The sequence below is a fragment of the Saccoglossus kowalevskii genome, chromosome 14 (assembly GCF_978046115.1).
Source record: "Saccoglossus kowalevskii chromosome 14, keSacKowa6.1, whole genome shotgun sequence".
NCBI lineage: Eukaryota > Metazoa > Hemichordata > Enteropneusta > Harrimaniidae > Saccoglossus > Saccoglossus kowalevskii.
Genome location: NC_140654.1, coordinates 20,283,486 through 20,347,624, shown reverse-complemented (window position 1 = coordinate 20,347,624; position 64,139 = coordinate 20,283,486). Strand labels below are relative to the sequence as shown.

The window sequence follows — 64,139 nt, the reverse complement described above, 5'->3', positions numbered from 1 at the left end:
ATGTGATTTGGCCGCCAACTTGGAGTTCATGTAAACACGCCATTTTTTCATGAATGCCATATTGTCCTGATGCACCTTTAATATTTGATGTTACATTTACTAATCACCTGTAACCTGTAATGATGCTTGTACCTATATTTATCATTATTTTTCCAGTGATTTTGAGCAAAAGCTGCTTGAAAATCTGAATTATGACTTCAGATTATAATTAATATGTTATGTTAACAGAATTAAGTATAAAATTCTGCATTATAATGCTGAATTGCGTATTGTGGGGCTCAAACTTTATGTTTATTGCCGCTTTCGAGTAGAGCTCTTTTGTAAGGTGGTGCCGCGTTGTCACACATCTCCTTATCTGACTATATTGATGAAATTGATATGAGAGAAAAACGTCCCTATCGGTCTATATAGAAATGACGGTGTAGTTGCTTTAGACGCAACATCCAAAGAGACTGAACAGATCAAAAAAAATATCTCTCGCGTATTTAAAAACACGGCCTAAAGTTCGCGATCGAAGCAAATACAAAAACCTTTTCGATGGCACGCTAAACCTCATTGAAGGTTCATACAGCTCAGTTACAAAGCCTAACGCCAACTTGGTATACGTGCACAATGATAATAACCACCGACCTGCCATCACAAAGAATATCCCGGCCGGGATTAAAACAAGTTATTATCATCAATATCATCAAAATCCTTAGTGTATGTGCGCAAAAAAATGACATTTGCGGTTACAGGGCTTTTAAACTTGCTCGATTCCTATTTATCCAGCGGCAACAGAGGTGAACCTGGTCAGTTATGAGAAGGGGAATACTATAGTACAAATGAGTCTCGAAATAAATAAACTGAAAGATCCCGCAATAAATAAAACGATAACATTTGTATACCAAGTAAACAACTGGGCGGACCATGCAAATTACATTTCCAATGACGCAATGGTCCAATCCCTGGGGTTGCGGAGCCGCGCTTTAAGACACACACACTTTTGTATTAATTGAATTAACTATTAATATCAATTAAATTTTTCAACAATTATGAACACAACCTTGAGCGTAATGTATATTGCTGGGGAAAAAGGTTTATATCACAATTTAAACCTTATATACATTATATTAAATATAATAATTTTTGTTAAATGTTACTTAACTTATGTATATCTAGAATTCTGAAATAATAGTTGTATTCATATTTTGGATGACGCAAATCAAAAGTATGAAAAGTTATTCCTCGAATTATTGCAAAACTAGAAAGGTACAACAATGATTTGAAGATTTGAAGAACACACTAGCTGTTATCGTTACAAATAATCACTCAATATAACTGCAAGCAGCAATGTGATGGTTTCACATTCAATATGTGAAAAAAATATGTGTTATTATAATTTCCTCATTGCTGGTCAATAAGAGATCAAACATTCATGTTTTTGGCATATAATTTGAATCTGAAATAACTTTGTTATAAAATTGTAATATAATTGTGTGCACAGATGAGAAAAACGATGGAAGTTGCTTATATTTGTGATTTCATTGGTAGAAGCATATTATACCAGACTAAATTATACATGAGTACAACTAAGAATAACTGGAAAAATGCTAATGAAATCTGTCATTTGAATATTATTTTATTATAGTGCTATAATATCTTATGACCAATTTACATGACTAGCAAGTCAGTGTCATTATTCTTTCTATTATATATACGGTAATAGAGGAATTAATACACAACTTGTGCAGACCCCAAGTCGTGCCATCCGCACTCACTCGGGCTGAACCACTTCGTGGAGCGTCGACGATACCCCTGAAGTGGCCGTACAAAAAACGCAGAGAATATCATTTCTTATTAACTCCATGATATCAGTTACATATTCAACTACGTAATTACATAAACATACCTAGAGATTGAACAAACAACTCGGGATTAACACCTTTGTATTTGCTTTACCCGCAAATCACACTGATATCGCTCCAAACTTGTAAATTAACATCGAAATTGTATCGTGGATATATTCATGTTTGTGTGGGACATGAAAATGACGCACCACAGGCGTTAAGATTGTCGAAAAGAGTGATTTTGTGGAGCACCCTGAAGCGATGTTTCACGTTTGAGTGTCATTTGCATACTGAAAACTGGCAGCCATCTTTCCTTTTATACATCTGGAGCCGCGGGTTAAGAGTAATAAAGACGTAGGTATGGTATAGTTTTACAGTGAAATTTAAATGAACATACCTTTTAACATTGTTATGTTAAGTTACAATTTAAAAGATTTTTTTCTACTTTGCTACAATTATTTAATTACACGTAATAAAAACGCAATGCAATATAGAGTTGCATGCTAATCTAATCCAATCGAACGCAATGTTATTATAATTTGTTCCAATGGTCCAAGTCCTTGAAAATACAGTAATCACTATTTGTCTGTCTGTTTATTTTTTTTAATTTATGTGTTATAACTCGAAGGCGAAATGTAGTCGGAGACTTGCCATAACATCTACATGGCAGCAATATTTTAGGAACACAAGATCAAAACTCAAGGTCACGGTATGTTGCATTGTGTATATGGCAAGCTCCATCAAAAGTGGCACACTTGATTTTTGCCCGATTCGCTAGACCTCGATGCACTTCAATGAGAATGTGCTGCAGGTGACGGAATGATTGTTAAAAAAAAAACTGATGAAATCGGCCAGCGTATACCAACCATGCAAGTTTCCAATGCGAATTAGGGTACAATTTTATGATTGAAAGGTAAAAATACCAAAATATATGTTCCTGCTCTTCACTTCACTTCTTCTTGTAATCAAAAACATCACGTCGCAGTCAATCGATATTATTCATATAGAATGATATTTGTCTAAATATGAATGATGATGTATAAATAATAACGGAAAACTAATTTAATTCCAATTCACATCAACGGGCAGTCACATGAATTATTATAAACTCATATTCACCAGCTTGTGACTGTACTCAATACATGAACATCATTAGCAATTATAATTACTGCGATCATCAGATTTACATACACTGACGATAGTATAATATATCCAGACAAAGAAGAATCAAAATGTGCACATAATGTGTCTTTAAAAAATCGTCTTACTGCATGGAATGTTCGTAAAGTAGATTATTACTGGCATTGAAATAATATATGAATGAGAAAAAGTCGATATCATTTGTTGCTGTTCTCTGTGTATGTGTTTAAATTTACTCTAATATACTTGTATTGCATTAAGGGGTAGAACACACAAGTTACTTGCAGCAGTTCTTATCTGTACATAAAATATACGATTGACACATTTATATTATTGTATACATGATGATGTGTAATTAAAATAAAACAGTAAATGTACGTGAACTAAATTATTTCTGGTTCAAATCAGCCGAGATATGGATTGTTCTAATCACTGCAGGATTGCCTTATTAGCAATTATAATAGCAGTGATCAGTTTTACTCGTTGTTTATACACTTACAGCAGACGGAGCAGCATCCTGGTTACCTCAGTTTGTATGAAGCATTGACAATTACATTTTGATTTAATAGAAAACATCGGCTGGTTAGTACAAATATTTATCTTTTTATTATTTAGATTTGCTGTCATGTTCCAAGTGACAATTTGTTTTTTCACACTGCGAGACAGTCTGTTGTATAATAAATTCAGAACAATACGATTTCAAATGCACATTTAATTAATTCTTGTTGACAAATCGGCCAAATTAGGCAAAATATACCGAATATCCAATTAGAAGAATAAAATGCAATCTGTAATATGTAATTAGAAGTTGAATTGACAATCCTAAGTTATATATATAATCAGAATTTTAAATTGTCGCTCAAAGTGCGTACTAAATAATGAAATTCATCTTTACATGAGTTGGATCGGTTCCGGAATGGTGAATAAGAATGATTTTGATGCTTTATAGCCTATTTATGACTTACATTTTGTAATTTTAATCGGATCATGAAAGTAAAAAAAATATCTTGCTTTGAATACGTTGAATCATTCTACAATTTGCTTTGTTACATTAGGTTGTTATTCCGTTACACACTTAAATGCCCACAGCTTTTTTGCTCAAAATACATTTCCAATAACAGTTTGAATTAAAAAATGAAACATTTTAAAACCTTACCATTTCACATCAGGGGAGAATACTGATGTCATTTTGGCATCTGTGACCTTATACTATAATTCTGAATATAATTCAGATACTGATTATAGAAAGGTAATTTAATAACTCTTGTATTTTATCGTCAACATTAACTCCAGTCTCATATATTGGCTTGAGTTCTGTCTTGCAATCATTGAAATCATTTGTCCCCGGTCCGTGGCTAATGACGGCCAGGTAAATTTCTAATATTTTCTGCGTATAACATTTGGATTTTTGACGTAATTCTGACGGCATGTATTCACAATTTAGTTTTTAGCTGTGATTATCGAAGTTATACCTGCGGTGGTTACATTTCGTTTTCAACAATAATATTTTGAAATGAACGACAAAACCAAAATCTTATTTTCAATTTGATTCTTTTCATTTCATTGACGAGCTATGGGATACTGTCACGGGCCTGACGATAAAAGATCAACGGCAAGCGATATCAACAATGTATGCAGTCAGCTGTCATTAGAAATTCACTTAGCCGTCATTGGCCACGGACCGTCCCCGAATAACCAGTTTAGCTGTGCAGATGACATTAGATACTAACAGGATATTTTAGATGTTTGGTGCAATATTACATCTGAAGCAGTATTCCGCCAATATGCCGAATTTCCTGCGTGCAACATTGGCTTAATAAAATATCAGTTGTTGACGATTTGGTCAGGGATATTTAAATTTGTAACTAATTAGGGAAATGCACATTAACAAATTGATTGAATTCAGTACGAGGGTTTTCTTGAATAAAACCCCTATGCCTTCTTGAAATAGTTTGTTCACAATACGTTTCTCAATACGTAATATATAGTTAGTGTAAACATTGGCGCGCTATACCTTATTCTGAAATACTGTCTAATTATTATTCATAAATAAATTTGAAATACCTTTCCATAAAAGCCAACATCTCAATGTTTTTGGAAGGATACAAAGGATTCAGTGTACATGTATAGTCCAATGGAATTAGTCAATGGAATGATTGGATAAATTATTACCCATGTCAGGCCCGCATTTTTTCAAATTGGAATTGTAACTAAATATTTATATGGCATATATTGCTATAGTATCATCATTAAAAAACAAGTATAATCTTACCCAACTTCCCCGTGGTAGTTTAACTAGGCAACATTAGTATATTTCTATACTAACGTTAATATTGTTACAGCAAAAAGTGTTAGAAATGCGTGTGCTTTAAATTCAAGAGTTGTCGTTTTTAATTTGAAGATTTTCTTTGTTCAGCCGCCCATATTTAGGTCCCATTTCAGGTTCATTAGTTGAATCAAAAGTAAATTATATGCAAAATTTAGGTATGGAATAATATATACAATATATACATTTAGGTAGGTAATTAATTTATTTTTTTGTCAATTAACTACTTTTCATAAGATTATTTCACATTCATTCATTTGATACAAATTTGAGGCAAAGAATGACCAGCAACCACAAGTTAGTGATACTAGTAAAATCTACACAATCTTTATTCTAGTTCTTGACAGAATATGAATATATTTGTATTAGTATATGATTCATGTGAATTAGTAATTGTTTGAATAATAATTGCCACAGTGTAATGCCTGCTTATTGCAATTGAGAGAACCACCCACATAACTCACACTTGACAGGAGGTTTTTTCACTGCTAGAATGGGGTAGACAAGACAATAATACTGGAAATTAAATACACATACACCAAAATATCGAGTTAAAGCTTCTGACTTTAATACCTCTCAAATTACAAGAAATAAAGCACAGGAAAATACAATGAATACATTCAATGAAATAGGTGATTGTCTAGCTAGGAAAGTGTGCATTGGTGATAACTCACATTCCAGGATGTAGAAATTGATGACAGTCAATGGCTTCTGCAACACAACAACGAAGAAATTATTCTGGCGGGCACCACTGACAGCAGTAGATCACAGATCAGTTCATACAAGTCCCACAGAATGATGATTTTAGCCTGTATCACTTGTCTCACAATATCGCAGCAGGAATACACGGAGTACACAGTAGAAAAGATGGACCCAACTGTCCTCAGTCTGTCGAATTTATAGACATAAATGGCCCAGATTTAGGGACACCACCTGGGCTTCCACATGAGCCAATCAGAATGCCATCTTGCTAGCAGCTGTGTCACGTAAAGGAGTCAGTAGATCGTAAACATCTTTGGTTATATTTTTCACAAGTACACCTGGCAGATTCAAATTGTAAACAAGTATGACCTGTCAATCACCTTTATGACAGTTATCACACGACAATGCCCACAGTTTCGTCCCATGATTCCATGCACACTTTTATTTGCAGGGCTTGAGATAATATGACAAAACCATAGAATAAAGGATTCTGGCAATCAGCGTAAGAGCAGAGTTGACTTATAGAGGAATATTTGTGTCGGTAGCTACGATGAAATACGATTTGTCATTATACCTAGTATAAAACTATGACACGAGGGTTGTGTTATTTCGGGATCAAAAATAAAATTAAGTCTATGATTAATGACATGAAAAGCAATCTGTTATGCGTTTGTAGTCCATTATAAACATTTATTTTCTCGTCTAATTCTAAAAAGATACTGGAATAGATGATAGCAGGGTAGCTGCAAAACTGATTTTAAGTTATCAAACAACGAATAATTGTGCTTAGTACGAGATGATTCCAAGACAAGGATCAATACAAATAGTTGTCCTATTGGTCTTTGCTGCCTGCATCATGTTCTATTGGCAAGGTAAGATGCCTGTGGCATTTTTAATTGTTGAGCCATATTTAAATATCAATATGTCGAATTTAGAGCAGTTCAATGAAGCATGATAACTGAACAAAGAGTAATATTTTTATTTTCGACTCTTTCGAATTGGTTTCACCAAGATGTAAAACTTACTATAGTCACCTAATGGAGAAAGCTAATAAATTAACATTTCTGGTCTTCGAAAACACAGACATGTTCGCAACACCTTAATCAAAATTACACATTCATATTCAATATACGAGAGCAATAATATTAACGACATGCGCAATTCAAGTTATTGCTGTTATTATAACCCGTGTCTATGCAATTCTGCATTGAGGTACACCGAAAAAGGAAATAATCGTTTTAACCTGAAATGTGGTGACAACAAATTGAAACAGAACAACAATTGATTACACAATATTTCTAACAAAAAAACGCCTTTATGTGCGTCGTCGCTGTGCTGAGACATCGCACTTTATTTTAAGTTACAGATATAAATTACCCTTGCATGTCTATTATATTACAATCTGTCTGACTAATTTAACAAGTCATGGTGCCATGTATTATTTGACAGTAAATCAGATTTTCGAACAGATTTTCCAAAATAAGTCTGGACTTGGAAAATAAAACATTTCATCTACAGAGAGTTGTGTTCCTTTTTACAGTGTTGAAAGTAGATGAAAACATCAATTTTGTTGGCGACACTAAGCACACTATTGCTGAACCAAATAAAAGTAATTTAAAACACGAGGTAAGCATTTCATACATTAACAACTACAACGTCTATATGTTCATTTAAAAATCCGACTTTTATTAATCACCGGCGAACATTATTCACACATTTTTACGGTGCGTTATATATCAGATGGCCATTTTGAAAATAAGCAAACCATTCCTGACCTATGATATTCGATGACGGGCCTGGTTATTCACTTTTATTGCTTATATTTTCTCTAATTTTGAACTGATTTTCTTAGTTTTGTGTAGTTTGGCGATGCTCTAACTTGCATTGCATGAGAACAGTAAGCGACTCTTGACTTCTTCTGGTAAATGTATTTAGAACCCTTGTCCTTTTACTTTCGCGGCGTAATATTTTTTGCTGAATGTTTTAAGGCGTTAATACATAGCCTACCACTTAAAATTGTGCCGTATCCGACTATATTGTCAGTCATGTCATGTTTTTTTACGAGATTGCATTCTTAATTCGGGATAACTGGATAAATCTCCCAAATACACAAAAATTTACTGCAACATTATCATCGAGAAAAGTCTCCATATTCCATCATTCAGGTCTTCGATAGTTTGCATCCAATCCAAGAGGAAAATACCATTAACCGAAATCTTGTTTCTAGCTCTGTGAATTTGCTGTGTGAACAGAATCACCTTGTGATCAGTTCGACGTTTCAGATGACAAACATTATGTCTTCTACGGTATTCATTGAAGATGCATACTTAAGTTCATCAAGGTCATACCTCCAAGATATTAAACAAGTCTAGCAAATTCTTCCGAGAAGTTAGCCAAGAAAATTTCGAAAAAAGAAAAAATCATCATTATGTTAATCATTCCATATAAATTGTTATTTAAATATTTATCAATTGTATACAAATTAGAGTAGTGTCTGTGGTGAAATATCTTACATTGGCAAATTATTATTAGTATAAAGAATTAATATAATAATCTAAGCCATGATGCAGTGTTAAATGCTTAAAGTTACATACCGCAACCTTATATAAACATACATTACTGCAATTTCTGTATTTGGCGACATTGCAAATAATGAAATTATAAAAGGTTGCAAACTTTAATGACAATGACCGCTAGTACGCAATCTTCCCATATCTTGTGTTCACACAAAATATTGATTCATAAATGTTATATGACATCCTTATTTCCTGGTATCTCTCAAGGGATGTGCATATGCACTCGAATCTTATGAGGGCAAATTCCATGCTATGGTTTATACGCTGAAGAAACGGCAACAATACTACAATGTGTCATGTGATCTATGTTACCTCACTAATCGCATCATATTAACGACATAGTGACGACGGAAGATGCTTTGTAGATTTCATCACATGACGCATAATCTGTTAATTGTCAGTCTTAACAACACTAATCACAAGCGTGAAGTTAAAACATAGCATAAAACTTAATCAGAACAATGGGTCATATAAACAAGGGTGGCATAGATTAAATTAAAAAAAATATTTTAGATTTCAATTCCCACATTTTACTCAGTTGATATAACGTCACGTTGTGTCGCTCATACTACCAGAATCAGTCACAAGTCATTATAATATTGTCGAGTGATAAATAAATCGTTACATGTATTATTTCATTACAGACTCCAATGGCAAGGGCAGTGACGAAAAGTAAATATGATCCCAGAAAAGAAAGTGATAGTCGAATAAAGACAGCCAAGGAAGCCTGCAAGCAACATAATGATATATATGCAGACAAGACCAAAATTAGATTTGTTATATCTGAGAAGTACAAATTCATGATAAATGTAATACCTAAGGTGGGTTCCACCACCATGAGAGCAATAGGCTCAACTTGCAATAATGATTCAACAGATACCTGGCAACCAATATCTGTTTCTGACCTTTCACAGTATAACGACTACAAGAAAATTGTATTTTTCCGTGATCCATTCGAAAGGCTAGTTTCCTTCTATTATTATGCTATACACTACACCCGATCAGCTCCATATTTGCATGAGGCATATTTGCCATCACTTGCGAGACTAGATGGATCAGAGCCTACTGACGAAAAATGGAAAACGCATAACATAACATTTCGGGAAATGACAAAGGTTATTACTACAGAGGGTTATGAATCATTCACTCGGCATTTGTGGCCACAATATATTGTTTCTAACATTTGTTATTACAATGCTGACTTTATAGGTCATCTTGAGGAATTATCTGCTGATGGAGACTATTTACTTAAATTAGTTGGCATTAGAGACTCGAATATTTTTCCAGAAATACACCGTCAAAAAGGTCATGACATAATCAATTATACAATCGGAACTTTGCCTAGAAACATGCTTTTCAAGCTTATTGATATATACAAGACAGATTTTGAGATTCTAGGCTACAATTACTCCAAGTACACACATCTGTAGGGAAAAATATTATGTTGCCTCCAACTGTCTTGCTTATGTATACAAGTATGTGTGTTTTAATGTTTACCGATTATTCAACTTTACAATTTGGGTAAGAGACGCCTAACTGTTTCATTTGCTGAAATGATTGATGCAGAAAAAAACAACACTTATCTGATGCCAGTAAATTGTGATTCATGTTTCAGAAACATTGTTCCATGCTGATAAGTGTTATATTTAATTCAATTAACACTTTACAAACTAGACAAAGTCTAAATCTGTGCACTACTTGTAGGAACTACTGATGTTGACTATTTGAATAATATTTTTTTTATAATGATTTAGTGGCATTAATGTGTTTTGGTGCATCATTACATTTTATTCACCAGGAATAAGGAAATTGCAAACATTTAACAACATAAATGGATACAGCCATTGTGAACCTATATAAGAGTTTGAACATGCTAAAAACATGTATTAATTGAAATTGAAATCATCAATCCATCGTAATCATGATCACAAGCAATGCTGCTACAGAAAACTACATTTTATATTTCTGGACGGCGGACCCTGTTGACTTATAATATTACAATTTGAGATTTGAGATTTGCCGAAATATAAAGAGTGTCAAATGTCGCCAGAAATATATACAAACAGTTTTGATTGTTCATCACGATTACATTGCATTGTTGGTTCTAGTCCCTGTGATTGATGCAAAAAAACACTGTACTATTGTTTTAATATGTTAAAACATCACATTGCTACAATTCTGAAATCTTCAGCTAGTAACACAACTGGAACTATTTCTGGACAATCGGATTCGCTTGAAATGTGCTACTGTAGGGTAGTATTGTTCTTAATTTCCTCATTTCTGATATCAATACAAGAAATTATCAGAAAAAAATCTAAAACGAACAAATAAAATATTTGTGTGAAAACAAACCATTACTGTAGCACATTTTAAGCGAATCCAATTATCCCGAAATAGTTCCAATTGTGTTTAGTGCTTAAAACTAGTATGGTGTAAAATTTCAACTGCTAAAATGAGTGGCGTTGATGGTTATGAAAACATGTGGAGACAAGTCGACCAATTTGAATTAAATATTTGAACAATGTAATATCGTATAATAACCAACATGACATACTAAAAAAACACATTGAGGCACACTTGTCACAGGATTTGACAGACAACCTGGATTGTTGGAAAACCCAAGAGTGCTATATTTATCATACGTCAGACCGACATTAAAGCGTCGTAGTCAAGTGCTTAACTTTCATGGTCTTTTGTGTACTCCCATCATATTTCAAGAAGGACAATGCACACAGTTATATATTTAATTGAATTTATTATTAGTAGTACTGTATTTTCACTTATTCGATTATAATGAAATGAATAATTGAAAATATGGCTGGTGGCCAATTTTTTCTTTAGGAAATGTTATTTACTCGCTTAAGACTGACCATTATGTTTGGGTTTTTTTGGGGGGGGGTCAAATTCATTTCCTCCTAGGAAAAGTTGTAAACAGCAATATTTATATAAATATAGTACATTAAATAAATATACAACTATTTTGTGTATATTCAAAACCACATGTTCTACATACGATAATTATTCGAGCATTATTTTGCCCTATCCGATACAATCTCTTGCTTCGAAAAATGCTGCTTTTCATTTGTTATACCAGTCATAAAGACGTGATTGCAATAAAGTGCAATACAGATTTCTTTAATCAAGTCAAAATATGCGCCAATTGTTCATATCTCGCAATTATCCTGCTCCTATTGTGGATGCTGCGGTTGCGCGAGTGCAGTCTTTATCCCAGGATCAATCTTTGTTGGCCAATAAAACTTCGAGTAGTGATCGTATTCTTTTAGTCCTTACTTAACACCCCCATAGAAATAGAATTTGTAAAATTCTTTTTGAAAATTTTGCTTTGTTACAAAATACACCCAATACTAAAGCTATATTTAAGTTATTACCTATTATGGTTTATAGACGATATTCCAACATTAAAGATCGTTTGGTCCACTCAACAGTCCGTAATGCCGACTGTATTGCAGGAACTATACCCTGTAATCGTCAGCGGTGTAATACATGTAAATTTGTGTTTACGACTGACAAAGTTGAGGGTCCCAGTGGTGGATATGTAAATATCAAAAAATCATTTACTCGCACTTCATCTAATGTGGTTTATTGTATTAAGTGTCCTCGGTGTAAAATGTTTCACATTGGCGAAACCAAACGACGTCTATTTGACATATTTACAGAACATCTACGCACAGTCAAAGACAAGCAACTTTATTATCCTGTGGCTAAGCATTTTTGTACTGCATCTCACAAGGGTATTTCTGATATGAGCGTTACTCTGGTTCGATTGGCTAATTGTAACGACTCCAAACAACTGCAATTAGAACAGTCAATTATTTATCAACTCTGAGTGCTTGCACCTGGTGGAATGAATATCTAATTTCAGGCTTTCCACATAATATAATGCCCACGCGGTTCTTTTGTCTGTTTTTTTAGTATTGTATTCCCGTTTCATGTCCTGTTGCACTGACGAAGAGTTGAACTCGAAACGTCTGTCTTGTAGTATTTTACCATTCTCCCACCCCTCGTACTAACTCGTACACCGACTAAACATTTACCGTTGCACAACATTTGTACTGACTGAAATAGTGAAATATCTCCAGATATTTGTTTTTTAATGTATTTTGAGGGTTAAGTTGGAGTATACTACATTAAAAAGCTGTATTAGTGAAATTGAGGTGGTAGTTACACATACCTAATCATCCAGAGCTTGTTAAAGATCTGTCAGAGATATTTAAAAATAATACTGAAAAGCATGTTTTATTTTTGTTAAATCCTGATAAGCTATAATATTTAGAACTGCACATATGGAAATAGTGTTCCTCAAAATTATCATTTATTCTATGCATTTTGTATATTATCAATTTGTATACAACACTGTAAACTAATCTCACTTATATAGATAAACGCATTGTCTAGTAATTTTTATTCCCAGCTATATGCATCATCATTCCGTTAATTCATTTATAATTGAATGCGCATAGAAACGAACTCAACTTGATCCTTATCTGAAGACTATTGACACTATTTATGGCCTTGGTCAATGTCATCGTATCTGTCAGAGAGGAACACTAAATAACAATACCTCACTTTCGCAGTAATGATTGACTTTCACACATCGTCCTCTAATTCCCACTTTCTATGAGGTCATTAAAACAAAAAACAATACACATGCATGTCACAAGGTTCGTTACGGTTTACACGTTGGGTTAAATTTAGTGTTTGGAGAAAAGGTACTATATTATAATACAGCCAGAGGTAGGATTATTTCACAGTCGAGCTAGTAGAATTTGACACACTTACTAACACACGTCAACACTCCATTCACAAAGAGACGCGTGCCATATGTGTGCCGGATATTCATTGTAACCACCTGTTAAGTGATTACCAAGGTGATGGTGCCAGTGAATTGTGAAAGCGGATCCCAACTATGTTTAGTTGTCATGACAATTATTCCAGGTGGGGGACGTTATAAAAGGTCAAGGGAGATGCAGCTGCGCGGAGAACACTCCGAACCGAGGCAGCAGTAGCAGCCAGAGCCAGCATTGTGTTGTGAGTGAACGTGGAGAATAAGTCCATCCCACGTGGTGTGCAGGTTACCTGCCTAGTTGTCAGACGTTATGTAGAGACAGTGGAAGACTGGACTCCTTTTCAACGTGCAGTTCTACGGACCTTCCGTGTTCGACACGAGTTCTACAAAGTATTCTACGAAAAACCAGGCCTGGGTACCAGACTAAATCTACATGTAGCAACGTTTCTACAGCCCGACAGAAGCCGGTAATTATCACGCTCGTTACACACACATTGGGCTAGGGACCATTGGCTGTGTTTTGACTGTTATTTTGGTAATTATTTGTGTAATTTATTAGCTGAATTATTGTATTCTTATTTGCGGGTGCTCTGAAATCGTAACAGTAATAGTTTCATTGTATTTTGTAACAGCCCGTTTCCTGTTTCAAAGTTTCGCGCGCCTGTCGGCGCAGATAAGTAGCGCCGTCTTTGATACATACGTATTTGTGAATCATCCCGGATTGGGGTTGAGTATATGGGTTATCTACAAAACGCCACTGCTTTATTCTGCCCTGACATGACTGTTAATTGTTTCTATTGTACAGTGAATTCATATCTGTGTACTATTGATACCATAAACCGGTTGTATAATTTAACCATCTTTTACGATATTATTGTGCATTTCATTGTGTGGGGTCTGGTACGATAATAATTTATACAGAGGACAACCAACTCATCAGCTGGCTTATTTTGATATTTTAATCAGTAGGGTGTCAAAGAACCCACAGCACGAGGTGGAGGCGTGCCTCTTATCACATCTGTGGTCGGATGCTAGCCTGACAATGCATATTATGTGAGCATAGAACTTAAATGTTAATACAAATTACTATGTTGGACACTTTTTCATCTTCATATTTTACAATCCATATCTGTTTCAAGACATCCTGAGAATTTATCTTAGAAGCATAATAATACAACGACTATATTTGGTGTCACACTTTGCTCCTAATTCAAATTATACTATTTCTAGCAATATTTGTTATTAATAAATCCTGTTCAGCATACCTTTTATTCCCCGACATCATATTCAATAGCTAATTATCAAGATCTTTGTTGAGTGAGAGCGCCATTGACTGATGAAAAAGGATCTTTTGAAAGAATTAGATATATCTGTTATTTTCAATCTAATTTATTCAACAGCACCTCTACCACGAGGTCAATTCAAATCGAATTTTTAGAGATACCAAACATTGGCTAATATTTGAATAACCAATATGAATGTTTTTCTATTATTAAAGTAATGGGCCAAATGTTAATTAAATGTGATGAATTTGAACAGTTTACAAATTCGGCAATTCGCATGCTGGAATTTTCATCCATAACGAGCGCTTTGCTCCAAGGCGCTTATATTCAATATTGAAACTCCAAACTAATTAGGCCCGTGTATAGTTCCAATGCCCCTGTTTATCAAGTTTTATTATGTGATGATTAATTCTTAAAAAGTCAATGGAAAAATGAAAGTTAATTATTATGCAAACTAAGTAATTATTATGGATGTTTATGAACCGAGAGCTAATTACTTACAATATTATTTTAGTGCATTAACGTACCAAGATTTATTGACAAAATATAAGTACCCCGGACACAATTGACTAATTATTATGCAAAGCTTATAATTAAGCACATATTTTATGTAAAATATAATAATACACATATACATACATACATACATACATACACACATACACACATACATACACACATACATACACACATATATACAGACACTAAATGCAAAGACATCCATTATGTGCTTTGCGCACAACAAGTATAGTGATTTAGAGGGTTTATCAAAAGCTTCAGTTTAAAGAGTGATTGAATCTTAGCTTTGGTTCTTAGCGTTGTTGTCGCCCTTGACTCTGTCATATCATATCTTGTGGTTGCAATAACAATTTGTATCTTATCATCTTAAATTAGGTAATCTTTGCAATCTCGTCAAGATATCAAGCACCGTTAATTTTGGTATAACTATCTAGTACGATTTCACTGAAATAAAACATTTATCCATCCCAATCAGTTTTTCTATGTTGTCACATTAAATCCTAGCAGAATGATTTGACTACCATACGCTGTTTATATCTGAAACAGTATTCTACCGATATGATGATTATCTTTTGAGCATCAAGTATATTTACTTTTTGTATGATTCGTTTGACTAGATTTAAACAGCTCTGACTATACACTCGGTGAAAATGCAGACTAGTAGGATGAAAGAGCATTAAGAAATTGCTGATCTAACCAATACAACTTTGGAGTACAACGATTTTAAGAATTGTGTAAACCACTTACGCTTTCTTGAGATAGATTTCGTTGAGCATTACACGTTATTCTGAATACCTTTCTAATTAATAATTATATAGAATTTTGCAACTGGGGTTACGTAAATAAAGTAAACATATCAATGTTTCTTGGTGGACCACTATAAACAAGTGCACATTTTCAACCTTCAATGTAATTAATTAAAGGAATGTGATAAATTATTAACCATTTCAAAATAGTTTCATAGAAAATAGGTTAAATCTTACCTTATTTCTCTTGGTAGTTTGACAAGGCTATAATCATGTAATATTTTCCAACTCGCGTTAATGTCTTTTTTACAGCAATTTTCACAAACCTCCGTCTTCCTAGACTAACATTTGCATTCACGAAAATAATGCAGAATAAAGTAAAATTACCATATATTTGATTAAGAACTAGGGCATGGTGAACGGCACGCATTCCAAAATGTGCCGTCAGCCATCGTTTTTGAAAAATTGCAAGATTGTCAACTAACAGAAAATTGGTAAACTAAACCGGCCTGAGAATAGAAATTTGTTCAGAGCGTTCAATAATCCATATTCCTTTCAGAACTTAGCCACATTTTTAATTAGGATGCTTTGAACTATTACACCCAAAAAAAATACTACCCCGCAAGTTAGATTACCCTTCAATTTGTTATTCTTTTTTACTGACCTGACTACTTAACTCGCCAGAAGGAGTGGTGTGTCTAATAAATAAATAGTTGTAACAATGATTTCCTCTGTAGTCATACATACACTTTATGTGCCACCGAATATCGCAATGAATGTTGCCAAAATGAAAATAAGAATTTAACTGTCAGCGTTTGAAAATATTCTGAAGTTGTACATTTTACCTCAAGTTTAATGAACTATCATCCTGTTCTATTTTGAGTTAAAGTAGCATTTTGCACTTTACGTTTAATTACTATACGTCTGAGTACTTGTTCGAACATTCCTAAACTTCTTATATAGGATAAACTATATCACCAACAGTTGCGCATTGAAGTTATTCATACACGTTATTTTGTTTACGGTAGACACAGAAGCACGTTAGTGATTATACAAATTAGAAGCCCTCTACTTAATGTAGACTTTCACACGGCACAAACGCGTTTCTTAACCATTTTGTACTATAATCACTCATTGAGTTAATAAGGTGGAAAATACACAAGTATGGGATCGCTTCAACAGCAGCTACGCAGCTACACGTCTGTCAATACGATCACCATAGGTTGTTGGACCCAATCTCAAAGATAGGCTTTTACCTGTGAGCTATCAAAACACTGCACAACATAATAAAATAACATTCATGAAATATTCGGAATGCCTGGTCTTCGTTGTTGTAAAGTGAATAGGGCGTGGGCACCGGTAGTATTGTGTTGCCACACGGATATCAGTGGCAAAAAAAAACGTTTTTGTATCAACATTGTCAAATAAATATGTAGATCACCTTATACATGAATCACACCACCATAGAAATATACAGCCCAAACAGACATAAACTAATTAACTGGTTCAGTACAAAAATTACTATTAAATTTAGCCACTATAGAGGATAAGTCATTCACATTATGAAATGTACGCAAATGTTATAAAGTTTAAAATATTTGACAGGTATGTTGTACAGTAGACGACATCCATTTTACATGGGGATTTTACTGTTATTACAAATATAATGTCACAATAATATATAAATAAGATTTGTTGATGAATATATATGTACTTTAATATGATACCATAGTTTATGTTGGTTTGTTTGTTGCTTTTATTTACATTTAAAACTTACAAATATATGAATCATTGTGTTAGTTAAATTTATCTTACAACAGAATATTAGTTTATGATAATTATCACACAGCTCTAACACAGTAACGGACAACAGCAAATCCGCTAACTTGTCTTAAATTTTGACATTTTGGCTAGTTAGTTTTTTGTAGGTGTTGAAATTAGAAATAGGTAGGTGTTAAAACGTCACAAGATAGAAATAAATGTTTTTAAACACACTTGCATTGTTCCAAACCGTTGATTGGTAAAGATTTTTTATGGAAAATCATGAACAGAATAAATACGATAATATGTAAAATAAGATTTATCTTTATGAAAAAATTTGTTTGAGAATAATGGCAATGTAAGCATAGGTAGCATCATCGAAAACAACGTGTTATTTTCTTTTAGTAATATTAATGTGTCGATTTCTAAAAAAAAGTCTGTCATTCTGTGGCACGATTGTCTGACATGGAAATAACTTTATAGATGATAAATATTAGTTATTGATAAATATATATCAGTGACTAAACAACTTCTGCCTATCACGTGACTAAATTTATTTTTATTTGAGTGATTAACCTCATAATGAACAGTTTTTAGTGAGACTGATTTTGATTTATGTGAACTGCATAGTATCAACAATTTGTTTTTCTATCTAATTCAAAGAAAGTCATATAGATTTAGATAACTAGAAAAGACGATTAAAATGAATAATTCTGCTTAGTACGAGATGATTAGAAGACAAGGATCAATATACATAGCTGGTGTATTGTTTTTTACTGCCTGCATAATGTTGTATTGGCAAGGTAAGATTCCTGCAACATTTTTAATATTTAGTCTCAATTGTATCTCAATATTCCCAATTTAAATCAGTCTGATTATTTACTAGAATCTCAATATGCTAGAAATTTGGACTTGAACAAATTGCTAACCGCAATAGGTAACTCAAGAAAATACAAACCATCCGACAACATGATTTACGAAATTTATTTAATAGTATTACCAACAGAAGAACAGGCTCGATCAAGTAACATTTGAATGGAAATATAGATTTACGTCTGTGCTTCACGAATAATTTTCGGAAATGGAAAACATGTAAAGTTGTATTTTTTTCTGCTGAATGTATAAGGCCAATTTATTTCATGTTCTACCCTTCTTCACGACTGTCAAACCCATTTTGTGTACAACTCCAGGGTGCAGGTACGCGATTGAAACAAAAATTTGATGATATTGACTAACATTTCCAGTACGACCTATTGTATGTACTTTTTCTCTTCGCTGGGCTGAAAATTAAAATAGTAAATATAGATTTGCTCTTCTTAACACATTTATTTATTATTTCAATGATATATTGAATAACATATTTTGACTCAACTGTCGGGGTGATGGTTTCGAGTCGGATTGGGTTGGTGCGCGTTCTGTTTCGGACCAGGAGTGAGAGTGAAACGGCTTAATTCTGCAGTTGGGGAACTTTTGACTCACTTGGCTTCAGCTTGAGGGACCGGGTCGTAACGCTTGCAGACGCACACAATGATGAAGAAACACCAACATTACTTAATTATAAATATGTATTGATAAGATAAGAGGTGACTTTTAAATACAATGGTTGTTGATACTTAGGCTAACTGAGGGCAAGATAACGGATTCGTGTAGAGAGTTGGCTGTGTTGCGGCGTGTCGGGGAAAAGACTGGATCTGGATTAATAATGTTCATTGTCTCAGCTACTAATCTTCTATAATGATACGGGTAACGTTGTCAATGAGAGCTGGTACTTAACAATTGATTCGTTAAACATATACCATGACAAAGGAACATAATTCAGCTGGCGACATATCTAATAGCGACAGTGAATAGCGCTGGAAATAAATATACGGAACTGAAAAATATGAAACGTCCTCGTTTCAGGTATCAACTAAACTATTACATAATATACACGAAAAACTGCTAATAACTTCCTAACACAACAGTAACTGTTGTTACCTATTTCCCATGTTTGTATATGTAACATTTTACATTTAAATCCAGGTGCAGAAATTGACTGCTTAATTTTGTTTTATTTAAATGCAGAGTCGGTATTTGCAAATTGAGATATTATGTACAAACGCATAATGTAGGCTCGCGTATATTTAATATTAACGCTCATATTTTCGATAGGTATTATGTCAGTTCTTGTATCTTTCTAATTCAAGAGTATATTTTTTGCACATGTTTCATCTCCTGACCCATAATTCTTCGAATTCCCTGTAAAAGCAACAAAATACAGGCGTGTAGTTAACCACACAATGGGTCACATAATGTCACATAATTGTTGCCATGATATAAACCAACTCCAGACAAAAAAGATAAATAATATAATAATGGATCGCGAGACAGATTTTGGCAAAAAAACAGAAATTATCTACTGATATCAAGTTTTGTGTGAGTAATCGTACGCAAAAAAACAAGTGATAGTACAATATCATAACTTAACATAAGCACCAACTATGAATCCTTTTCTGAACAAAAATCACAGTAATACACTATATTACAACTTATCTGAGATACAGTTTGTTTGCAGCTTTTATTTTTATTTTTCAGTCAGAATGTCAGTAAGAATGTAGATATCACTATCACATGCCAATATATGATACAATCCACAGGCAGATAGCGATAGACCATAACATAGGCAGGATATTCACACCATTCCTCATACATATGGAGTTTAGAATTCCTGCGATTCGCGCATAAATTAGCAGCACAATGGAAATGATAATACCTCTATAATTCGCATTGCTTCAATTGAATTTGGCAATAATATTGTACGTAAATTAACAACACAATGGAAATGATAATGTCAACAATTATTACAGTATTTCTACATGACAACACCACATCCTTCCATGGTCGAGCATATTAGCCACATAATAGCAACAATGACCACGATAATCAGTAATAACAATGTTATACAACACTGACAATGTCAGCAGTATTCGAAAAACTTGCAACACAGGAGCAGTGGGACAATGTCAGCAATACACGCGTAGATTAATAAACACACCGTACAATGTCCGTAAAATAACGAAATCAGTGGCGGCGGTACCGGAGGTTGTGGCAGAAAAAAAAAAACGTTCGGCCGGTCGCCCTTCAAAGATCAAAATGAAACCTTTAAATTTTGTGTCAATCAAATTTGCCTCTCGAAATGCAGGAAATAGCGTTTCTAGAGGGTCATGCAAAATGTAGTACAAAATTGACACTCGGTTGATTGGAGGCGCTACTTTTAGTGCTTGATGATGTTGACTGTTTAATCATTCAATGTATTTTCTAAATTGAATTGTAGGTTTTATAATAAGGTTTTAAACGTTTGGGCATTGATATGTGTAATATAGTATTATAGTGAACTGGGAATTAATATGATATAGCTAATTTTGAAACATTATAACGATCATGTATAATATGTCAAAGGAGTTGCAACGATATTAGTGGCCCATGCTGAGAGGTTTGATAAGCTCGATGATTCACATATGACGATTTGAAATTGAATTGAAATAGTATCCTGGGTGTTGTGTTATATTGGTATTTGCGTATTGTTTTGTTTTGTTTTAAATTCTTGATTGCGCTAAAGAAAGTCACGATTTTTTCCACAACAGACTGCTCTATGTTGTCTCAAAAAACTGGCCAATTTGTCTTTGTTTGCTGATTGTTAAATTATGTCAAAGAAAAGGATAGTTACAACAATGCAATAGACTATGTTTCATATCACGAAAAATTCGATGGTTCATTGGAAATCATGGACTAACGTTTTCTGAACCAAGAAACAAATTAGAAACAGTTAATAACACACTGACTCAACCAAACAAGGAATTATTTTACAAAGAATAATTTGATGAGGTCCGTTGGTATCAAATGAACATTGCCTTTGTGAACTTCAAGACTTAGAAGAATTAGAATATTTTAAAGTATCATTTTTTTGATATTGATAAACTGCTAAAATGGAAACATTTTTAGACAAGTCAACAGTCAAATCAAATTTAGAAATATTATAACATATAAGTTAGCAACCAAGAGGAAATACTAATTGCAAGATTAGATTATAACAGAAACACATTGAGGCGTATTACTGACTCGCACGCCCCAATGAATAATTGGTGATACTGCTTTGATAGTGACAGCAGGTATAACACTATTTTTAGTTTGTTTCAACGAAAATGCTCACCAGTCAAAATCCCAAAATAAGAAACGTATAAAACCCGTCAAATTTAAACACGATTCAAGTAAATATATCTAACACATAACCAAACGACAACAATGTTGATTGAAACCGTAAAACAAAAATATGAGCGTCATTAACTAATTACAAGTAGCAATCGACTATTGCGAATGACAGATGGCGAAATACGATCATGTTCGTGATTCATTAAAGTTAAGGTCAAATATATTTGATTTGAAATATATATAATTTAGGTTGTTTATTATAGTCTAAAGTCGGTACTACTTTACGGAATGACGTAAAAAGTGTGTATTGACATATCATGCAGTAATCATACCACAAAGTGATATCACTCACTGGATGATTTTACAGCGTTCTTTCTATCACAGACGAACGATGGCTGCTTAAATACTGAAAAAAAAATCCAATTCAATTTCTAGTAATAAATTAACTCCATATGGTATCAGCAAATTAATTAGAGTTTATTTGTAATATATATATATATATATATATATATATATATATATATATAGCTGTGACAATTACTTTAAAATTTGACTGAAAAATATGTACAAAATCAAACCAACTATCACTGATGAAAATAGCCAAATGCTGTGAGAAATTGAGTGGAAATTCATGTTATTAGTATTTCACAGTTTATTTACAATCATCACATTTATATACATGTATGTATACATATATGTGGTTACGATAGAATAATATCACAAATTTCGGCGAAAACATGCATGTTTTTGTTTTTTGTGCGTGTTATACGATAAGGGTCAAGTTTTTCTTTTCAATTTTTTTTTACATTCTTTGTTGTTGTAGTTACATGAAGAAATCGTGACCTTAATACAATATGTATATTGTATATATGTCGTTGTATTCCAACCAATTCTCTGCTAAGTTAAAAGTCACGCCAATTGCTAATACCTCATATTTTCACACAGTTGTATCAATTATGCATTCATTTCACTCACTGTGAAAACACACTTTGATATTTAGAAAAGGCAACACTGCACTCTTAAAAAATACTATGAAGATACATTGTTTTTTTTTCAACAGATTTTAGCAATAGGGCAGCAATGCAATAATAAAACTTTATTATATAGTGCATTTTAGCGAACATATACCTGGCATTTTTTATTATTATATACTTCAACGCAAGTATATGCTATAAAGTAAATTCAATGGATAATGGATACCAAAAATTGATTTGCAAAATAAAATTAGCCATGACCTGTGCCTCCAACAATATAGAAACATTAGTTTTAGCTTAAAGTCAAATAAATCCAAGCATGCAATGTACATATACAGTTTTCAGTGTGCACTACACTGAATATTTTAGATGTAATTGAAATCAAAAATCACGAAATCGAATACAACAAATTATAACATATAACGGAACAAAGAACTTTTCAAGCATGCAATCATTAATTTTGCCAGCCTGAATGCCGAATATTTGGTGTCAGTGCCAAAATGGAAACACAGTGCATTACAGTTCATAGGAAATTACACAATTTTACAAGTATAATACCACTCGAATCTGAGATTTAATGGCGTCCATTCTAATCAATGTTATATATGCAACAGCTCATTTGGATCTACAATGACAGTTATTATAGTTATAATTACTTCTATACAATTTATAGTTATACATTGTCACTTATAGTATTAAATAAGACAGTAAAATTTGATATTTGTATGCGATCTCCTGCTTTCAGTGGTGCCCTCCAGAATAACAGCGTTTCTCTGCCAGCAAGGCTCCTGTATTTCTTCGTCATTGTGTTGCAGAACCCATTGACTGTCATCCATTTCTACATCCTGGAACTGTTTTCACCTGGGCAATTCCCAGTTGTAAGTCATGGAAATGATAATGGAAAATGATTCTTCTACATACTAGAGGCTGTTTCCACTGAACCGTGCCTTGAGTTATCTCCAGCAACCCCACATCACCCCATTGGCAACACCGCTCGTGTAAAACAGTCCTATAGCTCAAAACACCAATATATTGATACAGTAACTGCCTGGACAAGCTTGATATAACATTACTTTTAACCCTCTCGTTTTGACTAGATATTCTCTACACTGTACTTGCTGACCTGCTCATCGTCATGATAATGCTAATGTAGCTTCTAATTGGCTATGTGGCCACCTGGGATTCCAATAATTCTAGCGACAGCCATAATATAACAATTTTAAATAGTTAGAATTTCATATCATATGATTATAAACGAGCCTAAACAAAATGCCAAAAAAATACAGAAAATCACAATTTACGCACAAATCACGGAATGCGTTGTGATTATAACCTTCTACAATATACATGCGCAATATGGAAGTGATTCAAATCTTAATACCTAACTGTCAGAGCAAGTGTAAGTACGCAATAAACCATGAATTGAGACTAGAGGCAATTTCTGTATATAATGGAACAGTGATTCATTTTTTGTCATCGCTAGCACCTGTTTATAGTTTATTTGGCGACACATTTAATGCTATTACTAGGATCTGTATATAAGCCGTATTGAGGATGGACCTGCGTATAAGTTCTTTAGATGGGATTTAATATTATATCATTTCTGAGACCTGTACATAAGCTGCCTTAAGGTGATACATTCAATAACATTGTTAGAATCTGTGTTTTATAAGTTCATTTTTTTTTATTGTCACTGCAGGAGATTTTGTGACTATGTATATATTTCAAAAACACATTTAATGTCTTTGCTAGAATGATCTGATGTGGAACACATCTCATATTATTACTAGAACCGCATATAGACTATCATTTATTTGTATCTGGAACCCATTTATGAAATAAATTATACACCTGTATTTGGCTGAAAAAAAGGACCACAACTGGGTTACCGCAACTTGGATACCCCATATATTTGGGTAAAGTGAACAAATTGCTTTAATGAACTACAATGTTTTTAAAAAAATCATGAAAACAATGTAACATATCCACTTAATTGAATAAACAACATTCCTAAAATTCCTAATTCTTGACTAAAAGTAGCAAATCAAGTTTGTTGAACAAATGACGAGTGTGTGGCCAAATCATGGGTGGGAGGGAAAGAAAATGAGTATTTCAACAATTCACCACACTAAGAAAAGCCACTTACATGTGTCTGCCTTGAAGAAGACTGGCGTTACACCTCGCGCAAAGAAGAGTAACATCACACTACGCACATCAGCACCGTTGATGGCGCACTATCGCTTGTGTTCCAGACACAAAGCATATTGCTTCCGCAATACGTTATTATCATAGAGACCTGTATATAATCTGTCGATAGGAATATATGTTATGTCATTGTCAGGACCTCCTTAAATCTGTCTTGATTATGGAACACATTATCTTTGTTGGAATGTGTGGAATGGTGTATTTTCGGTAGGTTAGGGATACATGTAATGTCATTTTGAGAACCTGTTTGTAATATGCGTAGTGGAAACAAGCTTGCTGTCCTTGCCACGTTCCTTATATAACCAGTACAGATGTGACACATTTAATAAACGAACCAAGGGATGGCCAAAGATAAATATGTTCTAATTTGTATAAAAGATAACTTCAATGTGTTTTTTTCCATGTTACACTTGGAGGTCACTTACTAATGCTACTCTTACCTAAAAGCTGATACCCGATATGTGTGTAGTAAAAGTATGATTTATGTAAACTATGATTATCCTTAATGAATTTCTGATGAAGTTTCAAACTCATGAAAAATTCGTCCATTTTCCCATTTGTTATATGGCTAGTCAAAAGCTGCAAAGACCAGCTTCTTATGTTGCCAAATGCAATGATCCTGAACAGCGAAAATAATATTCGAATGTCATATACTAAACATTAAACTTCAGCTTTTTAATGACTTAATACACCAAACTGCTGAATATAAATAAGGGTTATGTCTGAAATATGTCTGGACTGTCCAGCCTCAAATTGATTCCACATGACCAATTCCTGAATTTTGATCAGTTTTCATTTCTCGACCGATAATTTGATTATTTATTAAAAACGTGCTCATCAATATTCAACAGCTGCTCTGACAACATTAACGCCGGCTTGGGTTTGTAATTTCAATTATGTTTTTAAGGCTTACTCTCTGCACTAAAACACCATTAGCTCGGTGTTAGAAGACGGCTGTTTTTTTTAAACAAGTGGAAATTTGTTAGGTATCTGTTTCCAACTTGGAATAAACGATATCATCACAATGAGTCAACTCACACTGGTTAGGGATTCTTCACTGCAAGAATTGGGTATAGAAGACAATATTACTAGAAATGAAATACTAATACACCAACATATAAAGTTAAAGCTTCTGGCTTTAATACCTCTCAAAATAAGTACGAGAAACAAAGCAAAGAAAAAATACAATGTATAAATTCACTAAAATAGGAAATTGCCTATTGTAGAAATGAATGACAGTCAATGGCTTCTGATGATTGTAGCCAGTATCACTTGTCTCAAAATATCGCAGCAGCAATACATCTCAAACATTTCATGCCACTTCAATGTACCACAAAATGTGTAAGGTACAATGAACCAATACTATATTTCTGTAATTTTTATGATGATATGTCGATACTGTGTTAAAACCTCGGTTGGATACATAGACATATTATTATATAGACATAGATTATATTATCAGCAATAGTTTATGTTGTATGGCTTTGAGTTGAAGGACAAATGATACATCTGGTGTTATGGTGTAAACAATTAAAACAATAACCAAAAATGTGCTTATGATTAATTGTGATCAAGCTGAAAAGCGTTTACGGCGAGCCTTTTTCTTCCAAGTGGCAAATCAGATGTCAATGTCGCTCAAAGTATATAATATAAATACTAGTTGACAGTTGCCTTTGTTTCAAAGATTAGAGTAATTATGACTCACTATGGAACATTGTGTACCCAAACGTCATTGTGAGTTCGCACAAGTGCCCCCAGGAGCACATGTCTATAAGAATAAAATTAGAACTGATGAGAACTGAGAGAACGGATGACATGCCTGTCGCAAAATTTTGGTAATTACGATAGAAAAATAACAGATGATGCAGATGCCTAAATACCTCCGTATTTCATCAGAATTAAAAAATAAAGAAACATAAAACTGTTCGACGCAGAAACTAAAATTACAGAATGCATACTAGGGCTCCTGTCTTGCTTTATAAGTCAAAATTAGTTCTACAACATTTATTTTCAACGAACTGATCTGTCTAACTCACTACTCGAATCGCTAAGCCAGTGCATGTGTATATGTCCCACTGCATGGGCACATGTAAAGAATGAATGGAATCGGTCCACAGGATTCTGAAATATGACTCTGGGCAGGCAGGATGACGGACGGACGGACAGACGGACACACGGACGGACAGACTCAGCAGGAACTCACGGAAGGTCGGGGACATGTATCCTAACATGTATGATCTATGTACTAAATTTGAATGTAAACTGACAAAGCATGTCCAAAATACAACATTTTCAAATACAAGATGGCTGCTAGTCGGCCATCTTTGATCCAATTGTGAAATAAATTGTCATGGACATGTATCCTAACATGTATAATATATGTACCAAGTTTGAATGAAAACTGACAAAGCATGTCCTAAATACAACATTTTCAAAAAATAAGATGGCTGCCAGTCGGCCATTTTGAATCGAATCGCTAAACCACTGCATGTGCTTATGTCCCACATAAAGTACTACACACATGCAAAGAATGAACGAAATCAGTCCAAGGGATTCTGAGATACGACTCCGGACGGACGCACAGACGCACGGACGCACAGACGAACGGACGGATGGAGACCGAATAAGTCCCCGTTTTCGGACTTTGTCCGAACGGGGACTAACAAGCATGATTGTATAATAACTAAAAGCCTGCATTACCTATTATGTGTATAAGTATGTTTTGTATATGACATTCCCCAATGTGAGTCAAGTAATATAACTTTGGTCACTCAAGTGAATTCCATGTAATTAGCGACTAGAGTTCATGAATTGTAGCATCAGATTCTACGTCAACTGTACTGCTAGGTTTTACAGTGATGTTAAATAAATGCTGGGTCTGAATTCGGTTGCATTTGGATGTGCAGACTCAAAGCATGAACCCTCTTCGTTGTGCAAATGTTGAGAAGCAACCCCAAGAACAAAAATGCTGCTGGACATGAATACCAGCCATGACGCCAGAGTCAACTGTGTTAATCATTGGTTTACAACTCATTTTTTATTACCTTTATTACACAGACATATATCAGTTTATACTACAATAAAACAAATAATGAAAATCTAAGAATGACAATCCAAACACCTAATATAGTTTTAAAATAGCATGGCCTGTGTCATGTACCCAGCAAGTAGTTGTTAAATTCAATCGTATACATTGGAATATCACTTATTCTGCTCAATGATTGTGATTCGGCAAATTAGGTTATTTTTTTTTTTTTATTCTCGGCACAAAACAATATTTTTTTATTTTAATAGCAACAGCATCAATTGACATGTATAATTGTTTTATTTTTTTAAAGTGCCCCCCTAACCTTGTGTTCACACAAGCAGTATTTAACAATAAAAATGGGTTAAAAAGAAAATACAAAACCTCATCCTATAGTGTAATTTGCCAGAGCAGTGTTTAAACAACGAAAACTATATGCCAGTATTTATCCAAGCAAGCGACTCGTTAAAGAATGTTAACAACAAACACACTGTGAAGTCCGCCCGTGTAATATACATATATTCATTCTAGATGAACCAGAACCACATCATATTACCAACAACATTAATTTATTTTGCTTTCTCAATGTGTTATTTCTATTATTCATACACTAAGTTTGAATCGTAATGGCTAGTCACACCAAACATGTGAAACACCAGGATTTGACACGCATATGGTGTTATTAGTGTAATGAGAAGTACATTTTATGAATGCCATGTTGTATCCACAGTATTAAAAGCACTGAGCGTATATATCATCTGCCACGTGAAGGCATTCACGCACAATATTGGAACTTGAAATGGTCAAATTTAGTCTGTATTTAGCACATATATGATACAATAGTTACCTATATAAATATGCATTTATTAACTAGCTATCTTCTGTGTCTTAATTGGGACAGTATTTTTAATATAATGTATAATGGATGGATATAATGTTATTGTGGTCTGCATTATCAATATACCTTGCTGCTTTAATCACTTTTAACTTTATCATTGGTCTAGGCGGATTGGTAGATTTTGGCAAATAAAGTGTGTATCAAAAATGTGGAGATGGGTTTGTTGTTTCCAATAATTAGTTTACACTGGTAGTGCCAGATTACACAGAAATTCCATGGATGCAGACAAACATGGATGGTCAACCACAAATTAATAGCTCGGCTCACCCCTAAATTCATGTTCTGTCAAAGAAACACCCATTCAATGTTTGTTCATCAAATTGAAGACATGTATCTGATTTTTTGTTTACACAAAATAAAGTTGTACTGCAATATAACATTCATCCTGTATATTTACCCACAACAATAATCTATGTAGTAAATTAAGTCTGTGTATGGACGCACGAAACATTCAATTTATATAATATTTCATTCGCTCTGTTTATATCATCATTAACATTATTGTGCATTTCTGTAGTGAATGTATCAACCAGACACTTAAATTCATATAAAATGTTTGCTGACCAAGGAGTCCGAAGAACGAATCTAATATATCAGCGGTATGCTTTAAAAAGACTCGGAAACTATTACAAATATGGTCAATGATTGGATGATGGCTTCAACTGAAACAATGTGTACAGAAAATGTAAGAGAAACGAATGAATATGATGAACATTATTAACAATATTTTAAACATATCATAAAATATAGTTCAAAGTAGTACGTAACGGAACGATTACTATTCAAGACAACACAATATTTTCTCACAAAACAGTTGCATGTGACCTGGAATTACATTATATTGTACCAACGAGGGCCTTTAATGAATACATATGTTATTACTAACAACTTTTTCTTGAGAAAAATATATGAAATATAATTATCAATTTGGATCTATATATATTATATATAGAATACGGCTGTGTACAGGAAAAAGAACATTAGTTAATGTCAGCCATCCATTATAATGGAAGTCAAAAATACACAACAAACAGACAAATGGAGGTAAAACAAATAAATTTCAAATAATAGCAATCTATTAAATGTATCTGTATTTCGACATTCATTGCGGTTGTTGAAAAGAAGTCAACTTTTAAAATTTGAGAGAGAAACTAAAACATATTTTAACAAACGATAACTGTTGCTGATTCTTATTAGGTTGAATGTGTTAGTTACATGAATGCTTTATAATATGTATATGAATGTATCTGGATGTTATGAATATATTTAAATAAACTTATTACCCAACTAGTCTGTCACACAAACCATATTTCTTTGGTTGAGTGCGTTTTGTTGACAACAGTAGCCAGGGCTTCGCTGTCTTGCATAGCTTTCTTTATTTGCAAGTTATGTGGGTGTAATAAGTAAACTAACTCTAGATTCAATAATAGCGATACATTGGCATCAACAAAAAATAGTTTAATGTAGAAGTTTATATACCGGGTAGCAGTCGTTCGGTGAATGTACCGTTACATGTTTCATCCAAGCTGTGATACAATTTAAGAACTGGATTTGCAGATATGATATGGGTGGCGCATTTATTATATCGTCTATACTAAACGTGGACCGGATAAATAGTATAGACGGTGTGGGATTCTGGACACATTTCTTACAGGAAAAGCGTTAATATCGAAATACACTTTCATTTTCATTTGATTCGGCAAGACAAATTAATATATGAAGACTTATAACGTGTAGTACATAGTGCACACACTGCATTGTGATATGCAAAAATACTGTCACGTGATTAGCCTCAATGTATGTGGACGTCAGGCGATAACATTGTTGCTAGTTTTTTTGTTGTTGCTGTTCTTCGGTGGTGAAAACATTTTTGGTTTTCAATATTTGTTACTTATGTTGTATATTATGACACGATACTTTCTCAAGATGACATACAACCATCATTTCTATCTTATTATAACTATTTTGTTTTGGCTGTGCCACGACCATTAATGTTGTGCCAACCTAGCACATTGCATGCGCAATGCATCATTTTAGTGAAATATGGGAGGATATGTGTTGATATTCTATTCAAAATATAGCTATTTTGATTTGGCTGTGCCACAATCAATAATTTTGTCCCATCCTAGCACACGGCAAAGTACACATTATACGATACATGTAAAACGTGGCATACAATAATTGTAAAACGTGGCACACAGTCATGACTACTGGCACATGCATTATTCTTGGGCATGGGCAGACATAATAGAATTATCTCATTAGACGATTTGATCATACATATTACCTGAAAAATATGAATTTGTTCAGTAAATGCATTCCATACATTTTGGCAGTATTATTTACTGATATATTTGCGAACGATACCACAAATTAAATGTGAATGACGATGTAAAATAATATAACGGAAAATGTTGAACTAAATTAATTCCCATTCACATCACCAGTGTGACATACATTATTTTAATCCCATATTGACCAGCCTTTGTCTGTACTCAATACATAAATAACATCGTTTCATTAGCAATTATAATTAGATTGATCTTGTTTTACTAATTGACATTATTCTGCATTTACAAGGCACACATTACAGTGAAGTTTCCCACCTCACCTTATGGTGTATGAAACATACATTCATACATTGATAATTACTAAGCTTTTTGAAGTCATTACATAAAGGTACGTTATCATAATATAATATTACTGTTATGTGATTAGTGATCCGTCTTGTGCATACAGGGACAGTAGTACAAATAATATAGAACAGTAACAATCAAATTGTGCAATTAATGAATATTATCTCAAAGATGACAGTTATTATGATTTTTCAAGAATTATAATACAGTCGGTAATAGTGCGTGTCTATAAATGTATTTGCTATAATATACTTGTATTGCAATTGTGTTTAGCACATACTTTCAATCTTGTATACACAATATTATTTACATAAAATATTTTCGAACGATTCCACATATGTTTCTAGATGTGAATGACGATGTATAAAACACGGTGAATTGAAGAGAAACTAAATATAGGCTAATTTGGTCCTTTTATTTCTGTAGTTATGTATACTGATTAGAAATTTTATAAAAAAATAAAAGGGTTAATTTGTTATGATGATTTTAATATGAGAAACCATAGAACTGTGAAGGACTTCCGTCCGCACCATCTTGCTTTAACACAAAAGCACTTATAAGGTATAAACAGAAAAAGCAACAAAGCATGGTGACGCAATATTTTCTGATGATATATAAACAACTTGGACAGCCATAGTTGGCTGGATTGGTGAATTAACTTACAGTCTAGGGAGTTTCGACTTTTACGTGAATTTTCCTTACAAGCGTGTCGCCATGCCCGCTTGCAAATAGTATAGATGTGCGAATGACCGAGACGGGTATTTTGTCTTCTATTTCTGTCCAACTGGTTTCGGAGAAAGGCTGTTTCAAGTACTACTCGATGCGTACACATTATTTCAAAGTCTGGGTGCTGTTGTATGCAATCTTGAGTTCGTAGGGTGGTGGTTGAAAACCTTTCGTTAATGTATTCTGTTCTTATGTGACATAGACGCTCATTAGGCTGCACTGGCTGCACAATTGTCAGAGGAACACCACGAAAATTATTAACCGACTTTCCCGTAATTTGAAATACAATTATCATCCGAACAAGGGGCATCGTCGACATCAGATAGATTCACGTGACACAAACTGAACTGATGTGACTCTACCTTAAGGACACAGTATACATTACTTCACCAATCATAAGCCTAGAGGCCTGAACACGTAAAATTGGGAAAATTAAGGGATGCTTTATTATAATACGATTTACATATCGTTCGAATTTACGGTGTAAAAATGGGTAGGGTATGTGGGGGAAACACTCGAGGACAATATCATTATCTTCGTTTTGGGATGTTTTTGATCGCACGCAATTTTCTTCATGCAACCAATTTTTGCCATTACTTTTCTTTCAGACGATTTGAACCGAAACGTCATTTGACCTAACAGGTCCGGTTTTTTCATTAATCAATCAAAATGCTGTGTCGTACAGACGAAATTTTCACAATGTAGAAATGAATTACCGCGATGTTAAAATGCGATCTGTACTGATTGCGACGATAAAACGGTGACTGTTTTCCAAAAAACTAGTGATTCGCAATTTTTGAAAAGTTAACTGAGTGCGGAGGAAGTATTTGAATATCTTTCACAGTCGCCAACACGTCACGTCGTTCACATCCCATTCACGAATGTCTCAATGAACGCGATTAAAGAAAAGCAAGATCAATTACCATGTTTCGGGACTTGACGATCACATTCTTGGTGTATCGAAATCTGCTACTCAAAAAATAGGAATTACTTGAGTATTGCAACATCGAGGTTCATCCCGAGTAAATAACGGAATAGGAAGGGTTTTCGCATTAAACATAAACCAAACTACCGTACTAATCCCGATTATTTAGCATTGAAACACACTTTTTACAGCGTGTTTCAATGAATGTCGTCGACGCCCGGTAAAAACAACCTTGGTTAAAATCTGGAATGTTATTAACTCGTTAAATGTCTAAAAATAGAGGGATATGCTTATGATCGGGTACGGTACTTCAACGCAATTGGGCATCCCACTGTCAGAATACTGTGGTTCAAAAGCATAAGGTTCTAACCGAAGACCTAAGAGGCTCATTGTATAAAAGGCGATTTTTATACTAGCAGCACACAATGCCAGGCCGCACGAATGGCTATGTACAATGACGTAAACAAGTGTGAACAAATATTAAAACGTCATAGCTTAGATATTAAATATGATCGTTCGTTATTTACTCCCTCCATGAATGACCTCCATTGGATTTAATTTCAGGCATTCCAAATACCACTACAAGCTGCAGTTATAATTAAAAATATAAACAACTGCGGTTGTATTTCAATTACAGTTTGAGGTCGCACTGAACTTCGTTTTAAATTAATCCTGATTCGCAACACAAAACAGAGACAGCTTGTGTGTGTACTCAATACACAAACATGATTGCCTCATTCGCAATTACAATTGTATTGATATTTTTACATTTGTGATTCGACGTCACACACATATACATCATCGGCGTGTCTTTATGTCGTTTTACCTCGCTAGTTAACACAGAGAAGAATTCAGCATCAAACTTGACAATGTGCATGGTCTTTCGAACATATATAAGGATTCTACTCTTCTATTTCAACGACAGCATGTAGTAACACACAAAAAACAAGGATTGGCTTTGTTATTATATACAATAATATTTGCGGCTGAAGAAATGAGATATTGTATGCTAATCTGAAGTTAAAGAACGGAGGGAAAAACTCAAAGGCACAAAGAGCCGACAACAATAGAAAAAATGCTGAAAGTCATGTCACCGTCGGCGTTTCATAGATATTAATACCTAGCGAATAACAAAATCTAGTATTTGTGGGTATTATGATATATTTATACAAACATGGCCGGGCGAATCTCCCCTATATGACCAGGCCACCTTTTTTACACTCAAGTTGAGAACTCGGGAACAGAATATTCATCATTAATAAGTAAACATTCTGGTAAAGAATCACCATGCCAATATTGACTACAGCGATTTCAGCCAAGCTGGGCGAATTTATACGAAAATCCAGTCTGATCCATGAAGTCGTTTGGATATTATTTATCAAGGCTCAATCAAGCTTCCAATGGGTCCTGCCAATGACCGCAGTTATTGACATGTTTAAGCAACCCTACTCTGAACAATCATATGCCATTGGCATACTCCTGCTGAATGTAATAATGGTTTACAATAGTACATATGCTATTTAGATCAAGAGGACTAGTAATAATAAATATGGGAAAGGAATTGAAGTAATGGCACACATAATTTAGTTGTCAGTATCTGAAAATTATTAATTCATGATTGGTAGAATTTGTAGAATTAATTATTAAGTTCAAGAAGACGGGTAAAATGAATATAGGAAAAGTATCAAAATAGCAGCACATACAATTTAGTTATCGAATGCTGCTAATAATAACTTCAAGAATGGTACCACAAGAGCAGCATATATTATTTAGTTCAAATGGACTGAAAATAATGCAGAAAGGAATGGTACCAAAATTGCACCATGTTTAATTAGTTCGGGAAAACTGCTAAGAATAAATAAAGGAATGGTACCAACATTGCAGCATGTATTACTCAGTTCGCGAAGACTGATTATAATGAATATAAGTAGGTAATATTGTAGTACGTATTGTTAGTTCGGCAGAACAGATACTAGTGAATAGAGGAATGCTAACAATATTGCATCGTGTATTGTTAGCTTCAATGACTGATATTAAATAAGTGGAATGGAATAAAAATTGCAACATGTGTTGTTAGTTTGGGAGGACTAATAATAATAAATATAGGAATTGTACCAAAATTGTAGCAACTAATTATTATTAGTTCGAGAGAACTGATAATAATGTAAAGAGGAATGCTAACAAAATTGTGGTGCGTATTATCAGATCGGGGTGACTAATATAAAGGAATAACGGAATGAAACAAACATTGCAACATGTAATTCTAATTCTGGATGACTAATAATAATTAAAGCTGCAAGCAGCATTGGCGGGGTCCAAGCAGAATTGTCAGAAAAGTTATCTGCAGATACTCATTGAAATGGGGTGTTGATACAAATATCCCTGCATAATGAAGTATAAACATGTTAAATATTTCTATATATATATATATATATATATATATTCAATATAAGCATAACCATGTGACTGATAACAAATTGGGGGTAAAATTTGAGTGTATTGCTTATGCATATTTAAGAGGTTACATGATCATATATGACCATTTCTTATGTCAGTTACATCTTTTGTTTGATGCCCTCATTATGGCACTGGTTGCATGTTCCGTTCTGCAACAGTGTTACAGATATGAAAGTTATGCATATTAATGAGCTCACATGACCATATATGACCATATATGATCATCTATTATTTTAATCAAATCTCATGTTTAACATTGTCATAATAACACAGGATTCATCTTCCTAACAGCAACAGTGTTTGAGATATAACAGTTATGCATAACCAAATAGTGGCGTTTATTATCAGACCAGAATGACTGACATTAGGGAATTGAACCAAAATTGCAACATGTATTTTTAATTGTGGATGACTGACATTGAAGAATAGCGCAATGGAATCGAATTTGACACACGTATTGTTCGTTCGGGGGGACTGATAATACTGCAGCTCCAGATTAACAACAAGATCGACGTAATGAATGTGTCAACAACGTCAATGTTGAATAAATAATATGACCAAAATGGAGAGGACCTACATTATTTCATCATTCATTCAACAGGCAGTGTCAAGACATTCCTTTTTGTGGTATATCATATGCATAATAATGTTTCAGCACACAGATGTTAAATGTCCTATTAACTAGTTTCCCACAGTATCTACCTTTTAGCAGACCTTATCGTCTGCCTTTTTGTCAAGCTGTTTGAAAAAACAACTGAACAGAATGATCTGAAATTCTCAATACTGATAATGCAGACCTAATTTTTAGAATTGTTATTGGTCATTTGGTTCGGCTGCCTTATTGGACTGAAATAAAAGCAAAAGTGGACATTTGACCCTTTTTTGAGTGTCCAGGCGATCGGATATAGTACAACTCATGTTATCAGCCATAAGCAAACTTGTGGTGGTCACGTGATTCGTTCAGCCATGTTTTTATTCTGTAGAATGTTCTTGAAAATCTTCTTAAGAACTACCAACCCATTATCTGAAATTTAGTTTTCAAATGTGAAATACATTTAATTTAAACAATTTAATGGCTGGTCACATGATTTGGCAGCCATTTTGACTTCTTTTGAACAGAAAGTTGTTTTTTTGGCTGATGCCAGTTTTTTTAAATTCTTTGCGTTGTTATATAGAATGAACAATACTTTTTGTATTTACAGTTACATAGAAAGAATTATCACCAATCGAGCATCAAATTGTTTTATAGATATAGCTTGGACATGCTATGAACAGCGATAAATTTCTGCTTTTCCAAAGCGGAAGTAGCTTTTCAATATTTTAACTATTTAACTAGTTTTGTTTACTTCAAAATAGCTGAAAACAGCACTCGTAGGCATTTTAACATTGCGTTGTTTTCAGGGCGAATGGTCCATTTGTACGATTCCTGTCCTGCTTTTTTTTCATTGACACAGAATGAACAGACAATTTGACAGGAACATTCATAATATGTTGATTGAAAAGGGTCGAGTATCATCCGCAGATTTGATTGATTTAATTTCATCCCGACCAACCTAATTCTGATCAACTGCTAGTATAAATAATTATAGCGAAATAATGTGAAGAATAACCATTATTATATAATTGAAGAAACAATTCAATTAAAATGTAGTGAATTTTCAAATGCCTTTCAAAAATCTACAAGCAGCGAATAACTGGAGTAATTTTATGACAATTTATTTATAATTATTGTGAGGTATTATTCATTACGATGTCCCTATGAGGCTATTTTGCTATCCATAAGTATTAAAGTAATTGGGAACCATTTTTCCAATTTTAACAGTTTGTGTTTTTTCACGCTGTAAGGCCGGTTGTACGTATACTGCCTTTTTAAAACCCAATATCTAACACTAGTACAAATAAGCAACCAAGAAATAATATAATACTTAATTGTCAATCGTTAACTCCACGTTTTTATTAAAAAAAAGGTTTTGTGCCAGGCGACAGTTCCGGACATTTAATGTCACTGTTGTCTCTCTTGACATTTTTTTATTTTGTAAGTGTAAATTGCAAGTGCTAGTGCTGGCACATAGTGCATTTTGCCACAGAAGTCATTTCCTGTTTGGGACTACATGACAGGGCCGTGTGGCCATCTCCCTATCAAACGGCAATTTTAATGCGCTATCCTGGCGTCAACCAGGCTCGGTCGAACACAAGCACCTGCGGACCACAACCAAGGTTGCCCAAAGTCGCATTCGTTAGTGAATGAATCTCGGCCAGTGGAATTGGCCTTCTCATTGAGTCTGTGGCACACTCGCTCAAGGTAGGGGTCGACACTTTTGATGTTGAGCCTAAGGTAGGATTTGAACTTTGGTCTACCGATCATGAGTCTCATGCGACAACCACTATGCTACCGGTGACCGGTAACTCCACGTTTACTTTATTTTCAAATTCTGCTACTGTAATTGGACATTGGAATGACACGTTTTTAATTTATGTTATTTAATCGATATAAACATCCTGAAAGACCCATTCTGCTGTCTGTAAATCGTTTTTTTTTCTTCAGAATACAAAGAATTCTTAGTTTATTAAAATGTTTGACCTAATAACAGTACACTGTATCTGATGAACTAAATACCTGTCATACTCCAGTTTTTAAAATTCATGAAGTTGGTGATGGGTTCCTACTGAACAATAACTCTGACACAGGAACAATACTTCTCTGGAAGCTTGACTGCTGTACCTTTGCTGTGTGTCGAGCTATACCAGAAAAGCTTTGTTCCTCAGACCAATGTTATGACCATACTAGTTCATCTGGCCCAAAGCTGTATATTTCCTATTAACTCACGATATTAATATTAATTTGTATTTAACGAAAATACAAAATAGGAATGTTTGACAATATAACTGCACTATCACAATTCATCGTATATTAAGTTGGTGGCATGATATCTTCTTGATTGCATTCTTGTATGTAAGTCATGTAACAGCACAAATAGAGGGGAAAACATTACATTGTGCTACCAGGTGGTTATCTTATATTCTCTTCTCTGTATATTTTAAAGGCACATATGTGTTAGTTAATGGATTACAGTGTATTTTTACTCTGATTATGATATATCGGTGATAAATAGGGTTATTTGTTAAACCTTAAATTGATTTGACGGTGCATCTTTAACTCCGGGATAATGTGTCACTGTTAGTTCCCGTTCGAAGTCCGAAAACGGGGACTATTAATTTGGGTTCGTTCCGTTCGTCCGTCTGTTCACCCGCACGCACGTCCGGAGCTATATCTCGGACACCCATTGACGGATTTCATTCAAACTTTACATGTAGACAATACATAATATCTTACATATGCGCGTCAAGTTACTTTATGATCATAGCAAAAATGGTCGACTGGCGGCCATTTTGGATGTAAAATTTGCTATTTCTGATACCTAAACGTGTCCGCAGCTGTTTCTCAGACTGATTTGGAGCAAATTTGGTATGATGATCATACATATTGGGTTGTAGGTGCACGTAATTTTTTTTTCGTGATTCGAACAAATATGGCCGAGTGGCGGCCATCTTACTTTGCATGGTACTCATGCTACTTTATCTTGAATGCCATGAACGTTTCTGTTTAATTTTCTACAAAAATAGTATACCAAGAGATACAACTATACCATCATTATTTTTGTGATTCGATTCAATATGGCTGACTGACGCCCAAATTTCATGTAAAAGTGCTAAATCGTCATTTTTACATGTCCGGAGCTGTTTCTCAGAGATGACTAGGCCGATTTGGATCAAAGTTGGTATGTTGATCATACATATTGGGTTATATGCGCACGTAATATTTTTCCGTGATTCGAACAAATATGGCCGAATGGCGGCCATTTTGCTTTTCATGGTACCCATGCTACTATCTCTTGAATACAATGTACGTTTCTCTTTAAATTTTGTACAATCATAGTATACCAACGGATACATGCGCACCAACAATATTTTTGTGATTCGATTCAATATGGCCGGCCAATGCCCAATTTCCATGTAAAAGTGCTAAATCCTAATTTTTACATGTCCGGAGTTGTTTCTCAGAGATGACTAGGCCGATTGACCACTGAACAAGTGTTTTTTGAATATTTTTGTGTTGGAATAATCTATAAACAATTAGTATCGCATGAATAAATTTATCCCATCCCGTTTGGTGTGCTTCTGTCAATACAGGTTTAATAATCCATGTATAAGTGAAACATTATCTTTATCAGTTATGCCTTGGTCTGGACGTAGTAGGGTATTTGTTTTATAATTTACATGTTTCTGTAAGCAATTTTTTAAAAGAGAATTTGACCATTATCAAGAGGTATTCAATAAAATGGAATATTTCTGCCTTAGGTTGTCATCAAGAGTGCTGGGTGGCAATTGCAAGGTACGCGTCATGAAGTACACCATTTGAAAATGTGATATATTCATGGACGTCCAGTTATTATTGTCCATGAACACGAGGTGCATTCCCATTATTTGATTCAGTGGAAACTCTTCCATATAGTGTCGATTTTGCAATACTTTGTTTAGACACAAACAGTGGGACAATTAATTTGTCACAGCTGTGTGTGGGATTCTTGAGCGTACAGATTACTGAAGTGTTCATGTGTCCGATTTATGTTATAATATATTCTGACTGTGAATTTTGCCTTGGAAAAATTGCAAATGTTTCAAATGTTTTTTATCTCTATTTTCTATATTCGGTTATTTAGATATTATCTATTTTTGTTGTTGGTTTAACAACGTCTGTCATTAAGAACGTCAATCCGATGTGTACACTTTGTGTTGACTTTTTTTTTGAAAACCACGTTTACGCACCTTGTTTTTCAGTATTATTCCTATCAAATCATCGTCGTCTTTGCATTTGGGTTCTGTACTGTTTTCTAGATCGTAACTGTCTTTGTTTATTGTTGGAGAGATTTACTCCATTTCACAAACTAGTATCCTGGGTTGTTCAGTTATAACAATTAGGTTGATGTTTGGTGTTCCCTAATGATCTCGCCTGCGATCAAACAGCTAGTTTACCCATGTAATTACTACTAAATCTCTGAATCGCGTTCTTCCGTATTTTCATAGGAGAGAACCCCATCTTTACTTGCGATTTTATTATGGTTAATGATGCATCACAGTATAACCGAAAGGGTTTTTTGACATTCGAATTACTGGTGAATATTTCGTTATTCGAGAGAATTGCATTTTCTGTACCTTATAAATTTTGCATATTTTTGACAATTTCTGTTACGTTCTATGTTTAGACGATTTTAATAATATTTTTACAAATCTTTGAAATTTAAGTGTTATTTAAGTGTTATGTTTTATTTGGAACATGTTATTTAACTGAATTTGCAATCACAACCTATTCATGCCATGTGAAGCATCGTAGATCAGTATTTATCTATTTAAAACTGCTTGCATCAACTTTTACTACGATTAGGCAACATTTGAAAGTGCATGTCGTAGATACAGCTATGTTCAGTTTTCTTGACTTTACCGCTTTTTAGATCTAGTAATCTTGCCAAATCCTAGGAATCGAGACGACATGACATTAGTAGCTAAATATACTGCTTCCCGAACACCATCTGGTCTTTACTGTATGATATACGGCATCACACATGGAACTCATGCTAAGTTTTACTACCTCTCTGGCTCAAGAAAAATGATTGCCATAGTTCACATGAGTTGTTCGAAAATAAGGCTTTCCTTCGCAATGAAGCCGTTAATAATTGTAGTACCCACGAATGCAGCTTGCAATTTGTTTTTTTCGAAATCCCTCAGTACTGTTAACACATAGTCGCAAAGAACGACTTACCACTAATTAGTATTCACACTGATTATTTTATATTGTCCATGACTGTGTCCTACCAGAATTATGTGGATCAGGCCACTCACAACACCACTCTTAATGGCTTACCAAATTCATCCCCATCTGCATAATAATGTATTCCTTTCATCTTTATTAATGACAGGTATTGTTTGGATCAGCCAGTTCTATATCCTTTGGAGTAATTGTGGAGACTTTTTTTGACTTGATTATTTGTTTCCTCTTACTCGAGTATTAAGTCCAAATAATGTTTATACTTTAACTTCAGTGGTATTGTATTGCCTCATGGCGACACTTACTCACATATATAATCAACATCTGGTCCACCATCGCTTCCTTTCTTAGGCCTATGCCAAAAAGCTCTATTCAAATAGTTACTCAACCATTTTACGTACTGCTTTTTGGTTTCACGTTCGGAGGGCTTGCCCGGATGGATGATCTATGAGAACTGAAAATAATCTCGTACGTTCATGCACAAGCGGCAATTTATTTTGAACAATTTAAATAACACCATATGCAACAATCTAAATAATTACATTGCAAGGTACAACAGTTTAAAATGTGCAATATAAACACAGCAGGTTGGCAGCTTCTGTAATAATACAAGAGGTATTTATAAAATAATACATACGATTATGAGAGAGCTGCCTGTGAGCTTGGTTGTGTGTCAAAGGTAGACAAATTAAGTCCCGGGTGCCATTTCAGTAATCTCAATCGAAAAGAATCACTTTAATTAGATCCATCCCCAATGGTTATTGCTGATTGAAGTCAAACAAAAAAGACAATTCAAGTGGTGTGTACTGACTGATACATTTGTTGTCGATAACCAATAAACTATATAATGGAGGTAAAAACACTGGTCGCCCTCGGAGGAATATCCGACACTGTAGAACTATATTTAACATTAAATGATAATATACGAACATTTTATGACCATCCTGCCTTGATGACCAAAACTAAAATCAGGATGAAATCCAGATTCCAATCTTTTCAAGGGGTACCAATACAAATAGTACATTGAATAGCATTGTTTTGAACTTTTAACCCAATTAGAATTTGCAGAAATTCGAAAATGGTTAATGACATATGCTGATGCGACAAGACTCAGATAAATTAGTTATTTCTTGACCAGTATAGATAACTTTATAAATGTCCTTCTTGGTGGGCAGTGATTTATGTCTGATCTGGCCGTCTGCAGTTTTCTTTGAAAATCTTGTATTATCGTTTGTTTGTTCAAAGGCTTGGTGATGTAGCAAAATTATAACATGAACTCATAATAAAAAACAAGAAATATGAATGGTATGACTCTTGTGAATATGCATTTTTAACATTTAAACAATAACCCTGGTCTGGGAGCTGTGGTGTCTCAATGTAACGAAGATGTAGAACAATTGCCTAGGATAGTCGAGTCTTTTCACCAACAGAACGTAACTATGTAGTTACACAGATTAGGTTATTAGTTATATTCCACTATTCGTTGGATGCGGGAAGCAAAGAAAGTGACATAATATAATTTAGTGGAAAGGCACTCAAAACGTGGTATTTTGTTTGTTTCATTTTTTGTGTGTAGTCTATTACCCCAACCAAAATGGTGTTGTCACAATATAGTAGCCAAGAAATCAATTTAAATGTTGCCCATGCTCATAATATATGTCATATATGTTGATATGCATATACCCAATACAGGGGAAACAGTGGTTGGTTGAAGGATAGCAAAAAAGAGGAAGAAGGCCAAGCTGTCAACGGGATGCTATGTAATTCGGGACCCCAGTGACAGCAACGCCCCCTTCAGATAATAACAACAATATATGTGCCCACAAGGGAAAGTCGAAGGGAAAGTAGAATAAGAAAATGTTGCTTACTTAATAAAATTTTCCTACCAGCACAAAGCAAAGCAAAATAAACAACCCCAACTTAGACTAAGTAGGGGAAGTGAAGGGCAACCCTCAGAGTAAAATTGATTAGAAACAGGTATAGTGAAAGATAAATGAGAAGGAAACTGCGGAATAGACTTAACGAAAGTCAATCCAAAATAGGAAGGAACAAAAGACACGGATCAAATAGGGCATATAAACGTTAATAGCAAGGGGACAGAACACCTGAAGTAATTAATCATAGCGATAATACTGATGAATTAACATTATTAAGAGAAAATATGTCAATTAAACATAATAAAAGTAAATAAAACGGGCTACACTAGAAGGTCAGTGGGGATCACATGCAATATTTGTCATAGTCCTTTCATTTCATGGGTCGAAACATCAGTGTAGAAAGACAGTTCCTACATTAGACTCAGCAGTGTTGTTGTTGGCAATGCAGTCAAAGTGAACTTTGTGATAAGAAGTTATGTGCCAACACAAGTGAAAGATGAGAAAATGGAAAATGGAAGGCATGTCAACGGTTCGAAATAATAAAAATAACAATTATTAGATAAGAACTTTTCATCTTACGATATGTCGGGAATTCAGTTTGCTAATTATCGATTGATGCTAGGAAGTTTCTGTATTATTCTGATATATTCATTTATGTTAACTAAGAACTATACAAGTAGTTTCAACCAAAAACAGGCAGTCAACACGATGCTTTATATAAACATTGGGCTAATGAAGTCTTACCATATGCCCAACACCTCTGACTTTTGAGCAAAGATTTATTCCAGCTAGAACACTATTGATGTGTGGGTATGTTAAACAATGATTTAGTATAAATGTTAAAACGTGCATCATTTGAATAAGAATTAGCTAGTATTTGTATGTACATCATTGTTTTGGACGTTATTTTTTTCCCTTAATTTCATAAAATAGGGTAGTCAATTATGGCCAGTGTTATCCGATTTAATGATTTAAATGTTTTCATTCTTTTTTGAAGTTATCCAACTATTTACGCTTCTTGTTGCAGCTCGTGCAATGTGTATCTATCAGTATATGTCGCTTGGTCTTTCAGTTTATAACTACTAACCCATGATTTGCGATTTGGGATTTTACGACTTTACGACAGCAATTATATATAGGGATTCAATTTAATTAAAATTTAATTGAACTTGGTTAAATTAGAACAAATACAGTGTCGCGTTTTATTTAATTAATTTCAAGGAAGTGGAAATAAATTACAAAATTTTACTTGAATTATAATTTGCCGAACTTGGGGTCAGGGAAAGATATTATAGCATCGTACACATTAGCTTATATTACACCTTTCTATAATTGGAACTTAATATTAAAAAAACGCAATTGTAGTTTTATTATTAGCCTTTAACTTGATGACCTAAAATGTTAAGTGAAAAACATTATTTCTGAATTAAAAAGTGTGTATATGTATACTGCTCAATTGTGAAGAATATATAGAGTTGGTACTATAATGGCAGCTGGAATCACAATGCATTATTGAAACATATCTACTTCATGAGAAAATATGTTCCTGGCAGCTTTGAAAGAACTATGATTAAAATGCTTTTGAGATTTGGAAAACAAAGTTGACAGATATCTGAATCCAGTAAATAAAATCTTAAGTGAATAAGCGCCTTTCTGTACGAAAAAAAACATACTGATTCGCTAAATCATGAAAACTGACAAATTGGCAATACCGCCATAAACAGAAGAAAGTCTGAGGGAAAACAACTCAAGTAACTTGGTACTCACAAAAAATAGATTATACACAATAAGTGTTGTATTATACATTAATAGTACAACAGAGGGGCGAGTTGAGCGTTGTTCCTTATTATGAATTAATGTCTAATAAATATTTATACATAATTCTGCAACTGAGGCTCTAAAAATAAACATTGCACCATATACAGGATTAAGTGCACATGTGCAAGTTTCAATATAATTAGTTAAAGGAATGTAATAAGTATTATCTATGTCAAACCCCATCTCTACAACTGGGAATGTTTATATAGTTATATGGCGTATATTGATATAGTATCATTATAAATGAAAAAAAATAGGTAATATATTACCTTATCTTCTCATGGTAGTTTGACTAAGCTATACTTGTGTAATGTTTCCTCACTCCTGTTAATTTTGTTCACAGAAAATACTGCCAAGTATGATTTCTTTTATTTAGGTCAACTGTCTGTTTCATTATTTGAATACAATATTCGATTAATTCACATACAAGAAAAATTGTGATTTTACTAAAATTAAAAAGCAACTTCAGACAATTAAAGATGTGGACACTCGCCAATATATATATTACAATTGAAATTGAACAAACAAAGGGACACACCGCATTCGAAGAATTTTCTTGAACTTCTGTCTGACCTATCATTCATCATCATTTCTTATTTCCAAATCTTATTTCTCTGATTTCTTTTCATCAAAAACACCCTAGCAAAAAAAAAATAAACAAATGATAGCTATTACTTGATATGTTGAATAACAAATTGACTCCGTGAGATATCGTATAGAATCGTACAAATCTTGTTCAGATTTGACGATCCACATTATCCCTGACCAATTTAAACAAATGTTTCCATATAATTAGTTTTGAATGCACGAAAACAATAACGAATACAGTAAAATTACCAAATTTGTGTTTTTAAGGCTAAGGCATGGTGTTCGGCACGCATCCAAAAAAGTTAGTATTCTGTTGGAAAAATTTGTAATATTGTCAACTAACGAAAATACTAGTACTCCCTAAGTTGGATTACTTCCTAATTTGTTATTGTCTTTTAACTTCAGTGACCCGACAACTGATCTCACCGGAGAGAGTGGTATGTCTAATAAAGTAGTTATAACAACATATTTTCCCATAATCATCACTTTCTGTGCCACTGAACATCGCAATGCATGTAGCTAAAATAAAACTGATCAATGGGAATGCAAACGCAGATATATAGACTTTAACTGTCTTTGTGTTTGGAAATATTCTTAATTTATATATTTTACTTAAAAGATAATGTACTATCATGGTGTTCTAAAGTGAGTGCTAGTAGCACTATGCACCTGTGGGTTAGAATGACGTTGCATTCCCACTCGAGCCAAACAAACAGAAGCAGAAACTTAAACAGTCTATGTTTTGTCGTATTGCCTCAAACCCTGTGAATAAAAGTGTGCATGGAATCATGGGAAGAATCAGTGTGAATTGCAGTGCGATAACTGTCATAAAGGTGATTGACAGGTCATACTTGTTTACCTCTCTGGAAGGACAATTGGAATCTACCAGGTATGCTGTTATTTGAATAACAAAAGATGTTTATGATCTACTGAGTTGCCTACGTGAGACAGCTGCTAGCAAAAACACATTCTGATTGGCTCATGTGGAAATCAAGGTGGTGTCCCTGAATCTGGGTCATTTAGGACTATAAGTAGGCTACACTGAGGACAGATGGGGTCCATCAATTCTATTGTGTACCCTGTGTGATGCCGCTACGATATTTTGAGACAAGTGAGACAGGCCTCAATCATCGTTTTGTGAGACTTTGTGAACTGCTCTGCGATCTCCTGCTTCCAGCGGTGTCCTCCAGAATAACAGCATTCCTCTGCAACCAAGACTCCTGTATTTCTTCGTTGTTGTGTTGCAGAAGCCATTGACTGTCATTCATTTCAACATCCTGGAACTCTGAGTTATCACCAATGCACACTTCCCTAGGCAATCCCCTATTTTAGTGACTTTATTCATTGTATTTTCTGTGCTTTATTTTTGTAATTATTTTGAGATGTATTAAAGCTTTAACTTTAGCTTTAACTCGATATTTTGGTGTATGTGTATTTCATTTCCAATACTATTGTCTTGTCTACCCCAATCTAGCAGTGAAATAACCCCGTCTAGTGTGAGTTCTGTGGGTGGCCCTCTCAATTGCAATAGGCAGGCCTTACACTGTGACAGGAACATCTTACCTTCCAACAGCACAAACGTCACATAAAACCCTGGCTGGTCATTTTTTGGCTAAATAGAGTACTGTAATTATTCTTCGATGTTTAAAAACGAGCAATCGATATGGCCGCCCTGTGTGGAAATAACTTCTAATTACTATACATCTAAGCACTTGTTCGAACATTCAAATTCTTTTTATATAGGGTAAACATTCATCACGAACATTGGCGCAAGTTATTTATATCACATTCATACACGTTCCTTTGTTTATAGTAGACACAGGAGCATAAAAATGCATAACAAAATTATTAACCCGTCATGCAGGCGTTCACACAGCACAAACGCGTTTCCTCAACATTTTGAACTACAGTCACTCATGAGTCAATAATAAAAGGTGGAAAATGTATAATGAGGATGGGGTCGCATAAACCTCAGCTATAAGTAGGTCAATACGATCATCATAGATTGCTGGACCCAATCTCAAAGGTCGACTCTTACATGTGGGCTGTCAAAACACAACACAATATAATTACCAAGATAACTTTCATGAAATATTCGGAATGCCTGGCTTTCGTTTGTTAAAATGAATACGACATGATCACCGGCAATATTGTATTGGCTAGACATAAGTTGCCCCAAAATAAAAAAGAAAAATAAACATTGTCCAATAAATATGTAGATCACCTGGTACATGCCACGCATAAACACATAACTAACTTGTTCTATAAACAAATCAGTATTATAATCGAATATTTAAATTAGCCACCATTGAAGCTAAGTCATTCACATTGATTTAGGAAAAGTATGTAATTGTTATCAAGTTTAAAATACATTGACAGGTATGATGTACAGTAGACGACATCCATTGTACATGGGGATTTTACTGCCATCACAAATATAACGTCGCATTAATATAAAAATAACATTTGTTGATAAAAAGATGTGGACGTAATACGTTAGTTAATATCAACGTGTTTTATTCACATTTAAAACTTGCAATTATTTGAATCATTATGTTAGTTCTATTCAACTATCTACACATTTTTTTGATAATTGACAACATGACACAGCAAAGGTCAATAACAAAACGGTAACTTGTTTTAAATTTTGAGATTTTGGCTACTTACAGATTTTTTTTTAGGTGGAGGAAGAAGATAAAATGTGCTAAAAACGTCAAAAAACAGAAATAAATGTATTTAAACACTCTTATATTGAACCCAGGCATTGATTTGCGTAGATTTGTGGGGTTACCATGGAAATCATGAATAGAATAAATAAACAAATGAAAAATTAACACTCGTATTCTCTATGAAAAAATTAGTTCGTGAATAATGACATGTAAACATAGGTATCATACTCAAACACAACGCATGAACACCCATGTAATTTTCTTTTAGTAATATTTATGTGGCGATTTATATTTTGTTTGTTAAACAGCTGTCATTCTGTAGCAGCTTTTCTTACATAGGAATAAATGTATAGATGATAAATATCAGTCATTCATAACTATATATGAGTGAATAAACAACTGTTGCATATCACGTGACTAAATTTAATTCAATTTATTTAAGTGTTTGACCTCAGAATTAACCGTTTGGAGAGAGATGTTTTTTTGATTATTAAGAACTGCATAACATCAGAAATTTGTTTATCCATCTAGTGCAAAGGAAGTCAAGACAATTTGGATAACCGGAACAGACGATTGAAGGATATCTGAAAAACTGATTTAAAGTTATTTATCAACGATTAATTGTGTTTAGTACGAGATGATTCGAAGCCAAGGATCAATATACATAGCAGGTCTATTGCTTTTTGCTGTCTGCATAATGCTGTATTGGCAAGGTAAGTTTTCCGTTACATTTTCCACATTGAGCGTTAACTATATCACAATATTCCGAATTTGAAGCAGTTTAATTAAGCATAGTATCCGAATAAGGAGTAATTGTATTAACTGTATTTCGACACTTTCGAATTGGTTGCACTGAGCTGCCATACTTACTGTAGTGATTTAACAGAGTGAGCTAATAATTTCAGACGTTTCTATATTAGATAACACAAATACGTTTTCGGCGTTTGAATGGAGATTACTCATTTATATTCAATACATCAGATGCACTGAAATATTCTTTTTAGCCTGAAATATGGTGATAGAAAGATGAAACAAGAAAAAAATGTATTAAATATGTGAATATCCGCAGCGCAAACCGAGGTGAATCATAGGTGTTTCCTTGGCACGTCCGCCTTTGTAAAATAAGAAGTTCAATTATTAAGTTGTTTTCCTAAAAAGAACAGAGCATATAATCATTTAAATGAAACATCCGTTGTAATTGCATTTATACCAGAGAGAGGGTCGTCTCATCGCCAACAATGTATTAATTAAATGTCGAAATAGAAAAAAAACACAAATGATCATAGACGTAATATTTCTCCTAAAAATGCTGATCCAGGTTCAAAAACTGTGCATATAAGCTCACAATTGCAATCTGGATATAATGATAGTGTGGCAGGTTATTAGCTTAGTTAAAAGGGCATAGCCTCATATGCATGTAAATGTACTTTGTCCCATGTGTATTGTTATATATCTATTGTATTTCGTTAAAATCCCTATACGAACATTGAATTTACACATTGGACAATTATATCAGTGCTTTTATTTATGACAATATGAACTAGCAATAAATATAAAAATTGAATGAATACACGAATGTACTGACAATTGTTTTACCTGATACTTTAAGTTACTGGTGGCAATTATGCTAGCATGTCTATTAGGTTACATCTAGCAACTGTATAACTAGTGTTGGGGAAAATTGTGTACGATACAGATGTTCGAAAATAAGACTGGATGGACAATTATATTACGAAAGAGTTCTTTACTCTTTTACAGTGTTGAAAGAAAATAAAAGCGAATATTCATTTGACGACATTTGGCGCAATATTATTCAAACAAAGAACCGCGATTTAAAGAGCAAGGTAAGCATTTAATTCACTAACAGCTACTAGCAAATTAGTTAAACATTTTTTTTATATTAATCACGGGTGAACAATATTTACTATATTTTCACGGTGGATTATACACTGAAACAAAAATAACTAAAATCCGATCAACACCATTCGGTTCTCGCAGATAATTAACAATGCGTCTTCTACGATCTATACTCAACTTCAATTATTCATACAAATTAGACAACAAGCATGAAATGCGGTATGCGGTGGTTGCAGCACCCATGAGCCACGCACGTTTATTACAACGTTTATCTATTTCCCCCTTACATGTGTAAATATACACGAAAGTGATACCAAAGACCCATCGCGAACACATCGACCGCCTAGAAAAAAAACAGACACAAAAACCCGTCAAGGGAGAAAAACATCTGGAAACCTGTACCCGACGCAATGTCAGAAGTACCAGGGGTGGACGTCGGGCGTCATTCATATTAAGAAAACTATACATTTATAAAAATAAAAAATTCATCGTGAGTTGTTTGCAACAGAGACTGAATACAATGGAATACTCTTCTCACTATATACTCATGAGCACCTGAATAATTTACATACGAATAGATTGCAATCATCTGCTCATCTACGAAACGCAGATAAGTTATTATTATGCTGTCTCAAAGTCACTGAGTGCATTGGCATCGGCGACAGTATTAAAACAATTCGAACATGAAAATTGTTTTATCTTTTTGATCAGAGAAAAACATAAAGCGTTATGAGTAAGTAGAAAGGAACAACTAAATATACATGTAATATGTTTTACATTGAATATAAATATGCGCTAGTCAAATGTGTTACTTTGTTCAATAATTTCTGAAACTTGATTCACAGTTGTTTAAATTTTTAGTGACAAGAAATATAGATTGAGGACAATGTGAATGGGTCATCCACCGTCCCTCTTTAGAGGGACACTGGGTCAGTACAATACTGGATATGAAAAATAAATTCTTCGAAAAAATAAAATATCAGTACCATTGCAGCGCGAAAGTTGAAAGCAGTTCGATACAGATTGAATGTTGCGCCTTATAACTTTGGAATACGTCTGGCGTAGAAACGGGAATTTAACCAAGTTACGAAACTTATTGAATAAAAATTGCCGTATTTATTTTCGAATAAATTACTATTCATTTCCAAATTCCATTTCGCAAATTCAAGAAAATACAACTACTAATTTGTTCACAATTGAGGTCTTTAGCCAGCGATCCGACAATATTATTAACGAAATTCATGCCATTAGCATACCAACAGAAGACGAGGCTCGGTCAAGCAATACTTCAATGGACATACTGATTTACGTCCGTGCTCCAAGAATACGAAATGGAAAACAATTAAGTTGTATTTTCGAAATTACATGTGCTCTCGCACATTTCTACTTCAAGAGTAGATTCCTTGTGCATGTTTCATCACTGTTTCATCACCTGACCCATAAATCCCCCACTTCCTGTAATAGCTACAAAATACATGCGTGTAGTTATAACAAATGAACACATAGCCACAACAATTGATCACATAATGCCAAGGAATTATTGCCATGATATAAACCACCCTCCGACAAAACGATAAATTATATAAATAAAGGATAACGAGACAGATTGTGTTAACTATAAACAAATTATTTTATTCGAAATAAACACGAGTAAATAGTGTGTAAAGTGTTGTGTGAGTAATCGTACCAAAAAACACTAATGAGCCCTCTGCTAGGTTGTCAAGTGATGCTATAAAAGGTTAACATCTGCGCCGACTATGAATTCTTTTCTGAACAAAAATCACGATAGTACACGATATTAAAACGGTAAATATCATAATAAATGAAGTCAATTCATACTCATAGTCTCTCAGTTACTCATATGTGACTCAATCAACAGTTATGTACAACACTGATAATGTCAGCAGTACCGCACAAACTTACAAGACAGGCGTACTGGAACAATTTCAGCAATAATAAACAAGCCGTACAATGTACGTAGAAATACGAAATACTGGTGTATATTCCTTCCCACACAGTTCATAGTTCACAGAAAACACTATGTAAATAAAGCACACAGAGCCATGACATCAACGGGGATGAACAAAGCGATACGTGACACTTTCTACAAGCGAGCCATATTGTCTCACACAATTATCAAAATGTCAATGGCTTATCCTGAACCTTTGAGCCAGTTCAGATCAAACATATATTTTCCTGCACAGTATGACCAATAACGGCAATTTGAGTGTGCACTGCTTACTTTCAAACCAATATCTGACCAGCACATGGCTCAACAAATTTCCAGAAAACAAGGCGACTGTCAACCTTGTTCAAAGGTAATTCGGTCAACTCGTACACAGACAAAATTTAAGGATAAAATTCATTTTATTTATGACACATAAACATGTCGTTGTAATCATTATTGATCTAAATGTTCACATCTTGCAGAGTTGTTATAATGTAACGTTTTATCAACGTTTCAACCAATATCAGTCACACCATTGTCCTAATATGATTGGCGCAATGATTTCACAAAATATATTGTAGAATGAAAACGAATAAGTTGTCTTATGTATTATTTATTACAGACTTTAATGGGAAGAACAGTGACAAAAAGCATATATGATCCTAAAAAAGAAAGTCAAAGTCGAATAAAGACAGTCAAGCAAGCCTGTAAGAGATATAATGTAAGCTATGAAGGCAAGGCCAACAGCAGATTTGTTATATTGGAAGAGTACAAATTTATGATAAATTTAATACCTAAGGTGGGTTCCTCCGCCATGAGAAAAATAGGCACAAGTATCAATAATACTCCAACAATTTCATGGCGCACAATGTCTATTTTTAACATTTCACAGTATAATGACTACAAGAAAATTGTATTTTTCCGTGATCCATTGGAAAGGCTTGTTTCCTACTATTATTATGCTATACACTACACCCGGTCAGCTCCATATATGCATGAAGCATACTTGCCTATACTTGCGAAACTAGCTGGAGGTGAGCCGTCTGATGAAAGGTGGAAAACACATAACATAACATTTCGAGAAATGACTGAGGTTATTATTACAGTGGGATATAAAAAATTCACTCGGCATGTGTGGCCACAATATTTTATATCTAACATTTGTTATTACAACGCTGACTTTATAGGTCATCTTGATGAATTATTTACTGATGGAAACTATTTCCTTGAATTAGTTGGCATAAAAAACTTAAATATTTTTCCGGAAATACATCAGCAAAAAGGTCATGACAAAATCAAAGATACAATCGGAACTCTACCTAAAGACATGCTTCTTCAGATAATTGATTTATACAAGGTAGATTTTGAAATTCTTGGCTACAATTATTCTAAATACACAAATCCGTAGCGGTAAATAATTATATACAGTTTTAATCTGACCGATATATCTACGATTGTCTAATTCTTTTTAAAATTGGCTGAAACACTTTACTTTTCAACTCACTAAATGTTAATTTCGCAAAAGAATTAAATCTATCCAACCGATTATCTTGGATACAGCTACACGTGATCCAGAATAATTTTAGAAAGATTGAGTGTATTAAGTTGACTGTAATGAATGTGTGTTCGGTTGATAATTCAACAAGATACTTAGTGCATGACTATGCTTTTGTATCTACGCGAAATTGACATTCGGTTGATTGAATGCGCTTATAGTGCTTGCTGATATTGACTATTGCATGAATTTCGAGTTGTAGATATTCTAATGAATTTATAATAAGGCTTTAAAAGTTGTTGGCATTGATATGCTATAATATAATATAGTATTGTTATGCATTTGTGTTGTATTTTTAGAATAATAGAATTGTTAGTGTGATACACATAGTTTTTGGGTGTGCTTTTTGTTATAATTGGCTGATTTTTAAGTTCTGTCGAAGAAAGGGATAGCTAAAACAATTTTTGCGATCATGGTCTAACGTTTTCTGAACCAAAAACGAATAAGAAACAGTTAATAACACATTGACTCAATCAAACATGGAATTATTATACAAGGAATGATTTGATAAGGTCAGTTGGTATCAAATGAAAACAGCCTTTGCGAATTTAAATGTTTCAATTATTACATGCTTGCGAAATATTTAAAGTATCAATCTATCTCGCTATATTGATCACGGCAATGCTACATTTCCGGCGTGTATTAATATAAACAATTAAGTTAAAGCAAAACCGGAAGTTGTCAATTACTTCTGGCGCTCTTAGGAATGTGCAATGTCTATTGTAGCATCAGTGATATATGTTCTACGAATATCAAGAAAAGATTTATTTGAAGAACCACTAATTATATTAAGCTGAAATTAGACGCGTATCATGTATGTCACAAGTAAATTCAAGTCAAAGTGTAATTCGCAATAGGTCACGGGGTTTGGCAGACATACTGGATTGGGGAAAATTTATTTATCATATCTTAGACAGTCTCGTCAAATCGGTTTTCTGTTATAGCTTCACTGATATATGTCCTACCAATATAAATAAATATATAGCATGTGAATTAATTTTATCAGAATTTTTTATTGAAAGTGTTCTATTCATCATATTTTAGGGGGTCACAGCGATGTACAATTCTTTGTTATAACTGCCAAAATATAATTGATTGCAATAAAGATTTAACGAAATGCTGCAACCAAAGGTGTGTTAGAATTGCTTTTTGGGAGGTGTTTGAAGTACCGGTATATGTGCAATGCGAATAAACTCAAAATGCGTACTGAGTTCATAATATTAGTGCATTTGCATGTGAAAACTTGGGTATGGTTTGTAAAGTCAATGACACTACAGTCTACTTTGCTTAAAAATGCTGATGAAGCAGATTGTATTGAGATTGTAGTGATTGAGTGCTATACGAGCTGACCGTAACATGTTCAAAAACAGCCAAAGAAGATATGAAAAGCATTTGAAAAGTTGGTGGGTTTGCTAATCTATTTGACCTAAGTCATTGTTATATCGACCCCGCAGTTAAAAATATAGAAAAAAAATAGTCAAATGTGTTGGAAAAGCCCCTTATATTAGCAGATTATACCGCCATCAATGCGTAAAATGATAAACAAACTTATTACAAAGTTGTGAAAAGTGATTGCAAAGTTGTCAAATTTACAAGGAAATGTGACCTATGTTATATTATCGATACCTATCGTTAAAAGTTCAAAAAAGTGAATAAATATGTCGTAAATGGCCGTACGTTACCGCACTGACTATTGAAACACGTAGAGGTCATAGGTCAACATGCGAAATACACAAGAGCAAAGGAATGCAATTTTGAAACATTTACAAGCATTAAATGGCCGCCAATTCGAATAAAAGTCAAATAAAACTAATAGCCGAGTGGTCATGTGATCGATCAATCGGGCGTGGGTAGTAATTGCATGGGAAACTGCCAGAGCAAACCAGCTGGTGAAATACTTTTATTTTGTTTTCGTTGCAAACATGGAAAAGACATAATACATTTTTTTGGTATATTTATTATTGTAATGTCACATAATGTGATTATTTTTATATTTTAAGTTTATGGACTGTTTAGAAGTGCGCACGTATTTTCAATATACAATAGTTTACTAGTTTTTGCGGTCGGCTATGATGAATATAAGCGATTAAAACAGCATGCAAAGTGAGTGCAAGGTTGGTAGATTTGCGTGTATATTTGAACTAACTTGTCGTCATATCTAAACGTGAAATTATTAACCAGGAAACGTGAATAAAATGCAAGGGAAAGTCCATATATTAACAGAGTGCCATACAAGCTGATCTATGACGTTATATTACCGATACCCATCGTTTAAGTTTTTAAAAAGTGAATAAATATGTCGTAAATAGCCGTTTGTTACAGCACTGACTGTTGAAGCACGTAGAGGTCATAGGTCACCCTGCGAAATACACAAGTGCAAAGAAATGCAATTTTGAAACATTTCCAAACATTAAATGACCGCTAATTCAAAGAAAATTCAAATGACTTTAATAGGAGAGTGGTAAGTTGATTGACCTGTCACAAAAGTTAGGATCAATAGAGCGTGGCTCGTAATTGCAAACCTGAGCAAACCAGCTGGTGAATGACCTAGATACTACCCTAGCCTCTCACTTTAATCTCCCCGACCACCCATTCCCAGCCAAATTCACAATATCTCCTATCACTCAAATTTCCCCGCCAAAAAGAAACAAAAGCAAAACAACAGATCCGAGCACGAGGCACTACTTCTCTCTCGGCATCATTTCCCATACCACCAAAACCAAAATCTTCAACCACACCCCCTCCCCCATCATCACTTCAATTCTCTCCAATACACCGCCCTCTACAGTGACGCACCAGCAACAACCCCAATTAACACCTTCCCACCCCACATAAACAATTATTTTCTCATTGACACCCAATCTGAAGAATCCACTGTCCGATCCCAGGCCCCATCTTAACACCCTGGCCTTAAAAATCTAGCCAACCTTCTCAAATCTAACCACTCTCATCTCTGACTCCAGCTGAGAACCAGGCTCCTCCACCAAGCGTCTACTCTGTTATTTATCCGTTCCTGCGCCACCTCCAACACCACCGTCATCATGTCGGATACTTCCCGCCACCTCCTTATTGTCCCCTCCATTATCGTCACCCGACCCAGTGATTCACGCACATCCACTCCATTCTTCGATTTTCGCGCCCTCTCCCGTTAAAGTTTTGTATACACCTACTTCGGCAACTACCTCCACTAAATCACCACCTTATATACCAAAACTTCCATTTCTACATAATTATGCACCTGTTTCTTTACTGGACATCAGCACCAATCCACCTAAACCTCTAATCCCCCTACAAAAAAACAGTCCCACTGACGTCCATTCCGACCTCTAAACCAAAAACCTGCTTTCACTGAAAGTTAAAATTTAGTACTAGTAAGTGCCACACAGGAACGCGTAAACGCCACCACCCCTATAGGAGGTAAAATCAGCCTGATTAAAAAAACATCCCTTTTTAAGGCTAAAACACCGACCAAAAAAAAATGCCTCTCTCCAATCAACAAAAAAAAATGTCTGCCCCAGACAACCATCAATCTGCCTTTATTAAGGCAACACGAAAAAATAAAAACAATGATAACCACACATTACACGCAATTACAACACTCACAACATTCCCTCCCACTCCTCCCCAAAAAAAGAAAACATTTTTTTTTTCTTTCCTTTGAGGTCCTGATGAAACGAAACCGGTCGACTTCACCTTTCAAATTGACCAAAAATCCCTCTTTTTCGCCCGTTCATTTGATTGTAACCCCACACTTTTGAACATTGCAGGTTCGATTCGCCCTAGAACCTACAACGCACACGTAATTGAAAACTTATCATGGTGTTTTCTCCTAACCTTAGTTAGTTGTTTTTGCCGTGTCCACAATAAACATTATGAATAATCAATCAATAATAAACAAATAATAAACATTTAAAAAAAATCTTTTTCCCAACCCTCGCTTTCCCCTATTCCCCAACTACGCCACTGTTGCTCTCCGATCCACATGCATTATAAGCATACAAGACCAGCTTCTCCTAGTCTCCCCCGAGTGGCCTGCCCGCATTTATCACTGCCACTTACTCTATCGTCCCAGGTATTCTGTATTAATACTCTATATCTGTCATGTATGCGTCATACATACATTCATCTACGTATACAACGCATATGTTATATCATGCTTATCGCACACCAATCAGCTTCACATGTTTCTATTCTACAATCTGTGATATTACTAAATATCGATGAGTTTATCTGCCCACGCATTGTATAGTTGTACAGTTACTGAATTGTATGACATACCATTCGTCAGATAAAAACACTGAAACAATCTCTAATATTGACGATACGTTGACTTAACATAAAAATGGTGACCGGTCAGTAGGTGAAGTAGTCCGGGAAGCATAGGTTACTCGACCAATAGTATAGTATGCCATTATATATTAATAGCCTGGATCGGAAAGAATACAAAATCTGGCAGAGCTAGTTTTATGCTGCCAATTCAGATACTAGACGGATGCGTTATATCATATGTACATGGGTATGCAATGGTATTATATGTAGAATTGAGGCAAGGACAAATTAGGCACAATTATTCGATGAGTGATACATTATGCTTTTGAAGATTTGTGAAATAATGTACGTGTACCAGTTACACATACATTTCCACGTGTAAACTAAATATTAGTAAAATATTAGTGGAATAATAATTAATGAAATACTGTAATAAAATATTACACAATAAATGAATACTTTGCCATACTCTCGCTCTATTCAATTGTCTATACATTCGACAGATAGACAAAACCGCAAGTTGATATTAACGGCGTACGTGAATGTCGTGAAAAAACAGCGCCACCACCGATGAAGAAAGTGTGTGCCTCTGGTCACATGCGCATTTGTGTTCCACTATAAAGGAAAACTTCCGCGAAAGGTATAAACAAATAGACGTGGTATGACACAGCGCATTTCATTCTCGGACACACCAAGTACCAGACTTCATGTACGCGGTAATTGTAGGACGGTCAAAAACAAAACAACCAAATCTTCATCATATAAATGTAAAATTTGTTGTAATTTGTATGTGCCGGTTTTAACAAATTCTAATGAAATACAGAAATGAATTATTTTTTTTCTTGTAAAAACTAAAAACTTTGCTTGATAGAGATTATTCTGTGTTTCGGTGGTACATACATTGTTAACAACAATTGGTTTTTGATTTAGCCAGTAAATGTATTGCTAACAACGTTTCATTAGCTGCAGTATTGCGACGCTATGTCCTTCTTATCGTCGGTACTATTATTTCGTCATCGAACTATTTTGCAATTTTCACAAAACGGTAGCTATGCATTTAGTAACATCATAAAGAGTGGCCATACATCATCAATTATCATAATTTACTGTAAAACGCCTGGAATTTTAACGGATTTGACTCTTGTCGTGAATTAACAGAATCTTAATTTAGCTAAAGTGTCGACTATCTCCTTGTGAGAATATACTTTCTGTTAGTTTAATTAGTTGCATCTTGAATTAGCAAATTACAGGTTAGCTGAAATAGCTAAAATAACATGCTACCTAAAAATACATGTTTTACAGTATGTAATTAACAGTTCATATTGAGCCTGTATAAAGGATTATTTTTTGAAATAACCTGATATTGTGTGTAACTTGTTTTATAAACGGCAAACATGTACAATAATGTCAAGAAGAGCATAGTATACGGAAACAAATTTACGAGCATTCGGTAACATATTGCTGGTCTATATATTCTATATGGTTAAGACCTATCAGTCAGCTCGATATATGTCATACCTCGACTATTTATTATGATGAGCTGGTAGAAAGCGTCATGTCTTGTACGCGCTTGACGTACGTATTCTAAAACTCGGTATGAGCAAGACCAATACGAATTTGAGTCAAAACTTTTCACCACAGCAATACGTATATTACCTTTTTTTACTTCTAACTGCGATGTTCTAATAACCTATTTCAGCCAAGAAGAAAAATATTCATCTATTATGTTTTACTTCTATTATAATAATAACCCAAGCATTTTTCCTACCGTTCTTGCTCGGGGATTAAATGATAAAGGAGAACACCATTCCCGTGATGCGCATCACATGAATCAAATCATGCAGAGTGCAGTCAGTGAATGGGGTATTATTGACTTCAGAAAATATTGAAATTGTTTAGGTTGTGTCGACCTGTATCCGAATTGTAAGTATTAGTCAAGTTTTAGCCAGTGTTGGAGTTTAATTTACTTGCTATCATAACAGTAGTAAGTACGCCACTTATATTTACTCTCCAGTTAATTTGTGTAATTAATTTATATAGGGTACAGGCAATGCGTTGAGAAGATGTACCAAAGTAACTATAGAGAAAAGAATCGATAGTAAACGATCATTTTGAAATTGTTCATAATAAGTTTAACGAGCAACATGATGTCTTCGAATTAAAAAAATATAGATCAATAGATATTATACCAAACGTACGTGTATATGGATTATATGAAATATATTTTTTGCCAATACCGTGCAAATAGTGCATGTACAATCGTAATTATATAAATTACAGAGATGTAACTATGGTTGCATTTTTTCGCTGTCGTTTTAAATAACTATCTACTGTAATTACACCAACGTAAATATTTAACTGCATTATGTGAGACAGAAACACACTATAACATGACCTGAAAGCATGCTTCGTGAAACATGCAGCTTACCAGCTGTGAAACTAAACAATCATGTATACGTCATTGTTACAGTATTAGTATTTCTAAACTATTCTTAATATGTTCTACTTGTGGCAGAGCTTATCAGTCTGTATTCAATAGCGTAGAAATAAAGCAAATAATTGTATGGTTCTGAGTACCTCCAGGTCAGCATATATATCTAAAGCATCAGGCTTTTATGATTTGTGCTGTGACAGTCGTGTCTATGCTTCCAATATAACAACTTGGGTATATTTCTCCAGTGTGCGGAGTAAAGGGCTAGTGTTCTACGAACTTTAGAAATCGAACGAAAAAGACATGATTGAGAACAAAGCTTCACTTGAAGACATGGTAATGTTGAGTTTCAATCCACCTTACATCTTAATTGTTTGGAGATGTTTACTTAGAAAACTAATGCACGCGTTTAATTTAATTAAGTAGAATTTAATACATGAGCTGGACTTGAGATTGATCTATAGTAATAAATATGTCATTTCCATAATTAAATATTTCAGGAAGTTGATAAAAAACGACGTCGTCGAATTGTAATTGTACTTGCGTGTCTGTTAGCTTGCGCAACACTCATTGCAGTAACAGCAGGTGTAATTGTTGCCGCAGGTGAGTTATTTGATTGTTATTCTATGAAACAAAGAACATTTATTTATACAGTACAGTAACCGCATTTACATGTTCTCATATTGATTTCATGACGATGGGTTACACATAATAAGAATAGTGATTGCATGCATTGTAAGCAATGTGACTTGGAATCATGGAGGAATCACGCAACATGTCAGTATTTATTGTGTAGCTATGTGGCAGTATTCATATCATATATATTATAATTACCACTGGTATCAAATCACTTATCTACATGAATCGACTGTTAATATTTTCCGTTTTCTTTACTGCAAAGTGTTGTATGCATTTCAGGTGGCGACACAGAAGGTACTGAAACCAATTATAAAATACTCAACGCTAACGTTACTGATAGCGATGTGTATGGTACCGATGCGACGAACCGCTCAACCATAGGCCCATTCACTCAAACCGATTACCGAAGAATAACTGCGAGTATTACTACCATTGCACCAACCACAGGTGGTAAGTTGAAAGGGAAATTGTGAGCCATTTTCAATTTATATTGTCCCTAGATTTCACAGAGAAATTCCACATAAATTCTTTTTAAGAGAGCTACATACTTTGACATATCTTTCTGATGCAAGTGTGCTCAAGGCAATGAGTTACAATTAGATATATTATGCCTAATAGTATTATAATGGCTGAATTATAGTGTGTAAACATGTTTGTGTTTTTGTGTTACAACTACAAAAATAGTCGCATGGCAATTAGGTTAAATTAACGTTAACAAAGAAAATATTTTCTTTTTTGAAAAGTATTGTTTAGAAACTAAAAACAACGGTGCTCGATACAACAGAAGCTAAAAAGTGCTATTTATTAACTAAAATGATCTCAGTCTCGTTTACCTCACGAAGAATAGTATTTAATGGCGTATGATGGGAGGATTATTTTATGTTGACACACTAGTTGCACTTCATGTCGATGTAATCTCTATTAATGAACCTAATATCGAAATGATGCAGAACACGCACGGAAGTTTATCAACAGAAACGCACACACCATTTCATGAGTATTTCTGAAAACATTGCTATATATTCCTGTAGTATGGGTATGTGTGTTACAACCATAAATTAAATATTGTTCAAACATAAAGCAAGCATACACGAAGTAATTATGATAATGATCTGATTTGCGTATTACAAGTAAACATATTTCATTTGACAGCAACATCGGCTGCGTCTCTTTGACGTCACAATAACTGACACCTCGTAATTTAATGTTTATATAATGTCCACCGCGTGCCTTCACTATTTAACTAATCCGTTGCAAGCTTTAAGGAATTGTATCTGTGCATGGGTAATTTGTCTCTATTGCGTCAGTGAATCGTGAATTCTGGTGATGTATGATAACGTTGTATTTGTTAGGTCTATTTGAGTTTTGTGATTGAAATTATATTTTGTGCAAGTGTTGAAAGAGAATGGCATTGACATAACCCTAGAATCAAGCCGTCTGCATCTTAGAGTTTTGAAAAGACAAAATAATGACCAGTCACTGTTAAGATAGATTCTTGTTGGCTCATTGGTGCATCTTGTAGTAGTGTGAGGGATGGGAAATTATACAGTGGCAATCCCAAGAGCTGTATTTGGGACATTTTCTTATAAACAAATGATTAAATGTATAACACGACATCTGTTCAAAGCATCATAAATATCGATTTGATCTGTAGTAATCCATCAACTTTTTGGAGTTGTTGCTAAGAAGGACTATTAGAAACGGCCCAACACAGTTGTCAATTGGACATACGTTGATTTCAATCATACACGTCACTACGAAGCCACACAAAACACTGTCACTCCAGGGGACCCTGAATGCTGTGTTTCCAATGCCAGTGGCATATATACTAGTATTGTTATGACTTTTTTTTTAAAACGTATGTATCATACATAATATATTCAATATCGTTAGTTATACAATCGTAGCATATGGTCATGAATGGTGAGTTTTTACATGATAATAAAACATTGGATGCAAACAGGGGTCCGCATGATCATCTTAATAGAATAGGCTGATTTTAATCTTTTAGAGATTTGCGCAAAGCATTCAGAGTGCCCTCGGCGATTACTGTATATAGTTCACAAGATCTATATAGTGTAACAATATGAACGTTTATTCTAACAAAGGTGGATATGTACTTTTATCTTTATCTGCCTGGAATGTTCATTGCTAATCGTGGTGAACTTTCTCGGTGTTAAAATAAAAACATACAAACAGCAGTGTTCGGCTTTGGCGAACATGCTATTGAACCCACGTTGCTATGGATATGTCGGTTGTTGCTAGAGACAAGTTCACCAGCAATAGAAAAAGAATGTATAATCAAAGCATGAATTATATTTGTCGTGATGTTCAATGATGGTGATATATCATTTTGAACTGGTTGTCATGGATTGCTATATGACAAAATGCCCTTTTACTAGCTAGTATAGTCAATTGATGTTTATTTTCATGAAAAATGTTGATGGCGCTAGGGTTGCCCTTCAAATCACTTTTGTGTGTTTGGGTGTATCTGTATGTATGTATGTGATTTTCTGTGTATGTTTTGGCTGTATTTTCTCCTACTATTGTAGAACTAAAAAACCCGTACATAGCTCACAAAACTCAACTTGGGTGTAGGCAGAAAGTTACTATTTGTGTTTTTAATGTCTTTGTTCATTACCGAGAAATTTATCTTCAAAGTTTGGGTAACTATTACCAGTCATGGCTTTTTAACTCTTCTGTGAGTTTTGGTTGGGTCGATTTTGTTCATACATGGTAGGCAGGTCATACTGTCACTCTAATTGGGTGGTAAAACCCCAGTAAAATAGTACCGAAATCTAGGTTAAAGCGTTAGCTTAGCGAATATAATAACGATAACAGCAAAGAACGTGCTAGTAATAAAGTGACGTGACTTCTGAAGACTAAATGTTTTGCGAACTTCGTTTATGGGGCGCTATTTTAGTTATAAAGCGACGTTAGC

General features: G+C 34.2%; 3 protein-coding genes across 3 annotated transcripts in view; all 3 read left to right on the top strand.

Annotated features, from left to right (window-relative positions):
• The first annotated feature begins 6,793 nt into the window (after window positions 1-6,793).
• On the top strand, window positions 6,794-10,003 carry LOC146734540 (carbohydrate sulfotransferase 14-like). Its single transcript, XM_085507505.1, has 3 exons — window positions 6,794-6,869; window positions 7,538-7,623; window positions 9,218-10,003. Exons 1-3 carry the CDS (start codon window positions 6,794-6,796, stop codon window positions 10,001-10,003), a joined length of 948 nt encoding a protein of 315 aa, XP_085363631.1.
• Window positions 10,004-13,592: 3,589 nt separating this feature from the next.
• Window positions 13,593-53,712, top strand: LOC146734539 (carbohydrate sulfotransferase 9-like). Its single transcript, XM_085507504.1, has 4 exons — window positions 13,593-13,847; window positions 49,031-49,212; window positions 50,258-50,343; window positions 52,927-53,712. Exons 2-4 carry the CDS (start codon window positions 49,137-49,139, stop codon window positions 53,710-53,712), a joined length of 948 nt encoding a protein of 315 aa, XP_085363630.1. The 5' UTR covers window positions 13,593-13,847; window positions 49,031-49,136.
• Window positions 53,713-60,740: 7,028 nt separating this feature from the next.
• The window catches only part of LOC144344400 (uncharacterized), a 6,991-nt gene continuing 3,592 nt past the window's right edge, over window positions 60,741-64,139 (top strand). Inside the window, exons 1-3 of the mRNA XM_085507684.1 lie at window positions 60,741-60,895; window positions 61,060-61,162; window positions 61,478-61,648. Coding sequence (XP_085363810.1) covers window positions 60,863-60,895; window positions 61,060-61,162; window positions 61,478-61,648 — 307 coding nt within the window. The 5' untranslated portion in view covers window positions 60,741-60,862. The remainder of the gene's footprint in view (window positions 60,896-61,059; window positions 61,163-61,477; window positions 61,649-64,139) is intronic.

What these genes read in the sequence shown, in the direction of transcription:
- LOC146734540 (XM_085507505.1), top strand. Translation starts at nt 6,794, where the DNA reads ATGATTCCAAGACAAGGATCAATACAAATAGTTGTCCTATTGGTCTTT. An exon ending in CATCATGTTCTATTGGCAAG is followed by an intron (nt 6,870 to 7,537) that starts GTAAGATGCCTG and finishes TCCTTTTTACAG; the next exon opens with TGTTGAAAGTAGATGAAAAC. An exon ending in AAAGTAATTTAAAACACGAG is followed by an intron (nt 7,624 to 9,217) that starts GTAAGCATTTCA and finishes ATTTCATTACAG; the next exon opens with ACTCCAATGGCAAGGGCAGT.
- LOC146734539 (XM_085507504.1), top strand. Translation starts at nt 49,137, where the DNA reads ATGATTCGAAGCCAAGGATCAATATACATAGCAGGTCTATTGCTTTTT. An exon ending in CATAATGCTGTATTGGCAAG is followed by an intron (nt 49,213 to 50,257) that starts GTAAGTTTTCCG and finishes ACTCTTTTACAG; the next exon opens with TGTTGAAAGAAAATAAAAGC. An exon ending in ACCGCGATTTAAAGAGCAAG is followed by an intron (nt 50,344 to 52,926) that starts GTAAGCATTTAA and finishes TATTTATTACAG; the next exon opens with ACTTTAATGGGAAGAACAGT.